This window comes from Pinus tabuliformis, chromosome Q (genome assembly GCF_031772625.1).
Source record: "Pinus tabuliformis cultivar Carrire ecotype Pingquan chromosome Q, CPIR1, whole genome shotgun sequence".
Taxonomy (NCBI): Eukaryota; Viridiplantae; Streptophyta; class Pinopsida; order Pinales; family Pinaceae; genus Pinus; species Pinus tabuliformis.
Window position 1 is genome coordinate 500301675 of NC_142296.1, and position 72089 is coordinate 500373763.

A 72089-nucleotide genomic window follows, 5' to 3' on the forward strand; every position below is an offset into this window, starting at 1 on the left:
ATGTTTGATACATAAAAACCCCAAAAAATAATATGTGTGTCTAAAATAATATGTATGAGGCCTGCGAGCCATTGATGTTATTCTAGACATACATATTATTTTTTGGGGTTTTGATGTATCAAACATTCTCACTATATATATATATATGTATATATATATATATATCTATATCTATATATATATATATATATATATATATATACATATACATATATATATATATATATATATATATATATATATATATATATATATATATATATAGATATACATATACATATATATATATATATATATATATATATATATATATATGTATATGTATATGTACATATACATATCTATATATATATATATATATATGTATATGTATATGTATATGTATATATATATATATATATATATATATAGATATATATATATATGTATATGTATATGTATATGTATATATATATATATATATATATATATATATATATATATATATATATATATATATATATATATATATATATATATATATATATATATATATATATATATATATATATATATATATATATGTTGTATTTTCCTGTCTATTATGGTACAAATGGTTTGTCTTATCTTTTACATGTTTCGTAAATGTCTATCCAACACGTAATTAGCTAATGCATCTGTCAATGTATTCATGCGTCTAGGAATGTGATGATATGTAATATAATCAAAATTCCTTTCCAATAGATGAATACGAAGATAAATTCTCAATATTTGAGGGTTCCTGATGGAATATTACCTATTCAGTTGAAGGATGACAAGCTGTGAATCCAGGTTGACAACCAATTCTCTGATGCCCAGAGCGATGGCTTCTGACAATAGTTCAATGACCGCATTGTATTCAGTAATGTTGTTGGTTGTGCGTCCTAGGCAGATACCTTGAAGGTCAATAAACTCATCGTTAGGGTCATATATAGCCCATGCCACAGATGATAGGTTGTGGGTACTACGACAAGCACCATTAGCAAAACCAACGCAAGGAGTTGTAGACATCTACAAAGCAAGAAAAGCATAGTCAATAGGAATGTTGTTTGAAAACTATCACACAAAACCACACTGTACAAAAAATGAATCACACACTAATGTGCATAAGTAACCATGCAATATGACCTAAGCATAGTAATTTTTGAGGTGGGAGTCCATGTTGGGACTAGGGAAATCAATCAACACAGATGAACACTGGAGTTTTAATATTGCCATGATGAGTAAATATCGACTCGGCCAAATAATAGAGTAGAACTCATGTAAGTCTCTGCCCCCATGCCCCCTGGGAAAAGGAGGGTTACGAGTTAGACGACAATCGGTGAAAACTCGAGGAGGGTGAAAATTCCTGAATCCATCAAGGGATAAAGGTGCCCCCAGTTGAAAGATATTGATCATGTCAGGATAAAACGACACATCAATAAGCATTCAAGAAGAGAACTCTTCGAAAAAGGTAGACATGACCATTGGGCGAAGTAGGAATGAGGAGCGATGATGAGTATCGATCCATGGTGGTTCCTCGAGAGACAGGATTTCCATGATACCTTCATCAACAAGGAAGGTCTTAGCTAAGGGATTAAACACTTCCAAAGTGCCAAGCCAAGGGGATTGAGAGTACATATCGGCGGAGGTCTTTGACATATGAGAATCAGAGGATGAAGAGTTCAAAGCCAAAACAATTTCCATGTAATTGACTTTGGCAGGACTAAGCAGCATAACCTCGCCCCAAGTATCAACAAGATCTGGTGCAGCTATGACATAGGGATCAGATTTGACCGAGGTCATGTTGACAAAGGCAACATGAGGAGATGGGAGTGGAAAAATTCCCATTAAGGAAGAATCTATGAATAGACTTGCCCCCACACTTTCATAGGGATAACCAGAGTGCTTAACGTACAGAACATTGCCATTCGAGGAGGAAGAGGCAAAGAAAGACAACCAATCAATGGTGACAATTTTCCCTTGATGGGGAAAACGAATCACGCGAAATAAGGAGGACGCCATGGCATGCATGGCATGAGTCCAACTTCAGTCAAGTAGAAGATTTTAATTGAGATTGGCATCAACAATTTCTACTTTGACATGCATTATCTTGCCTTCCAAGGTGATGGAAAGGTTGGGTAAGACACCGAAGGGTCACAAATCACGCCCATCAAAAGCTTCCAAAGTGTTCGGAGACTGGTTCAGTGTAGGGGAACCAATAGCCTTCCAACATGCAGTTGACATGATGCAGGAGGAAGCACCTTCATCGATGATAGTGCGGTGGATGGTCTTCTCATTGATGGTTACTTGAATAAAAAAGGCAATCTGATGAGGGAGCCATGGAACATGGTTCTCCAGATCGAAACATATCAAATTGGAATCAGTGGGATTGACGCCCTATAGATGACAACAAATATTTACGCTGCGATGGACAACTTTGGATTAGCTCGAGAGCCAACATGGCTCATGGTGCCTGAGCCAAATCCTCAACAACATTGTAGTGCTGAGTAGCTCAGGAATTGGGATTATACGAGGATTTCTACAACACACCTCGAGAGGGTGGCCGCGTAGTGGAATCAGGGTTAGGGAACTCAATTTGCACAGGGCCAGAACTCAGAATAGAAGAAGAAGGTGCAACTTCTTTCTCTTTCCCAATTGCTGCAGCTAGAGTTTGATAGTCTTTCAATCAGGTAGCCACATTAATGGGCGTTCTCATCATGAACAATTGAGATCCAGAGGAAGCAGATCGGGTTTGGTCTACCATTTGGGTCTGCTGAGATGGAAACAACTCTTTGAGGATAGCAGGGGTACCTTTGAGCAGGTGATTAACTTTGGATCATCAAGGACAATCCTTAGTGTAGTGATCCTCTTCATAAATGGGGCAGGGATACTTAGGTTTCCATTGCAAAGATTCGCTAGTAGACAATTTTGGAGGACCTTGTTTTGGGGCATCGGTTTTAGCTTCGCCTTTGGCTTTCTTTTTTCCTTTCGAGGATTTGTCTGCTGCGGTAGACTGGACAACTGGACCTCTGAGGTTTTACCAGGGCTGGATGGATTCTGAGATGAACTATTAGGAGCAACATTCAAGACTGTCTTTTGTTTGGAAGAAGTTTTGGCAGGGGTCTAGGATACTGAACCAATAAATCCATCAACAAGAGGAACAACTGGTGACTTTGATGCTGCGGGATCGGATGATTGCCACGGAGCATTGGGTAATAAATCGTATAAAGTTCCAGACTGAGAATAAACCAGATCCAAGTACTGCGCACGAGCGATGGCCATCTCTTTAGTAACTCATCCACTCAGAGTTATATCGCAAGTAATTGGGCCTACAAATGATTTGGTAAACCATTCAGTGAGAAACTTATCAGCAATCTCAAATTTCATCAAGCAATGTCTATGTCTCCATTCATGGATGTGATCAGAGATGTGCGTCCTAGTATCTTGCTTAAGTGATGTGAGCAAATAGGTGCCCATTTCATAGTGAACCAGCAACTGAAAATGCATGAGGAAAGCCATGGGTAAAGAGTTAAAGTCATGGTAAGTACTTCATGGTAGCTTGATGTACCATTTTTCTACAGCACCCATGAGGGTTCGTTGGAACAGATGAAGACAACTGGAATAATCCACATACGAGTTCGATGAGCACCAGAGGTGATATGTCATCACATGGGCCTGAGGATCTTCTTTATCTTTTTCATCTAACTTTCGGCAATTACTTGGTATCTTGGATGGCACCGGAGGCTAGTACGGTGAATCAAGGATTGGATCATTCGAAAGGCACGATACATCTGACAACTCAAGTGTAGCCAAGAAAGGTAATTGGGTGTTAAAAGGCATGGGAGGTTGATAAGTGGGCCCATGGGGAGGAGCCCATCCCTGCTGGTAAGGATTTTGGCCCCATAGTGGGGGATTTTAGCCATATGGCATCTGAGGTTGTCCCCATTGCAGAATACCTTGACCATAGGGAGGATTTTGACCTTGAATACCTTGAAACTATCCAAGCATAGGTTGCTGATAAGCAACATATAGGTTAAAAGGTTGTTGAGCCTGTTGACCTTGGACATATGGATATGGGACCTATTGTCACAGAACATACAGTTGATGAACTTATTGTCCCTGAACAAGAGGATTCTGGACCTGGAGTCCTTGGGAATAAGGTTGATACACTTGTTTCCCATGGACATAGGGATTTTGTACCTGGTGCCCTTGTGAATAAGGTTGATACACTTGTTTCCCCTGGATGTAGAGATTTTGTACTTGGTGCCCTTAGCCAACAGGATTCTGAACCTGTTGACTTAGGACAAGATGAGTTTAGGCCTGCTGCTACAGGACTTCGCCTTGAACCTGCCCTTGCATGGGTTGACCTTGTTGATATGTATACAAGGGTTGCTGCTTCCCTGGTTGCTTTTGTCTATTGCAAGGGTTGACCTTGCGGTTGAAAAATTTGTCCCTGGGTCTCTAAGGTTGGCCCTACCAGGGCATGGGTTGAGAGGTGTGCGGAGCATATTGCATCTGCTGCTGCACAACTTGCTGCAACTGTTGTAAGGATTGACCTTGCAGTTGTTGCAGGTGACCTTGTTGTGGGATAGTTTGCCCTTGCTGTTGTATGGAGAGCCCTAGCTGCAAAAAAGGTTACCCTTGTTATTGTAGAGGTTTTCCTTGTTGTTGCAAGGGTACTTGAACAGTGCCTGGGAAATTACTAAACTGAATCTGGCCGTATCTAGGCTAGATGTATTGCGCATATTGGATGGTGTAAGGTTGACTTACCAATCCTTGAGAACCATATGGAGCATAAGGATTTTGGTATTAGACCTGAGCCCCATAGGGCTACTGATACTGAACATTGCTCGATCCAAACAAACCAACGGGATTCTGAACCTGTTTGTACTAGACATTTCTTGATCCAGTAGGATCGGCAGGGTTATAAATAATACCAAAAGAGGGCTGGTTTATACCAAGCATGTGAGCCACTCACATTAGTGGCACCTGACACCATAGAAACATTCAGGTTCTGCCCCCCAAGCGGTGGCACAATTTGGCCACTAACTAACGAGATGGAGGAACTGACAGAGACAATCTTTGAAACTGTCGGCTGTGACTGATGTGTAACTGGGATTGATGACACAAGAGTATACGGAACAATGAGCTGCACCGGGACTGGAGTAACAGCCTATTGAGAAGTCGTGTTTGTAACAAACGAACCTGACATAGGCCTGATGCCTGACGCCCATACAGGATTATGGTAAAGTGATGAGGCACTAGGTGTACCTGAAACCAAGTACACCAAAGACACATAGTTGGGTGGAGAACTAGAGGGAATACCTTTCAAAAAAGGGAAACCCTCAGGATGAAACTGCAATTGCAATTCTTCCCCCTCAACTATGTGTGGAGTAGAAACTTTGGACTCATCCAAAGATGTGATTGGAGCATTTCCTTCGAGTTCCATGTTTGAAAACAAATGAAGATGAATCACTGAATGTGTATTGGGGGATAGTTCCAAAGGAACACCCAGCTAGTCGTACGGACTATAAGGACATTGCAGTGATATCTCAACAACGTCAAATAGAGGGTTCGGAGGATAGATAACCAGTCCAAGCTGATCATCAGTGGTTGGCGAGTTCTTTTGAGTTTGAACGGGATTGTCCGGAGATTCCAGGCTAAGATTAGTAGATGACCCTGTATCGGAAGTAGGCGAAGGACGAGATTAAAATGGTTGAACACACAAAACAATTGCGAGTTCAACATTTTGGCCCTCAAGTGACTCTGGTAACGTAAGAAATGACTCCCCAGACAATCTTTCAGATGGAGGAGAGGTAGAGGAATTGGGTGAACTAGATGGTTCAACCATGATGAACTTGTCTTAGTCGACGGAACAAAGAACTCAAGGCTTTAGAATGTCCTTTTAAGGGAACTCATGATTTGGTCAAAAAGACTAACAGGATGTTTTGGATCATGGGCAATCAATTATTAAGATGCATAAAAGACTGATGCTCTTTCATTTTTTAAGAGTCGAGAAAGAAACGAAGATGACTCTATTACTTTTGATTGGAAACGAGCTCGAAAGGACAAGTGCTCGAATGATATTTTAAGTTTAATGAGTCAAAAAGATCAAATGACTGCTCTGGATGATCTAGGTAAACAAGATTACCATTAAACCGTGAGCTATAGAATACCTCTTGGCGAACCAAGAAGTACGACCAAACAATCTCCCCGAATGTTGTGTTTGACGTACCACGTTCGCAAGGTGGCCGACTCGGCTTCCTAAGGGTAAAAGGATTGCTGCCTAGTGGGGTCTCTCATTATATACTCGATGGTACAGGGAGCACAAATCCATACTAGCATTGTCTAATGCCGATGCTAATGACAACTGTTAGCTTTAAAGACGCTAGAACACATCTCTAGCCTAGACCTTCTAGATATGATCCTTAATGTCAAATGCGCCTTAGGTTAATTGAATTCATTTTAAAGTTGATCTTGAGTTAAGTTTCAGTTTTCAGGCATTAGTGATGCTAATTGAAAAAACTTTATATGCAGCTAAATGAGACAAGACCCTTTCAATTCGATGAAATGCCTACACTAGAGAGGGTAGAAACTACTCAATCAAATGTAAACAATCAAGAAATTGAAAACAAAATGATCTTTCACTACCTTACTTTTTCAAAAAAAGAATAAACTAATGAAAAATTCATTCCAATTCCTAATTTCCTGACAAGAACTTATCTATTAGTCCTTTCAAAAATAAAAAAATCTCTTCCTTTTTCAAATGATGCAATTCTAGTCTTTTAAAAGATGAAAATTATCATAATATAATGATGCAACAAGCTAGAGTTTCATAATTTTTCATGAAACAACGAAACAAACTTTTCTCATACAATCTTTCAGTGAAAAAGTTCTTGAGACAGAAAACATGAAAATAGAAGTTCATTCAAATCAATGAAACACTAACTTTACCAAACACAAGGCCAACAATGTAATCTATGCCGGAAAAGAAACGTTTATGAAAGTAAACGAAACTCTTTCAAACTTGTGCAAAAAAAGGTCAAAGTCGTAAAAAGGACCAAAAAAAAATGCAAAGAGAAAACACACCTACAACCTGACATAGTGAGTTCAAAAACTATTGAATGGGTGACCAACTAGATGCCCTAGTGTCGATGGCCTCTCAATGACTCAATCAATCAAATAGAAAGATGACAAGAAAACAAGCAAACAAAACCAAATGAAAAGAAGCTTTCTAATCAGGGATAAAATGGTCCAAAAATCTTATGGGGTCAAAACCAAAAGAGCAGAACACACTGGCCAAGATTGGGGTCAAGCCCTAATCTTCACTTACATGTATCAGTGCGACTGCCTAACTGAAAACAAGTGCCAGAGGCTGGTCAATGTGATTGTTTCTTAGCAACTCATGTTGTTCAGTGCAATTATCAGTAGATTAAGCGTGCTGACCAAGGTAGCTAAGGGAAAAAAAAAAAAAATGAAAACAGGGACCAAATCTGCTATTATGAATTTTAGACTCAAACTAGTAAATAGGAGAAAAGAAATAGAACCAAAGGGAAAATGTGAAACTAGAAAAGTTCTCACAAAATCATGAAATCCAAGACAATCAAAAGGATTGGGTTCCCAGCGGAGTCGCCAATTTGTGGTGAAGTAAAATTATAAGTGCGGACACGAAAAAATTGCTCTAGCCTGATAATGGGTCTAGCCACAATAGATACATTCTATGGAAGATTTCCTTAGGTTAGAATAAAACAAGAGGGCCTACTTGTTGGTCACTTATGATGCTTGATGATGTCCTCACTTGCTCACTCTAGCAACCTCTCGCTTCCTTCTTCAAACTCCTAAAACAAGTAACCAACAACAACAAAAAAACATAATAATAGAAAAATTGCAATTCAACCTACTTAATAAGTCAAGAAACATTAAGCCATGAATATGTAATATTATAAAACATGTAGGAAATAAATCCATAATTGCATATATTATTATCAAAGAGAGATTATAACCATTCATCTTGACGTTGTAGTCTTCCTTTGACAAGACCCTGAGGTTCCCACACACTTCTGCTAGCATTTCACGATGGCTTCAAACAACAATAGTTTTAAAGCTCTTCCCTTTAGGCTTCACTCCAAACCAAAACACACTTCTCCCTCACACAACTAGATAGCTACAACTATTAATAGCTTGCTTGTCTACTCCAAACCAAAATAGCATCAGCACTCAACCAAAACTCTGCAACTATCACACTCACACTAGTTTGTGCTCTGGAAGAAGGGAGATCTATATAGGAAATATGTGTCAGGCGGAAAGAGTCGATAGTGCGGACACAACCAACCTCCCTAGGAGCCTAAGACTCTCTAGTGACAAACAAGACAAACAAGAGCAATCCTTCTCTAAACATGCATTTACTATATAAGAAATCAAGTGTTTAGATCCTACCTGTAATCCAACGCTGTTGTAGCAGTCCAGCTCCGCTGATCCGGATGAGCTCCTCCTTCACTTTGAAACCTGCATCCACTAACAATCAAACGATTAAATAGCACTTGATAATCTCATAGAATAAAACATATTTAACACATAGACCAAGGAGTACATGAAACAACTCATAAATAACAAGTTATTGAGAAGAATGGACTCATTTGCATTAATAGGTAACAAAAGGAACAAATACAACCTGAGCCTTGGTGTTGTGCAAGTCCCTCCCAGGGTCCATCAAGAGTTCTCCTTTACTTTGACAAAGCTCACCCACTTCCAAATAGAACAAGCAAAGATGGCAATCTCTCCTCACAAGCTTCTAAATGGGAGTCCTAATTCCAGCAGCATCTACCCTTAGAAATGTATAGCTTCCAACCTCCCCTCCTTCTGGCCCAATGCCTGTATTTATAGTGCTCAAGAGGAAGTTAATCAGGTCCACCATCAATGGGATAATCCCCTCTTTGGATGGGATAGCTCCCTTATTGATGGGATAAGTTCCTCTTTGGTAGGGGTACATGAACCATCTGGAGGCGCTCAATACACGTCGAACAACCTTCTAGAATGCTCTAGAAATGACCACAAGTAACTTTTTAAAGATGAAACTTGCGCATTTTGACCTTTACAGGGGGACGCACCTGCCCCTTTACATACAGAGCGTCCAAGGACGCAGCTTTTGTGAACATTGGGTGCGTACCCGCAGGTAAGGTTGAGAGAACCTGCGTACCCAGAGATAAATACATTTATAAAGACTTTCTCTCTTTTTGGAGTTTGACATGGAGAGCAGAGGCATAAGACTTGCCTAAGAGGATAGCATGACTGTTGATAGAGCCATACTAACTGTAAATAGCCATGGTGACATTTTTTAGTGTAACAGATTGCCCCCTAAAGTGCGAAGCCTGTAATAGATTAGGGTTTTGTATTATCTAGGAAGGGTGAAGCGCTTTATCATTTCAAGGATTATCTCGTGGAGAGCCTGGTCAGAACCTGCAATTTTCAACACAAAATACATGTATAAGATTATATCATCACTGAGGTAGGCATTCCCATACTCAGATCAAAACTTTAACTAACAGACTAACTACTCTGATACAGGAATGATCTTGCAGTACATCATAATCATAGACTTTTGTAGACACAGTATGGGCGCAGCCATCTGTTTATGATTAGTCTACTTAGATAATGAATACAAAACTCCTCGCAGCCTGGATGGTGGAAACTAGATCCAGGGTCTTCATTTCTACTTCCCGAATTGGTACGATTCTAGCCATGCGAATAAATGAGTTGATGTCGAACATGGTAGAAACCACTTGATTACCAGTCGATGATGTAAACTGTTAACAAGTGTGAGAGAGACCACCAGTAATGTCAATGGTTCTCAAAGTACCCAGTACAATCCATGAGATGTGAATGAATGAGTTGATGTCGAACATTTCACGGAATCCTTCGATCGAAAGTCAATGATGTAAACTGACGTCAAAGGCGAGAAACCTGCCATTGATGCATGCAGACTTCAAGGTACTGACGATTTCTAAGTCATCTCTCTAGATAATGTGCTGATGTCGATAGAAAGCGACCCGTTGCAGGCAAGCCCACAACACGAAATCATTGTTCAAGTTGAAGAAATGTTGCTGTAAGGACTGACTCAGGGATGGTCAAATGGATGACAAGTATTTTGCAGATGAAAGTTTTGCTTGCAGACCTCTTGAACACATAACGACACGACAGATGGCTTGGTGATGAATAACTCAAAGTTAATCCCCGGAACCCGGCTGAAGACTTTCAAAGTGGTTTGATCAACTGTGAGGTAAAGGATTTCCCAACCCAGGTGAATGAAAAGTGTCGTGTTCAAGAGTGGTAATAAAGTTTCTTCTGAGACAAAAGATAACAAATAGGCTCATTCTTCTCTCTTTTCCCCCACCATTTCTGGCAAGTACCTCTTTATTTTTAACAAGCTTGAGGAGGATAACATATGCTTGATTATAAGCTCATCCTTCGGATGAGTCCAACCTAGTTTTGATTCGAACCCTAGGAAGGAGTGGTTCGTTCCTGTTTGTAATTGAACAGGTCCTTTACTGTGAAATGTTTAACGAGCCCAGTATAGGAGAAACTCGGCGTTTTTCAATTTTAGAGAGTCTGAAAAACTTAAGAAGACTCCAAGTTGAACTTTTTCGTAGATTTGTGTCCCTCAAGCCCGAAAAAGTATAAAATAATACCTGGGGGAACCGCTTGATCTTGCGACCAAGGAGTACTTTCATAATTAGTGCCACTGACCTGAAAAGTAAAAAGCGATCAAGGACACGTCGTTTTATTTCCGTATCGAGTTTGAAACGACAAAAACCCGGCAATCTTTTCCTGATTTTACGGTCAGAAAAGAGCTATAAGGGGACCGTCTTTTAATTCCGTTTTAACGAGTGTAAAAGAAACGCTCGGCAATCTTTTCATATTTTAGGAGTCAGAAAAGGGCTTAAAAGATGACTCTGATATTTTGGTTCGTGAAAAATGACAATTTTCCCTCTAAATCCCTTTGTCCTGCACAAAAACGACACATTACTCATACCTGTTTAAGATAGGCAAAAATACATTGAAAAATATCCTTCCATGGTGAAAAATAAACAAACCTAGCATTCATTCATCCAAAAAACCTATAAAAAGACTTTTTACCATGTCATTTTTACCATTTTACTGTTGAGGTTGAAAAAAGGGCTTTTGGCAAGAAACTTCCCGTGGTCGTTGCGGAGAATCCGACCGTCAGAATCGAACGCCGTCTCTTCCAGGTATTTCACAACATCCTCCTCTTCAATTTCATCCGATTAAAATTTTGTTTTAGGTTTTAGTTTTGGTTTTTGGGGGGTTTTAGGTTTTAAAATCCGCTCTGCGGGGTACGCAGGTGCCCTAAGGGTGACCTGCGTCCCCCGACTTTTTCCTACACAGGAAAAAGGTCGGGGGACGCAGCCCACCTTCAGGCCAGCTGCGTCCCGGCGCTCTGTGTCCTAAACGCGGGGTGCGTCCCCCGCGAAAGGCGGAATTTGAAAACCCCAAACCCCAAAACAACCATTTAAAATTTCCCAAATAAATTCTAATCTTTATTTCTTGGTGTGTAGGGCACTCACCATGTTGGATTGGAGAGAAAGAGAGCACGAGGACGTTGATTTAGCCGCAATTAATCATCAACCTTCCATTGATGCCCTAAAAGCATGCGGACTATATAAATACTGGGCCATACCTGGCATGAGGGCTCAGGTGAGATTCTTGGAGTGGCTGGTTGAGAGATGGAACATTCATGAGCAATGCTTTTACATCGGAGGGCACCAGCTCGAGATAGAGCCCTCTGACATATACTTTCTCACTGGCTTGCCAAATAGGGGCGAGCAACTCAATCTAGCCGGGACTAGGCCGGGTGGCCAATCCCTTGCTAGTCTCCGGGCAGATTGGTGCATACCCAATCAACACCATGCGAAAGGCGTAGAAATCAAACACATCTCTCTGCGTGAACTCAAGGTTATAGCTTTCACGGTTACCAGAATTTGCGGCGCAGCCGCTTTACATATTGCCACCGGGTCCCAAATGCGGATGGCGATTGACTGTTTCCAAGGCACCATTTTCAACTGGTGTGATGCTGTGTCGGCCAATATGAAGGGCCAACTGACTAGGGCAAAGAACGGACAACTGAAGACCTTTGGATATGGGCCTCTAGTTGTGAGCTTTGCCTTAGAGAGAGTTCCGATGCTGATCCCTCAGCAACTCACTGTTGATATCTTGGGTCCTCGGGAGCCAAAGCTGATACGATGGGTTACGGTGATGGCCCGGCATCCTGACGAGGGCGCGGCAGTTGTTCGATTCCCTGATAGTTATTTTCACTGGTTAGAGGACCAGGTTTTTTCGATCCAGGACTTTCCGTATGCCGGAGTAGATTTTCGAGGTGATCCGGACATGGTTCTTCCACAGGGAGAACAATGGGACGACAGAGGTACTTTATTTTTCACAAGTTTTCAAATTATATATTTTTTTTTGTTTTTTATATATATCGTCTCAAAACTGACAGTAAAAATTTTCAAAATGCAGATGTTGGTCCACAGCGCCCAGCCAACCTCCGGCCTTTTGAGAGGAGACATCCAGTTGCACCGGTACCGGCCCCACAGGACGCGGCTGCAGAGTCACTAGCTGAGTTGGAGCAGGATCTAGAGCGTCTGACGGCGGATATACCTGAGACTACCATAGATGATATTCCTATCAGACTTCAGCGCTATGTAGTCGCAGTCCCTGGACCGTTTAGGAGGTTTTTGTGTAAGGTAGCCCGTGCAGTGGTGTCGTATAGGGAGCACCACCAGTGATTGGCTAGTCACTTTTGTAGACACATATGACATTTTTGGCTTTTTGTACTTATCATTTTTGCCGATCATAAGGTGTTTTTCAACCTATGATCGAAGACGATGTATATTTTTTGACACACTCCTATCTATATATATATCATTATTACCGGCTTATCTTGTTTAACATATGTGATGAAATGTTTTTAAATTTACTTGCATGATTATCGTAAATGTCTGTCCAACATTCGAGAAGCAATTGCATCTGCTAATGTATTTAAAGACCTTGGAATATGCTGATATTCAATGTAATCAAATTCACGTTCCAAGAGACGCACTCTCAAAAACAACCTTAATAACACAGGATTTCTAATGGCATATACTCTATTAAGCTGTAATACAACAAGTTCAGAATCTAACCTCACTATCAAACGTCGAATTCCAAATGAAATAGATTCGGATAATAATTCAACCACTGCACTGTATTCTGCAATGTTGTTCGTTGTTTGACCGAGGCTTACCCCATGCATAGAAACTAACTCGTCAGAGGGCGAATAGATAACCCAAGCTGCGGAAGAGATATTCCGTGTACTACGACAAGCACCATCAGCAAATCCAATGTATGTTTGGAGAGGCGTCGACATCTGCAATATCAAGAGTAAAACCAAGATAAGCCAGAATAACGACGAAAAACACACTCTCTAAGCTAAGCACACTAACTAAACTAACAAACATACTAGCTAGAAAGAAAACCTAACCTAACTAAAAATTCTCCATACCCACCATTTAAGCATAATACCTCTTTAGGTAAAGTCCATTTCTGGGTTTACCCAAAGAGTCCCCATCAAAATCTACCAGCTCATAAGCCCCTTTTGCTAGCTTTCGCTTTACAATGTAGGGTCCATGCCACATAGGAACGAATTTTCCAGCACCTAGCTTATCGTTAGCTTGATCATATAATAGCACTAGGTCTCCCTCCGAAAAACTTCGAGGGGTCACATTTCTATCATACTGAGCTTTCATTCGCTTCGCGTGAGTCTCGATTGCCAATGCAGCGTCACGTCGAGTCTCATCTAATTTAGCTAAGTATAATAAACGTTTCTCCTCTTCGGAAGTAGCTGGAAGTAATTCGACAGCCATTTGAAGTGATGGGATTTCGCATTCAATGGGTAACACAGCTTCCAAGCCATAAACTAGCTGGAAAGGAGTGAACCCTGTTGAAGTTTTCACTGAGGTTCGGTATGCCCATAGCGCTGAAAATAACATGTTGTGCCAATTCGACCGATGAATACCAATGGTTCGTCGGATCATGATAACCAGAACTTTGTTGATAGACTCAACCAAACCGTTGGCTTGCGGATAATAAGGAGTAGAGCTATCGTGGCGCAAACCAAGCTGGCTTGTAAGCTCAGTCATCATGATGTTTCGAAAATGGCTCCCATGGTCAGTGATGATTGCTTGTGGGACACCAAACCTAGTTATAATATGATTGAATACGAAAACTGCAGCTGTTTTGCCGCTTGCGTCGAATGTAGGCATCGCCTCGGCCCATTTAGTAAAATAATCAACCGCGAGGATGATATACGCATGCCCCCCGGCCGAGTGAGGGTTACAAGTAATAAAATCGATACCCCATTTGGCGAATGGACCAACGGCAATTATAGGGTGGAGAGGAGCAGGTGGTGCGCGCATCTTGCGATCAAACACTTGACAGTTGTGGCACTTCCGGACTGCAATGATACAATCTTTAAACATAGACGGCCAGAAATAGCCAGCGCGCAACACCTTCTGAGCTGTGGCATACCCAGACATATGACCGCCACATGCTCCAGAGTGACAATCATTCAAAACCCTCTCAGCCTCTTCGTGAGTTAAACAACGTCGAAAAACTAAGTCTGCCCCCCGGCGATAAAGTGTATCTCCAATAATTTTGTATTGCTGGGATTGAAACCGAATTTTTCGACGTTCCGACTTTGAAGCTTCAGGCCGAAAGGTTTGGGTTTGGAGATAGATGATTATATCCCCGTACCACGGATCTAAAGTACTGATAAGAAACAAAGATTCGTCCGCAATGGACTCCTCTGCCACAGTTTCTGTGTCAGCACGCGGGAAATCACACATCAATTCCGCAAAAACTAAGGATTTCTTAGACTTGGACTTCTCAAACTCCAAGTCGAACTCTTGCAGGATAACGATCCATTTAGAGTACTTGCCCCCTAGCAGTTGTTTTGTCAAAATATAAATCATAGGGTTGCAATCCGAAATAACTGTAGTTTTACGGAGAAGAATGTAGTGACGAAAACGCTGGACAGCTTGAACGGCTGCCAGGGCCAATTTCTCCACATGCGAATATTTTAGCTCAGTGGGGTTTAAGGTCCTACTAAGATAATATATCACATGTTCCGCTCCGAATTCATCTTCTTGAACTAACACCATTCCAATGGTGGAATGCGAAGCTGCGAGGTATAAGAAGTAGTCCTGGTTGTAGTTGGGAGGATGCAACAACGGTGCATGGGTCAACGCGTGTTTAAGTGCATCAAAAGATTGTTGGGCAATCTCGTCCCAAAAGAATTGAGCGTTCTGTTTCAACAACCGTGTAAAACCTTTAGTGACCTCGGCGTAGTTTGGAATGAATCGGCGTAAAAAGTTCGCTTTCCCTTGCAAACTTTGGAGTTGGCGCAAACTCGAAGGAGGAGGCAATTTGATGATAGCTTCGACCTTCGAGGGATCGACGCGAATGCCGGCTTTTGAAACAACAAATCCCAGCAATCGACCCGTCTCTATACAGAAAACACACTTGTGGGGATTCAACCGAATTCGATAATGCCTACACCTCATAAAGATTGCTCGTAAGTGGACAAGGTGATCAGCTCGATGTAAAGAATGAGCAGGCAAATCATCGAGGTACGGTTGCACAATGTGCTTGATGTCATGAAATGCATAAGACATCGCCCGTTGAAAAGTGGCCCCGGCATTCTTAAGCCCAAAAGGTAATTTGCAATAAGCAAATGTCCCCCATGGACAAATGAATGCCGTTTTTGGTTGGTCGGCAGGTAGAATATTGATTTGATTATAGCCCGAAAAACCATCCATGAAGGAAAACATTTCACTTCCGGCACAATCATCAATAATTTGATCGATATAAGGCGTAGGATAGTTGTCTTTTGGACAAGCTCGATTTATATCCCTATAGTCGATACAGATTCTTATTGTTCCTTGTTTCTTGTTGACCGGAACAATATTCGATACCCAATCCGTTAACGGGATCGGATAAATGAAACCTGCTTTCAACAGCTTTTCGACTTCTGCTTTAATCGCAGCCGCTTTCCGAGGGTGAATCTGACGCAACCGTTGCCGGACGGGTTTAGCATCCGGGTAGGTCTTTATTTCATGAACAACAATGGCAGGATCGATTCCCGGCATTTCCTCGTAAGACCAGGCAAACACATCGCGGAATTCTTGGAATAGGGCCTTGTAAGTTTGGATTTCATCTTCTGTACATGAGGCACCTATATGAATGTTTTCCTCAATTCCGGGCTTCACTGAAATATCAATGGGAATAGTGCGAGAAATATTCCCTAAATTCAACTCTGAATCAGAATGTTTCGTTGGATTCTGAGCGTCTTTGACATATTCAGCGGTAAAGATAGATGAAAAATCATTTTCAAAAGCATCATCCTTAGGTAAAAACGAAGATCTGTGATGGAGATCTTCCCATGGTAGATCGTCTACACTTAGGATTTCGCGAAGTTGTTCGTCAGATGACACGACTTCGGGAAACGCTATCCGTTCTAAGGTTGAGGTGAAAAGTGATTCTTCACTGACCACATTCATTTGGTCGATTTGGGTTGAACGCGAGTCGGTAAAAGACATGACAGCTTCATAAGCAATTTCATATGGACTCAAAGGCATAGCATCACCGAATGAGTCTATCTCAGATTCAGATGGGACAATCCAAGGATCATCATAAATAATGTTTTCTGATGTAATCATATGAATTGATGCAAATGAAGGGTCTGCGTTGATTGGAGGGAAAGGAAAAGTTCCCAGTAAACCGGAATCTTTAACTAAACCTACGCCAACGTCCCTATAAGGGATTGTCGTCTTACCGACATGCTGGATACTCTCTGAAGAGGCTGGGTCGGATGAAAAGTATGTCAGCTGATCAATAGTCACGATCTTACCGTTATGTGGAAACTTTATTACTCTGAAGACCGATGAAACGACCGCTGTCATAGCATATGACCAACTTCGACCCAAAAGAAGGTTGTAGTCTAGAGGGGCATCAACCACCTCCACATCCAGACTAACGGTTTTACCTTCTACCCCTATAGGCAATTCCTGTAGAATACCAAACGGACGGAACCCACGGCCATCAAAGGCCTTAAGGATGGTGGGGGATTGGTTCAACGAAGGAGAACCAAGCGATCTCCAACATTGAATCGACATAATACACGTAGAAGCTCCCTCATCAATCACAGTCCGATGAATAGGCCTGTTTTTGACTATCACTGGAATTTGGAAAGCCATTTGATGGGGTAGACGCGGTGTACTATTTTCTAGATCGAAGATTATCAGGTTCGGGTCCTGAACATCAACAGCTCCGATAGCCGACAAAAGTAATTTTCGTTGTGCTGGGCATGATTGCAGCACTTCTAAAGCCGACATTGCTGAGGGTGAAACAGCTAAGTCCTCAACAATGTTGTAATTCTGGGCTGCTCTCGCATGTGGATTGAAAGCAGACCTTCGAAGTACACCCTTGGCGGGCGGTTTAATTACTAAGTCCGGGTTAGGTTTCTCGATCTGTAGTGGATCGGAACCAGGAGCTGAGGTTGATGGGTTAGAATGAGAAGATTCTGCTTCCTTACCATCAACAGGATTCTTACTACCATAATCTTGCGATCGAGTCGCAATCCTCACATGAGACATCATCAAAATGGGTTCTTCACTGGCAGTCGAGGAAGAACCTATCATCTTACTTTCCTGCTTTGGAAATGGATCTTTTAACACAGCAGGAGTGGGAGAACCTTTGACTATTTTCACAACCTCGGCCCGATGAGGGCAATCTCTCGTAAAATGATCCTCTTCACAAATAAGACAAGGATATCGAGGTTTGCGCTTTTCGTCATTGGTTTCCGACTTTTCCGTTTTCTCCTTCGGAGCCTTGTCTGCTTTAGCCTTCTTCTTTCCTTTCTTCTTTCCACCGTTTTTTGATTTGGCCGTAGATGACTCTACAGCGTGAATATCGGCGGAAAGTTCAGGAGAAGACTCTCCTGTCGGGGAATCAGGCAAAGTGATAATAGGAGTAGTTGAAGCCTTGGAAGACTTCTTCTTGCTCTTTGTATTCACGATACCAATCATACCATCAGCGGCATGAGATCCCGAAGGAGCAGCAGCGATTTGATTCGACTTTGGAAGATCTGGAATCTTCTCGTGTAACGTACCCGACTGAGTGTAAACTAAGTCAAGGTATTGCGCCTGAGCAATGACTTGCTCCTCAGTAACTACTCCGGCCTTAGCTACATCTTCAGTAATCTTCGGTAATAATGATTTAACAAACCATTCAGCTAAGATTTGGTCCGGGATAAAAACTTTCACTAACCTTCTTCGACGTCTCCACTCATGAATGTGATCAGAAATATACGTGGACGTCGATTGTTTTAGTGAAGTTAATAACTCCGTGCCGTTATCGTATCTGACCGGCAACTGAAAGTGAGTTAAGAACGAGGTAGCTAACTGGCTAAAATTGTAAAAAGAGGCCCGTGGTAACTCAATGTACCACTTGGCCGCGAGACCAATGAGTGTACGCTGGAAAAGACGTAAGCGGATCGAATCATCCGAGATAGAATTTGAAGCACACCAGAGGTGGTAAGTCATCACATGATTGGACGGATCCTCTCCAGACTTACCTTCGAACTTGGGTATATCACTGGGCAACTTATTTGGCATTGGCGGCCAGAACTGAAGATATTGAATTGGATCGTTCGTTAGGCGCGTCAAGTCTGGTAAATCCAAAGTTGCGATAAACGGTAACTGCCGGTTAGGATCTCTAAAACTCTGGGTCACAAGACCAGTCCCAGGAGGAGGATATCCAGGATAACTAGGAACAGGAGTCGCATTAGGGATATTATATCCTCCTGGAAAACCAGGATTAACCGGACCGTACTGGGGTTGTTGAGGTTGTTGATAAGTGTACCCAGGATACGGTTGATACTGGTAAACCGGCTGTTGGACAGCTTGCCCATGTTGGTACTGTCCCTGGTACGGTTGTTGAACAAATTGAGGTTGAGTAGTGACAACCGTACTTATACCAGGCTGACCTGTAGGCATCTGGACCGTGGTTTGAATCGTAGATCCAGACAACGGTAAAGATGTCTGAGGAGTGGTTACAGAGACAGTAGAAACCGGAGCTGTCGATACTCCAGAAGTAAGTATGGTAGATGTGGCGGTAGTTGCAGCAGCCGTTTGAGATGGAGTACTAGGTGCAATTGGCGGCTGAGTAACTACCGAAGTTACAGAAGTTTGAACATTTGACTGGACAGGTTGCGGTTGCTGGGGTGGACCAGAAACTACGGGTTGTCCAGCTTGAGGTACCAACTGTATACTTGGCTGCAACACCTGTTGACCCTGTGATGGATCCCACACTAACATTCCGGGGTATTGACCCGTAACAGGTTGAGGATACTGAGATCCATAACCGGATTGAGGATAGGATTGATAATTGTAAGGTGCAGTTCCCATACCTGGAACATATGACTGACCTTGAGGTGGTTGATAACCTTGACCTGAGTATTGACCTTGAGGTTGATAACCTTGAGGTAAATACGGATACTGGGGTTGACCTTGACCTTGAGGTTGATACCCTTGAGGTTGATACCCTTGGGGTTGATACCCTTGAGGTTGCCATCCTTGAGGTTGCCATCCTTGAGGTTGATATTGATACTGAGGTTGACCCTGGGGTACATATTGAGGCTGGGGTTGACCTTGAGGCATGTATTGCACCATAGGTACATACTGACCTTGAGGTTGCCCCCCAGACACGATTTGTGTACCTTGAGGTTGCCCCCCAGGCGTTAACTGAGGCTGCCCCCCAGGCGGTAATTGGCCACCTTGAGGTTGGGAAACGGGAACTGAACCTGACATCATGTAAATGTCTCCTACACCCAATGGTATATTACCATTGTTTCCAGCTAATAACCCATGATCAATGGGTTGAGGAGATGCCCCCGCAAAGGTACCAGAAAGTGATTGATACCCGGTGGGAACAGAAGGACCGCCGTGTAAGAAAGATTCAGGACTTTGAGTAAACACGGACGACTGACCAGACATATTTACAGGAGTATAAATACCTCCAGGTGGAAAAGGAGTACGAGGTGTAGAAAAACCTACCCCTGAGTTGTCTAAATAATTGGTTAACGAAAGGTACCAAGTAGTACTTCTAGGAGGACTGTAAAAGATAGATTCACGCTCCCTGAGATCAATAGTAAGTTGATCTTCAAGGTTAGAGACGCCTATTTCTTCCTCTGGAGCAAGTTCTTCGATAGCAATCAAACCAGTAGGAAGATTTTCGGTGATAACTCGTTCTATTCTTGGTGAATCTGGAACACTAGAAGTCGGAGTAACAGGTTCAGATATTTCAGGTTCTTCGCCTGTATCACTAGCAGACGAAAAACTACCAACAAGCTCAGAAACTGTAACAGCTTCGGGATTATAACCTGTCTCTAGACCTTGGTAATCTGAATGGACTACCAAGGAAGATTCTCCTTCTTCAGGTGAACCTACTCTACTGCCACTAGGAGGAGTTACAAGGACCTTCAAACCTTCTAGATTACTGGGGTCGTCTCGAGGAGGTTCACCCCTAAGTCTACGGGATCTTCTCAACAATTCGGCCACAGAAACAACTTCAGGAGACTGGCCCCGAAGTCTACGGGACTGTCTCGGTAATTCCGCCACAGCTAAAAACTTTTAACTACTACACACGAAAACAAAGTAAAATTTCAAATCAAACCACCTAAAGTCTCTAAAGAACCAAACAAATTTGAATCACACGCCTAAAGAATCTAGGGCGTCAAACCAAGCACAAACAGTAGCCTTCCAGACCGAAAACGCTAGTTGGAGATGAAACCCAACATCGCCGGATTCAGTACAGAAGTGGCGGGTGGAACAGTTACCCCGGCAACCTGCTTAATGAATAGACCGGCACAAGTTCCTCCACTTTAACCGTCTCGAGTGAAGTGAACCCCCCGGAAAATCCAAGTGAGTCTAGCCGACGTCTGCTCCAGGTACAGTGGGATCTTCCCTCCACCGTCACCTCGGTAGAATCCTAAAGATAATGGTCACTAAGGTTACCAACCGCAACAAATGCACCTGGGGGAACAGTCTACACTCCGACAGCACGCAAGGGCAGAGTATCAAGCTCAATCCCCTTGCCGGTTCCTTGACAATAATCCAAGGTTTACCGACAAGTGACCCCTGGCTCCTCGACAATGGTTAATCCGAGGTTTACCGTTTGTAATACGTGCGTGTCTGGCGTCGTTCCCAACGAGGGAGGATTGATCCCCTCACTGGTTCGGACACGAGCTCGTGCTTCTCCTTTAAGAGGAGCTTTCCCAGAGTACAAATGAGACAATTGGATTTATTCTATCACAAGATAAGCTACTTGTTTGGTTTTGTTGTCTTGGAGAGTTAATTACTCTCCTACTCCAAGACACTAGCCTGATCTAAATTGGTGTTTCAGAGCCCTAGTAAATAAAAGTTACTACGTTGATTTTACTTTAAGCGTTAATTTTATGGTTTTTCTTAAAGACAAAAGGTAGCGGAAGTGAAACCAATGGTGTGTAGACTCGACTCAAACCACTACAAAGATGCACCTAAGATGATTTACGCTACTTTTTCCTTTCAATGAAATTCTTAACTAAGAGAGTTGAGAAATGCAAATTTTATAGAAAACAACTTTCTTAGTAAAGACAATCAAAGAAACAATTCTCTTTATCTTTCCAAGCATACAAACATGACCACTCCTTACGTGCACGAAAAACTCTTTTTCTTTCAAAAATCTTCAAAGCTACTTGAAACAAAACTTTTCAAAGGAGATGTTTTTGTATTTTCTCTTATTTAATAAAGCATATAAATCTATTTTAACGAAAATCAATCTCAAAAGCTATAAAATCTATGAAAACTTGACTCACAAGCAAATCAAAAAGAAATTTACTCTAAGCAAACCTAACGAGGCAAAAGCCTACAAAGATGATTCTAGGTTGTTTTACTTGACCAAAATCAAGTCAAGGACCAGCTAATGCAGAATCAAAAGACTAGTCAAAACAAAACTCAAATCTTTTTGTTCTTTTTGTAAAATGGAATTCAATACTTAATCAACAAGCACTTCGAAATTTGCCAAAGAGACAATCAAAGGTAAGTTGCTCTCACAGGTAGACTTTATGACAGGTCTGACTTCTAAGAATGCTGACAAAACCAGAGAGATCTAAGGCTTGACAACTTCTACCGCCAAAGTCACTACAAGACCTACTCAAAAATCAAACCCTAGGGCTTAAACTTCTATGAAATCCACTAAAACACTCAATGCTATCGAAACAAGTTCAGGTGAAGATCTTTGACAAGAGACTAATGAATCTGGGCAGTAAAAACTAAGAAAAAGCAAAATCTAAGAGAAAAAATGCAAAAAATGGAATTTTCTCAAATTTTAGCAGGGGACGCAGGCAACCCGTTAAGACAGGTGCGGGCCCGCTCTGTGCACACAGCGACAGTGCGTACAGGGACGCACTGTGCAATACTCAGAGGGTGCGTCCTACTGAAAAATTCAAGAAAAACTAAATTGAATCTAACCCTAAGCTAACCCACCCAAAAACAAAGTCACAGAGCCAAAAACCAGAAAATAAATGACTTTTCTCAGATCAAAGTTGCATACAAAGGAAAAGACTTTCACATCAATGAATTCCCCAGCGGAGTCGCCAATTTGTCAGGCGGAAAGAGTCGATAGTGCGGACACAACCAACCTCCCTAGGAGCCTAAGACTCTCTAGTGACAAACAAGACAAACAAGAGCAATCCTTCTCTAAACATGCATTTACTATATAAGAAATCAAGTGTTTAGATCCTACCTGTAATCCAACGCTGTTGTAGCAGTCTAGCTCCGCTGATCCGGATGAGCTCCTCCTTCACTTTGAAACCTGCATCCACTAACAATCAAACGATTAAATAGCACTTGATAATCTCATAGAATAAAACATATTTAACACATAGACCGAGGAGTACATGAAACAACTCATAAATAACAAGTTATTGAGAAGAATGGACTCATTTTCATTAATAGGTAACAAAAGGAAGAAATACAACCTGAGCCTTGGTGTTGTGCAAGTCCCTCCCAGGGTCCATCAAGAGTTCTCCTTTACTTTGACAAAGCTCACCCACTTCCAAATAGAACAAGCAAAGATGGCAATCTCTCCTCACAAGCTTCTAAATGGGAGTCCTAATTCCAGCAGCATCTACCCTTAGAAATGTATAGCTCCCAACCTCCCCTCCTTCTGGCCCAATGCCTGTATTTATAGTGCTCAAGAGGAAGTTAATCAGGTCCACCATCAATGGGATAATCCCCTCTTTAGATGGGATAGCTCCCTTATTGATGGGATAAGTTCCTCTTTGGTAGGGGTACATGAACCATCTGGAGGCGCTCAATACACGTCGAACAACCTTCTAGAATACTCTAGAAATGACCACAAGTAACTTTTTAAAGATGAAACTTGCGCATTTTGACCTTTACAGGGGGACGCACCTGCCCCTTTACATACAGAGCGTCCAAGGACGCAGCTTTTGTGAACATTGGGTGCATACCCGCAGGTAAGGTTGAGAGAACCTGCGTACCCAGAGATAAATACATTTATAAAGACTTTCTCTCTTTTTGGAGTTTAACATGGAGAGCAGAGGCATAAGACTTGCCTAAGAGGATAGCATGACTGTTGATAGAGCCATACTAACTGTAAATAGCCATGGTGACATTTTTTAGTGTAACAATATGGATGGGAGATGGATCCTCTTCTCATGGGAGAAGGACTTATCCCTTGAGGTATTTCCATCATTATAGGGGAAAGGAGCCCAAATTGTCATCCTCGACCCCATCCGGCCAAACCATTTACCAGACTTCCATTAATGAGCTTCTAGAGCTGGAAGCTTCAGCTCTAATTTAAAATGCTTTCCATAACAGGACCAACGTGACTAAAACATAGCTCAGTCACTCTGATCGGCATGAGGAGTAGTGCTAATCTCTGCACATCAGTGCAAGGAAGACAAAGGCCATTAGCATTGGTCTTGTAAACTGGGCAAAACAGAAGTTTCAGGGGAAATGGTGCAAGAGGGAAATGATATGCTCATGAAGAGGGACACGATGGGAGTTTCTTCATGAAGGCAAAGCATGTTGGGTTAACTGTAGAGGTCCTCTAGGATCAAGGAACGGGGAATACAGGGACAGTGACAAAATGTTGTGTAACAACTATGTAATCTAAAAACAATGGCATAAACTGTATATAGATAAATATAGTGAAGTGAATCTAAAAGAATTCAATTAGGAAACCATGACCAAGTGATATGAGCCTGAATAGCAAATGAAGAATCTAGACAGAAGAATAAATGAAGAATCACAATAGAAACTAAGAAACAAGACTTATTTTTCTTCTCCAAACCACCAATAATTCTATCAATAGCTGTCAAAGTGTGACATAATGATCTCAGTATTCTCATTCTTCATAGCAATAAGAGAAACTTCATTGCACACATTTGCAGTATTTGCTACTGAAAATCTAGAGTCAGTGTAGCAAGGCGTTGAGAGTAGTATTTTGGATCTCGGTCAAGCTTCAGTTTCTTCAGATAAATTTGGAAGATTTGTTCCCAACCAATTATGTCAGGCTTATCAATAGAAATTTGATGATCAAATAGACTGGGCTTGAGAAGCGCCTTGTCCAATATGTCAGGTCTGTTAGTGCCTACAAGCACCACTACACCTGAAGTCGACCCAAAACCATCCATTTATACTAGCAACAGGTTGAGAGTGCTTTTTCTTTCATCATTTTCTACTGCTAACCCTCCACAACATCTTACCCGACCAATTGCATCAATCTCATCAATAAAGATAATACTTGGTACAGACTGCCTAGCTTCAGCAAACAAACTTCTAACTCTAGAAGGCCCAACACCAACAAACATCTCCATGAAATCTGAGCCACAAATTGAAAGAAAAGGGACTCCTTCCCCTACTGTAGCTTTTTCCAAGAGAGTTTTCCCTGTGCCAGGAGGACCCACTAAAAGGTCTCCTTTTGGAATTTTAGCTCCTAGCTCTTGGTACTTTTTAGGATTTTTAAGAAAATGCACAAACTCCATGATATATTGATTTGCTTCATCACAACCAGCTACATCCTTAAATAAAACCTAGATCACCATGCAGGAAATGTGTAGCATATGTGACTAAACTTGCAAACTAAAAATCTAGAAGTTGAAATCAAGTGCACAACATGAAGAAATTTTATTGTATGAAAAATGGTAAATGTTTAACAAGACCATTACAAAGTGTTGAATTTCTCTATGAAAGAATAATCAAAACATACTGAAGAGAAATAGGTAGTGTGCATATCAATACAAGTATCCAATCGAGAATAGAGAACACTGAGAAAACTTGCAGCGTAGATTAAGACAACATGTACTGTACCATGAAGTAACAAAAAAGTAGATGGCATTCGAAAATATAAACAAATGTGGATGAAAATGTAGACAAGCTCAACAACATACATATAAGAAAATAAAGGCGTAAAATGTGAAAGAGTCTCATAAAAATCAGCAAGGGAGAGAAATAACTTATCTTACATTGTAATATGATGCTAAAACATCTATGCCTTATAAATTCAAAATTCTAAGCTGCATCATAGTAGTTGAGGCCTCAATTTGGTGTATTCATGCAACTGGCACCATATTGATACAAGGCCAAACAGAATATACAATATTTCCTATAAGAATATTTTTTTCTGAAACATTGAGATACAGGTCTATAATTAAAAACTTTAGATAAGGAAACAAAAATTCCACAACAGAAGACATGTGAAATATTTTGGAATACAAACCTTGTCCTTTGAATTTTTATCTAGCTTCGTCACATTAGATTTTCCAATGTTAAAGAGTCCACGACCACCCTTGCCTCTAGGTCCACCTATGCCTAAACCACTTTGCATCCCAACATATGATGTCCTCCTTGCTGCAATGCCTGCTATACACAAACAAATAGAACTTTAAGAAAATGCACACATCTAAGACTTTTGAAAAATAGTTGCACATGCAGCCAAGCATATCAAAGATGAAAAACTAATCACTAGAAGAAAAATATAAAAAAGATATACCAATGGCTATGGGAAAACCTAAAAGCATAGAAAAAAGATGTTCCTGCAGGAAATGTGAAATAGTTCAATTCTAATAAGTGGCGCTTCATAGTATCCTATTGAAGATGTGCTTAAACGAGGAGGTCACTCGATATCTCCTTCTTCTACCTCTGTATGGAAGTAAGGAGGAATCTTCTCTGTCATACAAACTAAAGATAAAAACAAAAATTGGACCAGAATATAGACTTCACCTAACATATCTAAAAGTAAGAAATTCAATTTAAGTCAGGGTGCAGGTTACCCTTTTCGCAAAACCCAAAGTCTCATCCTAGGTAACAGTTTATCTAGGTCCTGACTGAATGACCCTCTCCTAGATCTCATCCCACTTTCGTGAAGGGGCTCTTTGATCCAGAACATCACTCAAATCTTGTGAACCAAACAAACAATTTGTCCAGCCCTTTTGACTAACAAAATAAATGATTTTCCACAAAAAATTAACAGAGTACATTTCGTCTAGCCCTGTTGGCGAGAAAATTGAAGGATTTTCTACAAAAACATTAACATAGTATAGGGGTTCACCACTTTGCCTCGAATAAGATTACATTAGACAAATGACCCACCCACCCTGTAGACTTCACACTCATACATCTTACACTCCCTTAGCTCAACAATGGAGACTGTCTAATTGATACAGGTGAATCCCTCGAATTCAATCCTACCCTCGATTTCTTGGAATGGTAGAGGCGATTTCAACCTTGATTTCTAGGAATGGTAGAGGTGATTGCAACCTTAGAATGGTAGAGGCGATTGAAACCAAATATGACCTTCAAACCAGGAAATTGGGGTGATTGCAAGAAAATCTAACTCATAAATCAGGCGAATCAGGCCTCTGCACTGTTTATCCGCTTTATTTTTTATGGCTAAAATATAATAATTATTCATTTTTTAAATAAATTTTGGGTGAACTATAAAATTCCGTGTAATATAAAAAATTCTCCCTTCCAAAATATAAAACCCCTTAAATTTCGCCCTTGGGCTAAGATTTGCCCCTAAACTTTTCTATGTTGACGCGTTGAAGAAAGGAAATGGAAACACCTAGTAAGCAACTTAAAAGCTCTACTATAACACATGTAGAAGAGGAAGAAATGAAACATGATATATCAAAATTGCAAGACCAAGTGAAACAATTTTCACTCTCACAAAAAGTAACAGAATCTAAGATCGATGGTATAGAAGCCAAATTGAAAGGAAACATGGAATATTTGAAGAAAGACTTGAAAATTTTGCTACAATAAATTCTTCCTAATGGGTGAAAAGGTAGTAGAGGAAACTCATGATGAGAACAGAAGACATATTAATCATGATTTCATAGACTCTAACGTTGGATTGAAGACCCACCATATTCCAAAAATCGATATGAGGAAGTTTGATGGCAAGGATCCCATAACATGGATACTACAGATGGAGCAATATTTTGATCTCCATAATCTGCAAAAACACAAAAGGTACGCATTACAACTTTATATTCATAACCCCAATCAGTTCGTATGGCATCTATGGCTTTTCTCTCGTAAAGAAATTGTCACTTGGTAAATATTTATGGAGGAAATGATAACACATTATGAGGATACAAAGAGTAATACCTTCTTTAGCCAATTGATAAATCTCAAACAAAAGGGTTCAATGGTGGAGCGCATTGAAGACTTCCAAAAATTGAATATAAGGGTAAATGATATTCTAGAAGAGCATAGTATTGATATCTCCATAGGGACTTTAAAGGATAACATCCAACATGAGATTCACCTTTTGGAACCTAATTCATTGAAGAAGGCATTCAGGTTGACAAGAAAATTTGAAAGAAAAATTATGGCAACAAGAAATCCTACCACTCACAACTATAAATATGGAAGTGTTGTTTCTCCTAACATTCCACAACCTATAAGGTTGACACGACAAAAATTGGAATAAAAAAGAGCAAAAGGGATTTTCTACAGTTGTGATAACAACTACACTAAAGGTCATAAGTGTGCTGAGAAGAAATTAATTTACATAGATTTTGAAGAGGAGGAAGAAAAGGAAAAAGAAACATCAAAATAAGAGGATATACATGACAAACCAACCCTAGAGAAAGAAGAAATGAATCTAACCATATCTTGTAATGCATTGGCAAGAATTACTACTCCTAAAACTCTCAAGATAGAAGGACATATCAAGAAGAAAAAGGTAATAGTGTTGATTGATTCAGGAAGTACCCATAATTTTATTCATTGTAAGATAGCCAAGGAATTTAATTTCTTCCTATCTCTAGCACCAGAGTGTCAAGTGATGGTTACAAGTGGAGGAAACATACATTTTTCTGGAAAGTTCCATAATATCAAGCTATCCATTGGAGAATATCTATTGAATAGTCCAATTATTTCCATTCCAATGGGTGGTGCTGATGTTGTACTAGGAGTCCAATGGTTACAATCTTTGGGTATGATAGCTTTTAATTTTGAAGAAATTTTCTTGAATTTTTTTTTTGGGAAGGAAAGGAAGTTGAATTAATGGGTATCACAGGGAAACCAAGAAAGATAATCAGCTCTAATGGTATGAAAAAGCTTCTAAAGAAACAAAAACAGGGTGTAATTACAGAATTATGTTCACTAGAAGTTCAAACATTGAAATCATCTATTTCTATAGATCTCCAAAACGCCTTGGACAATCATTCTAAGGTTCAAGTAGGGGAAGATCATATCATGCATCAACAACAAGTTCTCCAAAATGACAACCTCACTTTGGCGCATAATATAATGAAACAACATGCAGATCAACATCGCAGTGAAAGATTTTTTGATGTAGGTGTCTAGGTGTTTTTATGGCTACAACCATACAAACAAATGTCCCTCAAGCAAGGTAATAATGATAATAAATTATCACCAAATTATTATGGTCCTTACAAGGTGTTGGAAAATATCGGTACTATGACATACAAATTCTAGCTTCCTGCATCTTCCCGAGTGATCCCAATTTTCCATGTTTCATGCTTAAAGAAGGTTATAGGTGACAAGATCCTATCTCAACCAATATCGTCAAAACTTGATGAGGAAGGAAAAATCATATTGGAACCTGAAGCAGTCACTGAAACAAGAACTCAATAGCTATGAAAGCGATCAATTTCAGAGTATCTCATCAAGTGGAAGAACTTACCTGCTGAAGATTCCACATGGAAGGATGGAAATTTAATACAAAAGCATCCAGAACTACTCACGTGTTGAGGACAACACTTTTTTTAAGGAGAGGGGCATGTTAGGTCCCTACAATACTAGTGTATTCTCTCATTTTTATTGTCAATGTAACCCCCTTATTGTTATTGTTCTTCCCATGTAGTCCCCATATTGTTATTATTCTGCCCCATAAAAGCCCATGATTGTTATTGTTGTGCCCTCACATTATTAATATTATGTCAGATCTGATTATATTGTGACCCCTTAGACTCCTATGTATAGAAAGGAGGTTTTGTCATTTGAATCATCCAGGAATTGTTCATTTGTGTAATGTAAAGGAGGTTTCCCCCTCAAAGAGGCCAATTTTGAATTCGTTGATCTATCTCTTATTTTATTTTGTGATTTGGTTGCATAACATTTTTTGAGGTCCACTATAGGCCCATAGTCATAGGCAAGGTCCTTCCACAAATCCTGTAGTACTCGGAGTTACCTTTCCAGCAAGGTATCGTACATGCCAAACGAAGATAATATGAAAAATTTATGACCCTGGGAAGTTGACTTCCCAACTAACCCCAGCGAGGCCCACAAACTCTTGGCATCAAGGAAAATTTTAAGGATGGAAAATTTTCTTGAAGTTTAAAACATTGGCGAATCTCATTAATCCCTAATATGCAAATTATAAATGTTTATTGATATATTTGTAAAATTAATCAAATTTATAATTATTTTATATATAGTCTCTATATAATGTTGGCGATTTTTAAGGTAGAATAATTTTATATTCTAAAATTTGGGCGAATCTTCTTTTATAAAATTGGAAATTGGCGAATCTTTTTTGTGGAAAAATCATGGAAAATTAGCCCACTGGGCGAAAATTAGCCCCTAAAATTTTCCATGCTTGGCATTACATCTCTTGAGGTTAGGGTTTTGGTTGTTTATGGTTTTCTCTTGTTGTTCAATATTACATATTCCATTAAGCCTCATTGTAACATAGTTCAAAGGGATGTAACTGCCACATATCTTCTCAGAGATAAGCTACCATCACCCAATCTTGGTTTATTTTCATTTTGTTTGCAAGCATATTTCAGTATTTTTATATTAATAAAATGAAGTGTTATTTCTATTGCATCTTTGTATTATTGTTATATCTGTAATTTGACGCATTCCTATTTAAGTTTGGATTACAAGTATTCTAAGTGTGTGATCATGCTCAATATTTATCAAAGTTCAATTTGGCCTCACTGATCCCACACAACCAAATATGGAAAACTTCCCAACCCAGCAACCTTGCATCACTGAGCCTTCCTGAACTATGCATTGTGCAGTCTCAGTCCCTAATCTTCAGCCTTGCCTCTGGGCACTACATAATGTGTGGTCCCTGTTATCGGGAAATCTAGTGTCCACTCGGCGCTACTAGTCCCACTAAGACTGGTAGCTATCTTAGAAACAAACAAACTAAAACCACTTTTGTTTTCCTTTATGAGAAGTAGATAAGAGGGGAATGAAAGACACCAACCTCAGTCTTGCGCTTGGTTCCTTGCTCGGTTCCTCTCCCTTCTGACAGATCTTTGCCACTTCTCCTTCGTCTACCCAGCTTCAAAGAGCACCTATGGAATCAAAGCAGCATAATACTATCGAAGAACAGAGATCTACAATCATAAACAATATAGGACCAGATATATATTGACCACACAAATGCATATATCATCAAACATACAAGAATGTGGAGGAAAACTTGAATAGCTTTATTAATAATCAAGAATAAGCAAAGAGGATTACAACCAATTGTTCTGACCTAGCGTCACCCTCCAGCATGAAAGCCCTTCTTTCACCTCATGAAAAGCTTAGATCACCCAACACTATGATACTCCAGTAAGAAACCAACAGCACTTCCTTATAAGATACAAAATTCTAGCCTCCGGATATCTGGGATGAGGGATCCATATATAGATGATTACAGGGGGGTGAGTCAGCTTCTGGGATTCTGATTAGTGTCCTCTCTCTGATAGTTCTTGATTCCACTTGGATATTGATGATCTCTTACTCATCCCTGGGCGAATTCAGAGAGCAAGTGTCACAGGAGAAGTTTCTGGAAGATTCCATGATCATCCATGACCTCGCAAATTGTCTCTGCCATTTGCCCACTCTCGCCCATTGCACCCCATAGAAGGACTTTTCAGTATGCATTGCACCTTCTGTGTGCATTAGGTGGGATGCATCGCACTTTGACCATGGAGCAAGTGAGGTGGTCCAGTTTTGACCAGTTCTGAGTAGTTTTTCATGGAGAACTTCTGGGAGATGATGTAATCAGCTGACCTTGTTCTTTTAGGGTATGGAACAACACTTTTAGGGACTTAGGAGCCCTTGGTTTATGGACATGTTTGATTGGGGTTGTAGTGCCCAAAAATGTCTATAACAGTTGCCCCCTAAAGCATGAGGTCGTTAATCTTTGATGTCGGGTGAAATTCTTTATCATGAGGATCCAAAGTTTTTTCGAGCTGGAAGGTGACCTGCAATAAGATACAATACAATACATTATCTTTATAATATTTTTCATGATCTAGCTGAGGTGGGCATTCCCATGCTTAGCTTTATAAATTCATTTCCATGTACATAAGACAGACAACCGTCTGTGCGGGAGACTGATGATTCTGATAGAGCCATCATCCTTTGATCCATATGATCATCTGTGCAGCAACAATGTACATTTGATGTCTTTATTTTCTTGAATATATCACAACCCAGATGGATGAAACTAGATTTGGGGTCTTCAAACTCATTCAATCTTCACTCAGAGTACAAGTCGATCCATGTGAAAGATGTTCTGGAGTCAAACATGGAAAGACATCGCCTGATTACCAGCCAATGATGTAAGCTGTTAACAGGCGTGAGAGGAATCACCGATAATGATGATGACCCTCAAGGTACTACAGTACAATTCGTGCGGTGTGAATAAGGGACTTGGCATCGAACACCACAAAAAATCTTTCGGTAGAAGGCCATTGACGTAAACTTATCACCGGAAGTGAGAAACTTGCCATTGAGGCATGCAAGCTTCAAAGTACTAAAAGGGTTGTTCCTAAGTCGACTTCTTGGATAATGAGCTGATGTCGACAAGAAGCGACCCATCGTAGGAGGGCCTTAATGAATCTCACATCTACGATACGGAATAGAGTAAATGATTTTGGAGGTGAAAATGATCTGATGATACACGGTTTAGGGTGGCAGTCATAAAAGAATGGAGTGTGAATGTATTGCAGCGGATGAGACACAGGTGAATTCTCTGAGCGACTTCTCTTGAACATACCGGTGACACTGACATGATGGATTGGTAGCGTTAACCCCAAATGTGGATGGTGTGATGGACCAATGGTGATATGACTAGTGAACGGAACAACCCAACCCAACTCGGATGTGGAGTGAAAGTGTCATGTTCAAGAGCGACTTGCTACCAATAAAGTTTCTTCAAGTTTTCTTCCCAATTTTTCCCCAATCATTGCTGACCAGTACCTCTTTATTTTTGTCAAGCTTGAGGAGGATAACATATGCTTGTTCTATAATTTGCCCTTCGGGAAAACTCGTCACTATATTTTAACGAGCCTAGCGAAAATGAAACTCGTTCTTATCTGTATGGACAAGTTTGTCGCTATTTGGTTTTAACGAGTTTAATGACAAAGATAACTCGGTCATTTTTAATTTTAGAAAGTCTGAAAGGGATGTAAATGAAACTCCAATAATCCTTTTTCGTCATGTAATCCATTAAGTCCAAAAAAGTATAAAATAATACGAAAGGGATGAATTTTTGGTAATTTTAACGAGCCGAACAAGACAAGCGCTCGATCTTTTTGTGTAATAATCCTTTAGGTCCAAAAAGATTAAAATCTGGAGGAGGGATAGCACTTCTGGTCACTTTAACGAGCAGGAGAGGCCAATCGCTCAGCAATATTTTCATATTTTATGAGTCAGGTGAAAAGAGCTTAAAGGAGACTCGTTTTTTAGGAACGAGTGATAATTTCAGGTAGCAACTGATTCTAGGTAAGGTTTGGAATTTTCCAATCACGACAGTGTCACAAGGATGGCTAATAGGATCACTCTTCGTTGTTGTTCCTCAAAAGGGGCAAACAATCAAATGGAGGTGAATGATCGGCTAAAACAGAGTGGAGGTGATGATGAGAACACGACCAGGGCTCAAAAGCTGATGATAATGCATTCACAATGGTTATTTACTGGAAATTGGTTCATTTTTTAATGAGCTTAAACTCTGGGGGAACGTTTGCTCATTGCTTATGTTTAATTTTTAACGAGCTTGAACTCCACATAAAAACTACTCGTGATAATGGTCATTGATTTTGTTTCACCGTTAATCACTTTGTTCCTTCAAAGGTTGTACCGCCTGTTCAATTGCTTCATCAAACCGATTAGAAATGGACAATATATGTTTCAAAATGAGTTAAAACACTAATATTTTACTTGAATTACGTGAAAAGTAATTTAAAACTGGTTTTTTACCGCTCATTTTACCATTTCATTTGAACTTTGGTTTGTTAGAGCTCTGGAGGTGCTTTTCCCCCTTGATTTTCATTAGCTAATTTCGGGAGATTATGTGGACGATTCTCGGCGCCGTCTGGACTAGGTATGAGCTAAACTTGAGCTCTTCAGTTGCATTCCTTCCTTTTTGAATTCTGTGCATGTTTCCCTATTTTTCTGAGACTCTGGGGTTTGAAAAATTCGCCCTGGCTCCATCGCACCCTTTCTACATCGAAAGGTACGATGCATCTTGGCTTGGCCATTGGCCAGTCAGGATGCATCCCACCCAGTACACTGCTGGGGGTGCGATGGGCGCGAGAAGGGAAGTTTTTTCACTGTTTTCTCATGGAATTTTTACCTGCTTTTTGCCAAATCAGGATCCTAACTCTTCTCTTGCTTGTTTTGCAGAGATTTATCAAAGAAAAATGGTTGTTACATGGCGAGAATGTGAGCATGAAGATGAGGACATGCCTGCTCTACATGATCCGGTTACGGTAACTGCACTGCGGAACTGTGGCTTGTTCAAGTTTTTCCGCATTTCTAGCATGAGGCAAAAAATCAACTTGTTGCAGTATTTTCTCGATGCATGGGATCCTACCAACCAGGTGTTTTAGATTAGAGGCAAATCTATCCCCTTGACTGTCGTGGACATCTATTTTTTGACCGATTTATCAAGGCGTGGTGCCCCTCTTTCACTATCAGGTTCTGCCCGTGGGGGCGAGTCTGTGAGAGATTATATTCGTCGGTTTTGCAAAGAGGGATCTTAGCCGAGTAGGGACGGCAAGATCAACATCTGAGATGTCGATGACCGGTCCTTGAGGACCATTCTATTCACTTTTACTAGACTGGTTGGTAGTGCGGCTCCTCACGTGGCTAATAAGTCCTATATGCAGTACGCCTTGGAATGCCTTGAACCCAAGGTGTTCAACTGGTGTGATGCAGTACTCCCTGTGATGAAAGAACAACTGACCAAGGTAAAAAATGGAAAATTGAAAAACTTCAGCTATGGTTCTATTTTGACTGCTCTCGCCTTGGAAAAGATCCCACTGATGCAGCCGCAGTATATCTCACTTGGCTTACCTCTACCGACTGAGCCACAGATGCAGAGATGGGTCAACCTTACGGCCCGACATGCTGTTCAGTCCTAGGTTTCCTTTTTTGATACCTTTTTTGAGTGGTTCAACCGTCAAGAGATGGTTTTTTCCAAGTATCCATATGCTGGTATGGATTTCCGGGGTGACCCGGATTTGGTATTGCTGGCTGATGAGTAGTGGGGTGTTATCGGTAAATTCTCTGACCATATCTCTGTTCATCGTTTCTTTTTATAATGTTCTTGTGCTTTCTTCTATCAGGACTAATCAAAACTCATGTGCTCATGCAGATATTGGACCAGTTCGGCCAGTAGTACGTTTGAGAGTACCAGTTGTCGCTCCAGCAGGAGAGGCTGTTAGGAGATCTATCCTTCGCGACCTTGATGTGGCCGAGACTCTTTCAGCATTGCAGGATCAGGTCGAGGGCCTCACTCTTGGTATTCCGGACGTGAGGACTGATGAGCTGCCCCTGAGGTTGCAGCGACATACTACTGGCATGCCGAGTCGATGGACTAGGCTTTTACGCATGATTGCACAGGTAGTGACTTGTTATCACCAGCATCATTAGACTAGGGTGCCCCCTAGCATTTTGAGTTTTGGGTCATTTGACTGATTTTTTCCTGGTTATAGAACATTATGTATGAACCATAAACAGTTATATATATATATTTTTGATTTTCGGAGCTTTATTTTGGTTGAGTTACGTGATCTTGATGCAAATATTTGATGAAATGCTTATTTTATAAATGTTGCAAATGTCTATCTAACACATAATTTTCCAATGAGTCCGTTAATGTGTTTAAGTTTCTGGAAATATGCTGATATTGAATAGAATCAAACTGTCTTTCCAAAATCTTGACCCTTAGGAACATGCGATAGATAGCTGGATTCCGTACGGAGTAGATACCAGTGAGCTGTAGGATGACGAGTTGTGAGTCTAGCCTGACGACTAGTCGGTGTATGCCACATGTAATGGCATCAGAGAGGAGCTCTATCAATGCACTGTATTCAGCAATATTGTTTGTTGACCGACCAATACATACCCCTCTGAAACTCACTAACTCGCCACTTGGATCGAAGATGGCCCAGGCCGCAGAAGATAGGTTCTGCGAACTACGACTTGCTTCATCGGCATATCCAACAAATGATTCCAATAGGTCCGACATCTGCAACAAATGTAAAAGTAGATCACTTAACCAAAACAATTACCCTTAGCGAAAATTAAAATGTAACAAAAGCATAGGGGTTACTATCTTGAGTCAAGCATAGTAAGGCTTAAGGTACAACCCGTTGCGAGGTTGCGCTAGTGGAATCCCATCATAATCTACTAACCCGTAGGCTCCTTTTGCTAATACACATTTAACAATATAGGGGCCCATCCATAAGGATTTGAACTTGCCTGCTCCCAATTTTTCGGATTCCTAGTCGTAAAGTAAGACCAGGTCACCTTCTGAGAAGACACGGGGTTTGACATTCTTGTCGAATTATGCCTTGACTCATTTTTTATGGGCTTCATTAGCCAAAGTGGCATCACGACGGGTTTCATCCAATTGGATTAGTTCCAAGAAACGAGCCTCTTCTTCAGAAGTTCCGGGGAGAAGGTCGACTGTGAGTTTGAGGGACAAGATTTCACACTGAACTGGTAAGATTGCTTCCAAGCCATACACCAATTGAAAGGGTGTAAACCCAGTTGCATTCCTCACCGATGTCCGATATGCCCACAAGGCTGAGTACAGGATCAGGTGCCAACTCCTTTTGTGGACTCCAATCATCCTTTGCAGCATCCGTTTCAGGACCTTGTTGATTGCCTCAACTTGTCTGTTAGCCTGCGAATAATATGGAGTAGAGCTGTCATGGGGCAGCCCTAAATTGGCAGCCAATTCAACCATCATGCGATTTCGAAAATGCGATCCATGATCTGTGACTGTGGCCTGTGGAACGCCGAATCTGGAGACTACGTGATTGAAAAAGAAGAGGGCAGCCATTTTGCCACTGTTGTTTAATGTAGGCATTGCCTCGGCCCATTTGGTAAAATAGTCTACTGCGACTATGATATACCCATGCCCCCCGGCCAAGGTGGGGTTACATGTCATGAAATCTATGCCCCATTTGGCAAATGGCCCAACATCAACTAATGGTTGCAGCGGTGTGGGTGGTATTCTGGTTTTTCAATCAAGGATTTGACATGCATGGCAACTTCTGACTGTGGTTATGAAATCTTTAAACATTGTTGGCTAGAAGTATCCTGCTCGTAAAATATTTTGCGCCATAGCATAACCAGATTGATGCCCCCCACACGTGCCTGAATGGAAATCATTCAGGACTTTTTCGGCCTCCTCGTGGGTGAGGCACCTCCTCAGAACTGTATCGACACCACGACGGTAAAGTGTATCACCGACGATCATGTAGTCTTTTGCTTGGTATCGAATGCGTCGTTGTTCTGAGTGGGAGGTATTAGACCTATATGTTTGGGTTTGGAGATAAATTATTATGTCTCCATACCACGGGTTGCTTGAAGATATCAGAAACAAAGATTCGTCCACGATTGCTTCTTCTAATGTTACATCATTGGACGACGATGGGAGATTGCATAGTAACTCTGCGAAAACCAGGGATTTCTTTGATTTGGATTTTATAAATTCCAGATCAAACTCTTGTAGAATTGCTATCCATTTTGAATATTTGCCCCCCAGCAACTGTCGCGACAATATATAAGTCATGGGGTTGCAATCTGACAGAATGGTAGTTTTTCGAAAGAGGATATAGTGTCAAAATCTTTGTATCGCTTGAACAGTTGCGAGAGCTAGATTTTCAACATAGGAGTACTTGCTTTCTATATCATTTAAGTTTCTACTTAAATAATATATAGGGTGTTCAATTCCATTGTCTTCTTGAACTAAAACCATTGTGATGGTTGTATCCGCTGCAGCTAGATATAGGTTAACGTCTTTTTGATAATCAGGAGCGTACATTAATGATGCTTTTATTATCACCTTTAGCAAGTTCGGCGTAATTTGGAATGAACCTCCTCAGAAAGTTTGCTTTCCCTTGGAATTTCTGAATCTGAAGCAAATTTGAAGGTGGAGGAAAATTAATGATTGCCTGAACCTTACCTGGGTCGAGACGAATCCTGTCCTTTTAGACCACAAAGCCAAGTAAACGACAAAAACTGACACAGAATACACATTTGTGTGGATTGAGTCGTATCTTATAGTGTTAGCAATGTAGGAATATCGCTCTCAAATGTTGTGGATGATCGGTCCGCTATCGCGAATGAGCCGAAAGATCGTCGATATATGGTTGAACGATGTTTTTCATGTCATGGAAGGCCTAATTCATTGCCCTCTAAAATGTTGCCCCTGCATTCTTTAAACCAAAGGGTAGCTTTCAATATGAAAATGTGCCCCACAGACCAATAAATGCAGTCTTTGACTGGTCCTGTGGGCAGATATTTATTTGATTATACCCGGAAAATCCATCCATAAATGAGAAGATTTCACATCTGGCGCATTCATCAATTATCTGGTCAATGAAGGGCATAGGGTAGTTGTCTTTCGGACAAGCTTGATTTACATCCCTATAATCGATGCACACTCTAATCGTTCCTTGTTTTTTCATTACAAGAACAATATTTGATACCCAATCGGTTAGAGGAACCAGGTAAATAAAACCAGCATGGAGAAGTTTTTCAACTTCTCCCTTGATGGCAGCGGCTTTCTTGTGGTGCACCTGCCATAGCTGTTGTCATACCAGTTTGACATCTGGATACATCTTAATTTCATATTCAACTATGCTCGAGCCAATGCCTGGAATTTCATCATACGACCAAGCAAAGACATCTCTAAATTCGCAGAAAAGAGTGTTATATATTTCTAGTTCTGAAGGAGAACAAGATTTGCCGACATGAATATTCTCTACAACATCTGTTTTGGTAGAGATATTTATGGCGATAGTCTCTTCAATATTGGACAAGTTTCGCTCGGAATCCACCGTTTTACAGTATTTGATAGAAAATTAAAAACTAAGGCATGATGAAGGTCACTAGGAGTATCTTCTTTGTAATCAAGAAGATGGGAACGATGGTGGTAATCTTCCCATGGTGCCCCATCAATCATCATTGAATGAACAATTCCTTCGTCTATATAATGTACTTGCGACCAAGGATCTGAAGGGGTACCATATTCCTTAGACCTATCTATCCAAACGCTTGATGAGCGTTGATTTGGGTTTGCCTCCTATGTCGAAAACATTGATTGCTACAAGATTTCTATTGGGTTTGGAGGCAATACCTGCAGATGATCCATTTTAATATCGTTTTCAGAGATATTTTGAATATAAGATATCATGTTGTAGGTTCCCACTACTGCCACTTCCACCAGATTGATTGGAGGTGGTAGGGAAAAAGTCCCCATTAATATAGGGTCTTTTTGTAGGCCTACTACGATATTTTGAAGCTAGTGAGGGCTTCCGTGGACCATCGGAATGCTTCCCGTAACTTGTGAACTGTTGGGGAGAAATGTTTGTTGGTCGACGATTGTAATTCCTCCTTGAAAGGGAAATGCAATATTTCTGAAGTAGGTTGACACAACGGCTGCCATAGCATATATCCAGGGCCTTCCCAGTAGGATGTTGTAATCGAGGTTTCCGTCAATTACTTCAACATCTATTTCTACTGTTTTTCCCCCTAGTTCGACTTGCAAGTTACTTAAATCCCATATGGGGTGTATGTTCGTCCATCAAATTCTATTAATTTTGTCGAAGATCGCGACAAGGGTGGAGATCCTAAAGTTTTCCAACAACTCATCGACATAATACATGCAGATGCCCCCTCATCAATAATTGTTTGATGAACAGTTTTGTTGAGGGCTTTCACTTGAATGAGGAAAGCTAGTTGAGCTGGTAACTAAGGGTCATATCCTTTGTGATTAAAGGACACAAGATTGGAATCCATTGGGTCAATCCCACCTATTGCTGATAATAAAGCCTGCTTTTGTGAGGGGCAATTTTGCAGTACCTCAAGTGTCGAAATAGTGGATGGCGATTGGGCCAGATCCTCCACTATATTATAATGCTATGCTGCTCTGGCATGAGGATTAAATGTCGATTTGTGTACTACTCCCTTTGGTGGCTTTATCGTTAGTTCAGGAATGATGGGTGGCACAACTTCGGTCGAAGTTGTTGTCGAACTACTGGGTTGATCATTGGCCTTGTTGTCCGACAACTGTGGATTCCCATAATCTTTATTCCTTGTTGATATCAAAGCATCGTTTTGCTGCTTTGAAACTGACAACATTAGCACTTGGGACAGGGAAGCATTGTCACTAGCAACCAGATTTGTTCTTGGATTTGGAAATGGATCAGTCAATACTACTGAGGTTTTTGAATTCTTGAAGAATTTTCTAAGCTCAGCTTTATACGGACATTCCCTTGTCCAATGGTCCTCATCACATATTAGGCATGGATGATTTGGTTTCCTTTCTGCAGAAGGGTTTGCAGAAGATTTTTCAGGGGATGACTCTTCCTATTTTTTCTTCTTCCCTTTCTTTTTCTTCTTGCCCCTTGGTTGCCTGGTTTCTTTGCCTTTTTCAGTCGGCACGGCATTTACTTCCGAGGCGAGAGGTTCTTCATTTGCATTTTGACCTGAAACTGTACGGGCTTTCTTCAACTTAGCCTTTACGGTTTTCGTGCTAGTCATTCCTATCACGCTGTCCCTGGCATGAGAGTCTTTGTTTGATTTACGAGATGGAGGAATGGAAAATTCCAGTCTAGGAGCATCAGGGATTTTATCGTAGAGCATGCCAGACTGAGTATAGATTAAGTCTAAATATTGCGCACAAGCAATTACTTGCTCTTCAGTGACGACTCCTCCCTTTGCCACATCTTCCATAATAGAAGGTAATAATGACTTAATAAACCATCCAGCCAATAACTAATCAGGAACATATGTTTTTACCATTCTATGATGACATCGCCACTCATGAATATGATCAGATATGTGAGTGGCCATCGTTTGCTTGAAATTGGTAAGAAGCTCTGTTTCCGTTTTGTACCTTATGGGTAACTAAAAATGGGTTAAAAAGGTTGTGGCTAGGGTGCTAAAGTTATCAAACAAAGCTCTAGGCAATTCGATATACCATTTTGTTGTTGGACTAGTTAACGTTCGCTGAAAAAAGTGAAGCCTGATCGAATCATCATTTAGAGTGTTAGATGAACACCACAAGTGAAAGGTCATCACATGATTCGACGGGTCTTCACCCGGATTTCCATTAAATTTAGGAATATCTGACAGAAGTTTGTGAGGAATCGCTGGCCACCAAGGGGCGTAAGCGATTGGATCATTCGTTAGCCGGTTTAGATCTGGTAACTCTAAAGTTGCCACGAAGGGCAACTGTTGATTCAGGTTTGGCGAAGCGTACCCAGGATAAGATGGGATTGCCTGAGCAGTGGGTCTTTGCATACCAGCATAGTGCATTTGATGCTGATAACTTTGATAAGGTTGATGGGCATAACCATTATGAAATGGTTGATGTTGTCCGTTTTGAATATACGGCTGCCCATTACTTGCAAAGACTTGGTGCTCAGATCCTTGGTAAACTTGTTGGAATTGTGGTTGTTGATATTGCACTAGCCATGGTTGTGAGACCATGTGCTGTTGCCCAATACTGGCTGTTTGACCGAGATGAGGGGTAATGGTACCCATTTGATCCTGGGTCACTCTAGTTAAGGAGCAACTAACCGATGATTGTGGTGGTGTTGCAGGGACAAGGGGTTGTTGGATTGCGACCTGAGAGACCTGAGGTTGGCATACAATAGGTAACGCTTGTACTTACGACACCGTCACAATAGCCGGTGTAGTGGGGATATTTGACATAGGCAAACTTTGTTGCATTGAGTATACAACTCTTGGTTGTTGAGGCAGTATTGGCATCCAACCATTGGATGTAATTCCAGCATAACCTAAATTCTGTTGGTAACTCTCATATGTTTAACCTCCTGGAAGAGACAATGAAAGGGCATATTTCCCCCCATATGGCGGTAATCTGGTGCTTAAGGGAATTATTTGCCTTTGAGGACCGGACTGCCCAAATTGACATTGCGAAGGATCAATTTGCCAAGACTCAACATAAGAGATTCTAGATATTATTCCTAATGAACAAACGGGAACAGACCATACTGTCGAAATAGCCCCTGGATGGATCCCATCCAGTGATTGAGAGCTAGTTGCGATAGATGGTATGCTGGCGAACATTGTCAGAGTAGCAGCAGGAAGTTCTGCCGCTACTGTGTCAGATGACACAGTCCTAGATGTCGACGGTTGTTCAAACATATCTAGTCTATCCAAAAGGTTTCCTAGTGATTCTACAGGAACTTCCGATAATGTTAGACTAATTTTTGATGAAGAAGGATATAGAGTGACCCCTACTCCAAATTGCGATGGAGTACTAGATGGTGGATCCTCTACAATCTCTTCTATAGCAATCAAACCGGGTGGAAGAGGTAGACCGTCAGGTCCGTAAAATATTTCCGGTGCCGAAGAAGATATAGATTCTGCAACAACCAATGTTTGGGGAACAACCCCTTCCGAATCAGCTATGGATGTAGCTGGTTCTAGTACAGAAGTGTTTACCTTCACACTAGGATTAGTTTTACTGTCCTCTTGTTGCTGCGGAACTTCTTCTATAAAGGCAGGTGTAGCAGAAATGTTTGGAGTAACCGGAGTCTCCGAGGGTGTCAGAACACTTGTTCCAACCCGACCAGGGGACTTTGAGCCAGTTAAACGAGTTCGCTTTGTCCAGAATAGTTTTGATTCTGGGGACAAAGACGGTTGACTCGTAAGTCTCCGCGAACGACGGGGTTTCAATTGACTTTCTTCCACAATTGCGGATTACTCGATCAACTAAAAATAAAGGGGAAAATGTTTCCGAATTAAATGAATTTTAGACGCTTTGACACAACTTGTTTTTTCAATTTTTAAGAGTCGAGAAAAAACAAAAGATGACTCTAGTCGCCTTCGATTTTTAATGAGCCTGAAGTGAAAAGTGCTCAGATGGACCTTTTCCTTTAAGGAGTCTGAAAAGGAACGAAAGAGACTACTCTGGAAATCTAGACAGAGGAATTACCAAACCAATCGCAAAACTGCAGAATACTTTTTATGGTATGGCAGTCAATCTTCCCGAGTGCTGTGTTCAGTGCATTGCGATCGATAGGGCGGCAGACATGGCTTCTTATGGATAAAGGATATAGCCTATTGTGGTCTCCCAATATATACTCGACGGTACGTGGGATCACAAGTCCGTACTGGCGCTTGTCGTTTCAAAGAGGAGGAATCACCCAACGAACAGTGAAAGTAACAATTACCAGGATTTACAACGCCAGAACACGTCTCTAGCCTAGACTTCTAGACGCTGTGCATTAGGTTCCAAAGCATTTTTAGGTTCATTAAATTTATTTTACAGTTGATCTTTCTTAAGAAATTTTCCTTTCAGGTTCACCGCGTGATGTAGATGTACAATTCCTAAAATGCAATCTAAGATGATAACCAATCGTTTAATCTTCTTTTTGCAATGAAAATCCTAGCTACTAAAGAAAGGGAGACGGTATTCTTTCAACATAGAGCAGAGAGCACACACTAGATGCATTGTCCTAAATCAAACCAACAAGTAGTCTAAATCCAAATGCACATGCATGTATTTGTTTTCAGCTTTCTTAATGTGTGAATGACAAGAAGAATGCTAAGTACAAATCTGAATTATCTTTTCAAAGCGACAGTACTAACAGATTTCTCTTCAAAAAACGAAAGGAAGATAATAACGACGCTTTACTATTTTGAATTGAAAACTGCTTTCGACACTTGAAAAACTACTAATTCAAATCAAATACAAGAGTAACTGTATAATCAACCATCAAGAACAATAGAATTCTTTTTTTTGACTGAAATCGACACTTGCAACACTTTCAAATCAAAAGACGACAGTATGACTATGCTACTACTTTGCAAAAGAGAACTGAAAATGGTGGAAAATTCATAAAAACATTCACAGTTATTTGCACAATGGAGGCTGAATGATGGAAAGGAAGGGGGTTTCCATAGTGGTATACTGATCACAAACAACAAAACTCCAGAATAGAGCTAAAAAGAGTGAAGAAAAACCAAGACCTGGAGGCAAAATTAGCCTTTTCTGAACATCGCACCTGTAACACAGGGAAACAGGGATGCATCCCACCTACTACACACGGGAGGTGCGATGCATACTAGTTTCCTTGAAGAGAGGGTGTGATGGTACCAGGACGAGACTTTACTTGGCTCTTGGTCACAGTTTGCAGCTTAGTTCAGGGATTTAGGCCGAGCAAATGATGTACAGTAGATAGAAATCATAGGGGCTGATATAATGAGGTTACTAGAGCCACCACTAGGGCAATTAGAAAGTTTGCAAATCGATTGTTCAGTTTATAAACAAAACTTGGAGATAGACTGAAGTAGCATTGATCTACTTTGCACTTGCGTAGCAAATGCAGTTCGAAGGCTAGCTGGCTTGACCTCAGGCTTCGTCTGTAAGTTTATAAAACAAACAAATATAGGCAAACAAACAATCTATTCATTCCCCAGTGGAGTCGCCATTTTGTTATGGGGAAATCTAGTGTCCACTCGGAGCTGCTAGTCCCACTAAGACTGGTAGCTATCTTAGAAACAAACTAACTAAAATCACTTTCATTTTCCTTTATGAGAAGTAGATAAGAGGGGAATGAAGGACACCAACCTCAGTCTTCCGCTTGGTTCCTTGCTCGGTTCCTCTCCCTTCTGACAGATCTTTGCCGCTTCTCCTTCGTCTACCCAGCTTCAAAGAGCACCTGTGGAATCAAAGCAGCATAATACTATCGAAGAACAGAGATCTACAATCATAAACAATATAGGACCAGATATGTATTAACCAGACAAATGCATATATCATCAAACATACAAGAATGTGGAGGAAAACTTGAATAGCTTTATTAATAATCAAGAGTAAGAAAAGAGGATTGCAACCAATTTTTCTGACCCAGTGTCACCCTCCAGCATGAAAGTCCTTCTTTCACCTCATGAAAAGCTTAGATCACCCAACACTATGATACTCCAGCAAGAAACCAACAACACTTCCTTATAAGATACAAAATTCCAGCCTCCGGATCTCTGGGATGAGGGATCCATATATAGATGATTGCAGGGGGGTGAGTCAGCTTCTGGGATTCTGATTAGTGTCCTCTCTCTAATAGTTCTTGATTCCACTTGGAGATTGATGATCTCTTACTCATCCCTGGGTGAATTCAGAGAAGCAAGTGTCACAGGAGAAGTTTCTAGAAGATTCCATGATCATCCACCTCACAAACTGTCTCTGCCATTTGTCCACTCTCGCCCATCACACCCCATAGAAGGGCTTTTCAGTATGCATCGCACCTCCCGTGTGCATTATGTGGGATGCATCGCACTTTGACCATGGAGCAGGTGAGATGGTCCAGTTTTGTCCAGTTCTGAGTAGTTTTTCATGGAGAACTTCTGGGAGATGATGTAATCAGCTAACCTTGTTCTTTTAGGGTATGGAACAACACTTTTAGGGACTTAGGATCCCTTGGTTTATGGACATGTTTGATTGGGGTTGTAGTGCGCAAAAATGTCTATAACAGTCCCTTCCTTCTACAACTGCACAGTGTGTAGTCTTAGTTTTCAATATCAACCCTTGAGCTCCAGAATTGTGCAATACCTACCTTCAATCAATCTCCTCTATGCACTACATAGTCTCAAGAATCAAGCCTCAACCTTGATCCCTTGAACTGTGCAAATGTACAATCCCTTGGCCTGTGCCATTTCAAAACCCTGCAATGGGAAACCTCAAGCCTCAAGCCTCAAGCATGACCCCTTGAACCCCTGAACTATGTAGTTATTTTTCCTTGGACTACCTTCAAGGTTTAGTCCTAGCCCTGGCCCTTCACCTCTTGAGCTGCTCAACTGTGCAATTCATTGAATTTGTCTCCCAGCTTTCCACCCAATTCCACCTCAGTTTGTGGTTATCATGAATCACGTTAGATTGGGGGTTTATCGAACTAATGTCTTCTTGTCATGAGTGGATTTGATTTGCAGGTATTCTATCATGTTATTATAAGATGATGATGAAGGAGACCCTATTAGAATACACCTTTGAAGCTGCGAAAACAAATTAATTAATCAAGAGAGACAAATGGACACCAGATTGAAACAATAAATAAAGATCAAGATCACATTAAAGACTCCTTATCTTCAAGCCATGTGGAGGAGGAAGAAGAAGGGAAGGTTTTATCTCTTAAGAAGAGAAAAAGAAATAAATGGAAAAGAGTGACTTGACATTACCATGTCATCATTGTCATGTCATGTCATGTCATGAATCATCATGTGCCACATCATTTTTTGGATTATGTAAATTCAATGTTAGAGAAATGTAATGTAAAGTGGAAGTCCAGGAGTCATCCAGAGAATGTGAAAAGTCATGTAGGAAGTCGAAAGGTGATACAAAAGTCAAACATGCATGAGGGTAGACCAAGAGTCACAAGGGAGGTGAATGATCACTCCACTCTTTATATATACACCCTCATCACTCATGTAAAGGAATTTTTACCTTGGATCCTCCTACTAGGCATTAGGCAGGAAGAGAGTTCATTTGGAGGAGCAAGTGGTTTGTCTAATGATCTAATATTGGAGCTAATGGTGTTCACTATCTTGATGTATCTTGGAACTTTTTCTTAATTGTGAAGCTCGCTAAGCCAATACACTTTCATGCATATGTCGTAAATATTGTGAGAATATTCTTTGAAGTGATGCATGTTTTTTTCATCTGTACTAAGGAAATTGAACTATTTCGATGGATTTGGTACTTATCTTGTTAAAGGTGTGTTGTACGTGTTTTAACAAGCATTGCTACTATGTGAACTGTTTTGGCAATTTTTCAATGATTCATTCATATGTATATGCTCGTGTGTATTTACTAGGTTAGTACTATTACTTGTATTTTAAAGGCGCACTTTTCTCCCCCATTTCTGTAGAAGAACCTTGATACATTCTACAGATGAACACTCCACAAGGCATACTCAATTGTTCATCTGAAGTACCTATGCATTACTCGCTTGTGCTGAAAAGCCAAGGAAAATTTGTAAGAACATATGTCTATTGGTCTTATTTCTGGAAGGGTGCCCAAACCAAATGGTGCAAAGTATAATTGGGACTTTTCATTGGGAAGACCCCCTTAGTTGAGGGATTTTTAGCACTGTCAACACATCCCTAGCTTACCCACTATTATGTCCCTTTATCATTCTACTGATTGTCATAATTTAGATTACTTTTCCTTTGTACTACCCCCTCTTCCCATAATAAGTATCATTCTCATCCATTTTATGAATATACATTCATTTTGGTGTCCGCTCCCTCCCCCCTCCTTTGATCTCTTCTCTCCTAGAGCCCTTGACTTTGGCCCCTTCCTCCGACTCTACCCCTATCCCTCTAAACCTATCCTCACTTCCTCTTTTCCTTCCTTGGCATCTCCTGCCTTAGAAGGTAACCCCTCCGCTAAGGTTCTCAACCCTCTTATTCAACTGACTCCCCTAATTGGACTAGAGTTTTAGAGAAAGTTTAAAAATTTATGGCTTATGAAATGTACAAAAATTCTCATAATAAACCTCTTGTCTGAGAATTACAAAATGCAAAATGCTTTACTAATGCTTAATGATATCTTAATTTCATATTTCAAGTACTTTCTGAGGATTGTTAGAATCTATTTGACCACCATCACCCAGACCTATCAAGGGACGTAAGTTCTGTACAAGTTACAAAATTCCCAAGAGAATTGACAACCTCTCTTTGAGCCGAGACAATTATATCTTAAGCTCCTCTTGTCTTTCGAGAATCGGGTCTAGTTTGGCATGAAGCTTTTCACTGCAAAAATTCCTTGCTCTTGAAATCTCCTCCATTGTTGCATCCACCTTAGGGATATTTCCACCAATCATAGCGTTTGACACTAAAAATAGGAAGTGTGAATGAAGTTTTCATTGACATGGTCATTCATTTTATAAGTCTAATCACCCTCACAATTATCATAGTGGATTAAATCATCTAATCACTTCAAAGCATATTTGTATTAATGGTTAGTATGGCACATTTAATCCACATAGGTGATTGGACATCCCAATGTAATTAAATTCCAACGATTGCTCCAATACTCCATTTCCCAAACAAATGAACCTAACCTTGATTTTTGTTACTTCACAATGAAGAAACATCCCCAATGGGAGTTGAATGTTGTAGTCAAATTTGAAAACTAAGATTAATCCTTTCTTAAGTATATTCTTAATGTTAATTTAAAGTTGATTGAGTATACATGGATTTTACAAAGTTTGTATGAAATCGATTTAAAAAACAAAAAAACAAAAAAAACTAAGCAATATTATGAATCCCATGTTAAAACCTTGTGTTATGTTTCAAATTTAGACAAATTATTGTTTCAAAACAAAGAAATGCAATCCTTGGATTAGATGATGGTTTTCGATTCAGATACTTTAGAATCATCAGGCCAATATGATCAAACAGTTAAAACGTTTTCAATGCAATTATGAGTGATTCCTTCGGATTTGGAAAAGCACAATAGTTATTCCATGTTGTTTGATTTGTTATGATTGCAAAATTGACATTTCTCCAATCCAGTGATCATAAAACATGTTGGATTGCTACTTGCATGAAAATTAAAGGAACCTTTGTCATCCGATGAGATCTGATAGTCAAGGATGTTTGGATCCAACGGTCATTATGTCATATCATATGACAACATATAGGGCCATTAATGAGCCTCTTGCGATTCAATATAATCTAGCAGCTAAGCTACAATGACATTAAAAGTATTTACATTCTTTTAGTAATTAATCAATGTGGCAGTTAAGCCAGGAAATTGGTCTGATGCATCTGACGGTCAAAATGATTCCCATCTAACTAATGAAATTTAAATGCAAGTCTTTCACATTAATTCATCACCTAACCTAATAATTTTAGGTTGATTTAACATACTATAAAAGTGATATACAATACGCCAACCTTTATTAACTAAATTCATGAGCTTAAACCCTTATTTTCATCTTTAAAGTTGATTATTGGAACACAATTTTTGCATGCACCTCACACAATTTCAAGAAAAGGGTAAATAAAAATTGAGTGACGTCTAAAGGAAACAGTAATTCTCCAAGACTTATTACTACATTCAAATATTTATCTTTAATAGTGTTAGAAATCTTACAGAGTAGAAATTTTCATCAAAAACTCAATTAAAGTTTTTTGTTAATATACTAGCTCAAATTTAGTACCCACATAGAGAATGTTGATATGCATACCCTTAAAACTAAGTTATAACCGAGCATTGAGAATTTTAGCTCACACACCTACTTGTTGAAAACTATATTACTCTAAGTAGTCTTACGAGATTTACAATTTGACCCCAATACAATCTTGCTTTTTTTTGAACAATTTGAGAAATATACGATAAATATTATTTGTCCTGCAAATGGGCACGTATTCTAAGAAATATTTGAAGAAGCTATAGAAAAATGTTGAAATTACCCATATCTAGAAAGAATATTACTAACAAGGAATTAACTAAGGAGTTCATTGTGTGGGCCAAAGACAAAAATTAAATTTCCTATGAGGTCTGCTTGAAAAACCCAGTCAGATATCAAAGGTAGAGTTTCTAGGGCCAACTAACTTACTTAAACCAATATTTCCTATTGTGATTTCACTTATGGTTGTTTTTTTGGATGTCCTGATGATTCCAAGATGGATGACGCTATAATTATGTTCTTAAGAAAATAATGGTAAGCCCTAGGGAGGTTAGAATTAATCTTCTATGTTACTTAGACCAAAGTATTTATTTAGATGTTGTTGGGAAAAATGCTGAGGGGGAGTGAATTAGTATTTTAACTTTCACAATTATGATTTTCTTTTTCAAATAGTACACGCTACTTTACTGAAACAAACCAGCATATGTTTGCGACTATAAAGAATGAAACCAATGTATATGTAATAAACAACTAATTCATAGTATTAAATCAGAGAGTGATGCATTAAATAGTAAACAGATGCATTAAGACCAAAATAAATCAAAACACATAAGAAGCACACATGAACACCGGGATTTTCAGGTGGAAACCCAATGTGGGAAAAGACCACCGCTGCTATCATCTTAGCCTTCAATATTCTTATAATAAAAAGTGTTTACAAATCTTGTACTTATAGAGTTGACACTTTTGTTATCCATAACATGTTTGTGAGAATAAATTCGGCAAAATCACATAGAAAATCATTTGTTGATGCGTTTCAAACCAACTTGTTCTGATGATGAACCACACTGGTTGGTTCGAAACGTGTCAACAAATGATTTTCTATGTGATTTTGCCGAAATTATTCTCACAAACAAATCTTATACTTGTGCAGACTTTTCCAGTACAAAGACATATTCCTAATGAAGGCTACAATCTTCTCTCATTTTCTAGCTTCTACTATGTTATAGTGGATACAACACCCTCCAAAATTTTTCCTTAGCTTTGTTTTGGAGCCTCCCTACCAACCTTTCACAGTGGCATGTCCTGTCTTGTCAAGTACAAAAGCTTCAGTGATTTTCTTGCAGAATGACAGCTTGTCCATCAAATCTTGTTGCATCCCCCTCATTGGTTGTTTCACCGGACTTGGTCCAGCTGCAGGATGAGTAGCTCCCTCAACATATTGCACAATTTTGGAGGGCAACCAGCCTTCCCTCCAGAAATTGTGCAATTCTGTCTAGAAGCCTACTGGGCTCCAAAATTGCGCAAATATTCCTATCGTTGTTCACTAAGAAAATTGTGCAATTCCTCCCAGCAGGGCTGCTCAAGCCAGAAATTGTGTAATCCCTTTGGGAATCCACCCCAACTCCCTCCTATTGAAAACAACAACTAGAAATGATAAAAATAGAAATGATAAAAATAACATTCAGGATATTCCAATTTTAATTTGTCCTTGAATTAAAATTGAGAATTAAAATTTGAATTCAATCTCATCAGCTGCTTGAAAAATAATTAATTAGTTCATCTTGGATTAATTAGTTAGAGAAATTCAAGCTCGCATTCTTTGTGAAGTCATGAAACAGTTATCCCTTAAATTAAGGAGATTATCCCTTAATTAAGGAGATAAGGATGATTTATATTTGAGTTGAAATTAGTTAGCTCAGTTTACTGAGTTAGGTCCAGTTAAATTAGTTCCAAACTGTTTGAGGAACTAATTGTGAGTTCAGTCAGTTAATGCATGCATGCATCGAACTAGTGTACTCCAGATAACTGAAGATTCTCTCATCAGTAACTCATGCATGTCTATTCAGAGAAAGACCTAGTTGAGCTAAATGTCAAGGACAGGTTACTATTAGTTGCATCAGTTTTCCTATAAAGGAAAGTCATACATGCAGAAGGAATAAGGTTCATTAAGTATTGCACAATTTTACAAGGTGTGAGATTAGTGTGAGTGATCAGTGTTACACTTGCTAACAATAGGATCACCCAGTAGATACAGCGCAAGGAAATGGGAGGCTTGGAGGGCAAAGGAGAAGGCATATGAGTTGTTTATTCTGTCTATGAGTAGCAGTGAGGGATTATACTGAGAGCTAGATAGTTGTGAGAGCTAAAGCTTTGTGTAATCCTGAGATATTTCCACTTGTATGATAATACCGATAGAGGGGTTTTTAGCCAAGGCTTTCCCTATAGTATTTTCTATTTTTCATGTGTATTTATTCTTCTTCTTATGGTTATATGTGTTTAGCTCTAATTCAGCTTGATCTTTAAGCTTCCGCAAGTTTGATTGTAGAAGTAGATTAAATTATTTTGCTTTAGTTATATTGCATTATCAAGTTAATATATAGTGAGAATTTCTACATAGTTTTGGAGCCTAGTTTATCGGATCAAAGTTTATTGGAGTTGTGAACAATATACAAAGAAGAGAATTCGAAGTAAAAAAAATAAAAAATAAATAAATTGGGCCGCGAGTTTTCAAAACATATCTGAAAATTTTTGTGCAAAATTTTCAGAAACAAATAGCATATCTGGATTCCTTGGGGAAAATACCCAAATTCAAAAAAAAAAATTGGCTGAATTGGAGTTCAGATGAGGGAGATATCTCTAATTTAAAATCAGCTCTTTTTCCAAAAAAATTCATGACGGCGGGAAAGATGAAACAGATTGGTGTTAAGCCTTGAGGAGCAACGCAAATGCTAGAGACTTGGTGGTTGAGAGGGAGAGTAAATTACCTCTCAACATGCAGCCCCAGAAGAAGTCTCAGATAATTGTGGAGGAGCCACAATTGGATATGCTGAGAGGAGACTGAGTGGAGGCATCCACTCATGCAGAGACCTCTAGTAGGGGGAAATTTCAAGCCAAGTCAACAGAGGGGTCACATGTAGCCATACCTCCAGGTGTGAGATGGGGTGATGTGAAGTGATAGTCTCAAAAAGGCTGAAATTGGGCAAGGTTCATTGAAAGTTTTTATCTCATGGATCACACCTTGCTACGGGAGCCCAAAGTACATAGTAGCGGGAGGAATCAGTGGGATTGATGCAGTCAGAGATGAAAGTGATAGAGGCTAGAGTAGTCAGATACTGAAGAGCATAGAGAAGGATTGACAACAGTGCAAAAAGGCTGAGTTAGCAGAAGCACAAAGTTTTTAGTCGGCAGAGGCAATAACACTCAGAGACTTTGATGACAGATGCATCATTCTGATTCAGGTTGGATGTTCTTTTGTTTCTGGAGTTGCTAGAGAAACAACACTAGAGAGAAGTATTGCATGCAAAACATTCCAAAGGTTCAGGATTGGGATCGAGTTGAATTCCTTTCTTGTCGAGAGGGAGTGTTGAAAATAGCAACAAGAAATGTTAAAAATAGCATTAAAGATATTCCAATTTTCATTTTTCCTTGAATTAAAATTGAGAATTAAAATTCGAATTCAGTCTCACCAGCTACTTGAAAAATAATTAATTAATTCATCTTGGATTAATTAGTCGGAGAAATTAAAGCTAGAAGTCTTTGTGAAGTCATGCAACAATTATCCCTTAAATTAAGGAGATTATCCCTTAATTAAGGAGATAAGGATGAGTTATATTTGAGTTGTAATTAGTTAGCTCAGTTTACTGAGTTAAGTCTAGTTAAATTAGTTCCAAACTGTTTGAGGAACTAATTGTGAGTTCAGTCAGTTAATGCATGCATGCATCCAACTAGTGTACTCCATATAACTGAAGATTCTCTCATCAGTAACTCATGCATGTCTATTCAGAGAAAGACCCAGTTGAGCTAAATGTCAAGGACAGGTTACTATCAGTTGCATGAGTTTTCCTATAAAGGAAACTCATCCATGCAGAAGGAATAAGGTTCCTTAAGGATTGCGCAGTTTTAGAGGGTGTGAGATCAATGTGAGTGATCAGTGTTACACTTGGTAACAGTAGGATCACCTAGGAGAAATAGCGCAAGGAAATAGGAGGCTTGGAGGGTAGAGGAGAAGGCATATGAGTTGTCTATTATGTCTATGAGCAGTAGTGATGGATTGTACTGAGAGCTAGATAGCTGTGAGAGCTAAAGCTTTGTGTAATCCTGAGATATTTCCACTTGAATGACAATACAGATAATGGGGTTTTTAGCTGAGGCTTTCCCTAGAGTATTTTCTGTGTTTCATGTGTATTGATTCTTCTTCTTATGGTTATGTTTGTTCAGCTCTAATTCAACTCGATCTTTAAGCTTCCGCAAGTTTGATTGTAGAAGTAGATTAAAGTATTTTTCTTTAGTTATATTGCATTATCAAGCTAATCTACAGTGAGAATTTCTACACCTCCCAGAAATGTGCATTTTTTCCTCCCAGCTGAGCAGACTGTTGCATGTGCAGTTGAGTTAACTGGTTCCCTTCGGGATGAAGCAAAACTGTTTTGCATGCATGGGCTGCTCCTCCAAAGGTAGCATGCAAAGGCATCCCTTGTTTCAGAGATCTATTTTTAGCAGGTGGAGGTTACATGTAAGGATCATCTAAGAAACATCCCGCCAAGTGTTGCTTTTCCTAGATTTGTGGCATGCATGTCACAACCTCGATCTTATCAAAACTCATTAACTGGACGTTGCAGAGCTCATTCCTCACATCGACCTTGTAGCTCTCGCATCCCACATTGCATCTAGAAGTCATTGGCACATTCATCTTAGCTGTCTTGGGGTAAGCCCGCTGTTCATGACTCGCGTTGCATTTCTGGCACTTTTTGCATTTTGCTTCATATGAATGATGTCTGTGTGATTTCAGTGAGTTCTTGCTGACTTTTGCATGAATACTAGCTTGTACTAGCACTGTTTTAGTTTTTGTTTGCATCTCACTGCTATTGCATGCATGATACTATTTTGCATGAACGGTCATCGTTGCGGCGACTCGCTTTACACACATGCATGATTTCCCATTTTTTGAATCCTACACTTGTTGTTTGCATGAATGATCATTCACTCTTGTTTGCACTCATCTCACCATGCATTCAGACTTCTCATATTTTTAGTCGCCCTTCAGCCGAATTGGGCTACCTTGGCCCAGATTGTGCCTTTCCCAGCTAGCACTGCGCATTTCCAGAAGCGAAGGCTCTTCCTTCCCTCCATAAATTGTGGAAGTCTAGCTAGGCATTGACCTCCAGGCTTGCATTATGCAATTCTAGGAGGCAGTGTCCCGTTGGCCACAGAAACTACTGAATGCAATTTGCTGGTTGCATGTCACTACTGACAAAAATTGTGCATTGTGCAGTTTCAATTATTAGCAGGCCAACTTGGACTGTGAATTACACATTTCCAATAGTCATTCAGCCTCTTGATAACCTAGACTGTGCCTTGTGCAGTTTTGGCAGTCAGTCTCCCGACCTCTGGGCAGAAATTGCACAACCTTCATGATCAGTCACACAGGTATGTTGCAAGTTAGTTCTCAAGTTAGTTTTGGTTTTCGATTGATAGATTGCTTGCCATGAGTGTTGCCATGTCTACAGGTATCTCACGTGTTCATCTGCCCCTCAACATCACAAGTACAATGGCCTTCAGGAGAGCAGAGTCAAAGGACACCGTTGAGAGCACACCATGGGTTGCAACCAAGAAAGTGTCTATGAGCTTGCCTACCTATGAAGACATCAAGTTGTTAGTATACAAGGACATCAAGATAAAATGGTAGTGGCATCATAGCGATCAACATCACAATGAGTAGCACCATCAGAAGCAGCAGAAGACAACACACCTGCATGCAGTGAATGCAAGAGGAAGGTTGTGGACAACACAGAGGCGGAACAAAGTTGCAAGCTCAAGCCGATCCACTTGTGATGAAAAAAACTTAGGAGACTCGGGATGAGGTGATGGCACAACATGAAGATCACGTGAAGATAGAGAATGGAACAAAGAAGGAGTTGCATGTGCTCAAGGAAGAACATGAGTTGCATATACGAGAGAATGAGTTGTAGCAGGAACAGGTACAATAGGGGGAAAAACATGCACTCATGGATGAAACTGTGCTCGTACAAGTTATAGATTCATCCCAGCAATTGGCACAGAGTAGACATGGTGAGCAGTGTTGTTGATCGCATGTAAGAGAATTCAGCAGCATGCATATCTTTGTGCACACGCAAGTGATCTAACCCATTTGGCACACTCACCGAGGCAAAGAAAAGACACAAATCCAACTGGAGCTAAACATGCAGTTGACAGTTGATGCGCATGGCCTCTAATACACACTAGAATATCAACACAAACATTATTCATCAGTGTGTTTCCAATTCAGTCACACCTAAGAAGACCATGCGCATGTTAACAGATGAGTTGGATGAAGAAGCCATACCAATGCAGCTGGATGTAATGGAGAAAAGAGTTCTCTTCAGCAAGATGTCACCATGGAGTGCAAGCACACCATCACAGATGACCAAGCTTGGCATCAACTCACCACCTTCACCATCACAAGCATGTCAAAGAGTTGGTCTACCACAATGGACCGAGTGTTAGTGATGTCTTGCATGGCTTGCTCAAGCAATTTTTTCTCACAAGAGCACATGTGCATTGTAATGTAATGTCTTGTCAAGTGGAAGTTCAAGTTTCGATAATTGGATGTCATGAGGGTAGTTGAATTGTCACAAAGGGGAATGTCAAGGCTCATGTCACACGGAAAGTGTCGATCTTGCGGACAAGATAGACCTTCCTAGAATCTAAAGAAGACCTAACGACAAGCAAACCAACCAGACACTATCTTTCTCTAAATATGCTTTAATAAACAATAGAAAACAAGTGTTTTTAGGGCCTACCTTTGGTCCAACGCAAGCTTGTGGATGCCCTCTCTCCTTTGATCCAAATGAGCTCCTTTTCGCGAATCTGCAAACACAAACAAGGCAAACAAATTAAATAGTACCTGAAAAGCCAATTGCATAAAACATATTTAACATGAAAGTCAAGGAGTCCATGAAACAAATAACATAAGATACTTGTTGAGAAAAATGAGTTTGATTGTATTAATTCAAAAGAAGAAGAACCTTACAACCTTTGCCTTGACGCCATACAAGCTCCTCCCAGGGTCCAACAAGATGTCTTCTCTACTTTGACAAGTTTCACTCACTCTCCAATGGAACCAAGAGGTATGTGATCTCTCCTCTCAAGCTCAACGAAAGAGTCTCAATTTCACCAGCATTTACCCTCAAAATGTTCAGCTTCTAACCTCCCTAGTCCTCACACCAATGCCTGTATTTATAGTGCAATGGAGGGAAGTTACTAGATCCTCCTTCAAAGGGATAAAGCCCTCCTTCAAAGGGATATCTTCTTTAGTCAAGGGATTAGCTCCTTCTGTTTTGGGATGCATGAACCACCTCAGAGCGAACAATCCACGTCAAAATTCCTTCTAGAAAACTCTAGAATTAACCCAAAGTGAGTTTTTTAAGATAAAACTTGCGCCTTTTGACTTTCACAGGGGTCCGCACCTACACCGTTAGGAACAGAGCAGGTAGGTACGCAACTTTTGTACACAGAAGGTACGGGACCGCAGGTGTCCATGAGAGAAAGTGGGGAACCAGAGTTACATTGATTTTTAATGTCTTTCTCCCACTTCTAAAGCTTGATTTGAAGAGCTGAGGTCTTAGACTTGCTTAGGAGGACAGTACAAGTGATGATAGACCCATACTGACTGCAAATAGTCATGGTGACGATATTTTTGTGTAACAGATTGCCCCCTAAAGTGCGAAGTCTGTAGTAGATGAGGATTTCATTTATCATATAGGAAGAGTGAAGTACTTTATCATTTCGAGGATCATCTTGTGGAGAGCCCGGTCGGAACCTGTAAAAACATTCAATGCAAGATATATATATATGAGATCATATCATCGCTGAGGTAGGCATTCCCATACTCAGATCAAAACTAACTAGAAAACTATCTACTGCTCTGATATAGGAATGATCTTGTAACATCATAAGTATAGACTCGTGTGAACATAGTATGGACGCAACCATCTGTTTATGAATAGTCCACAACATAATGAATACAAAATTCCTCGTAGCCTGGATGGTGGAAACTAGATCCAGGGTCTTCATTTCTACTTCCCGAAAAAGTACGATTCTATCCATGTGAATAAATGTGTTGATGTCGAACATGGAAGAAACCACTTGATTACCAGTCAATGATGTAAACTATTAACAAGTGTGAGAGAAACCACCAGTGATGTCAATGGCTCTCAAAGTACCCAGTACAATCCATGAGATGTGAGTAAATGTGTTGATGTCGAACATATCACGGAATCCTTCGATCGAAAGTCAATGATGTAAACTATCATCAAAAGCGAGAAACTTGCCATTGAGGCATGCAGATCTCAAGGTACTGACGATTTCTAGATCATCTTTCTAGATAATGAGCTGATGTCGATAGAAAGCGATCCGTTGTAGGCAAGCCCACAACACGAAATCATAGAACAAGTTGAAGAAATTTAGTTGCAAGGACTGACTCAGGGATGGTCAAGATGGATGACAGATATTTTGCAGATGAATGGCTTATTGGCAGTGACCTCTTGAACACATAATGACACGAGATATGGCTTGGTGACAATTTACCCAAAGTTAATACCCAGAAACCGGCTGAAGACTTTCAATGTGGTTTGATCAACTGTTAGGCAAAGTATTTCCCAACCCAAGTGAATAAAAGTGTCGTGTTCAAGAGTGGTTACAAAGTATGACAAACAGACTCATTTTCCTCTCTTTTCCCCCACCATTTCTGGCAAGTACCTCTTTATTTTTGACAAGCTTGAGGAGGATAACATTTGCTTGATTATAAGCTCATCCTTCGGATGAGTCCAACTTAGTTTAGATTCGAACCCTAAGAAGGAGTGGTTCATTCCTGTTTGTAATTGAAGAGGTCCTTTACTGTGAAATTTTAACGAGTCCAGTATAGGAGAAACTCGGCGTTTTTCAATTTTAGAGAGTCTGAAAAAACTTAAGAAGACTCCAGGGTTGACCTTTTTCGTAAATTTGTGTCTCCCAAGCCCGAAAAAGTATAAAATAATACTTGAGAGAGCCGCTTGATCTTTTACGACCAAGGAGTACTTTTCGTTATTAGTGTCACTGATCCAAAAAAGTAAAAAAGCGATCAACGACATGTCGTTTTATAACCAATATCGAATTCGAAACGACAAAAATTCGGCAATCTTTTCATGTTTTTACGATCGGAAAAGAGCTGTAAGTAGACCGTCTTTTAATTCTGTTTTAACGAGTGTAAAAGAAATGCTCGGCAATCTTTTCATATTTTAGGAGTCAGAAAAGGGCTTAAAGATGACTCTACTTGTTTTTCCGTTGAAAATAATAGATTTCACCTGAATAATCCTTTATTCTGCACAGAAACACAAACATTACTCATACCTGTTTGAAATGTAAAAGCGTTGCAAAATACCTTTTCAAAGTGAAACATAAACAAATTTACGATTTATTTACTCAAAAAACTTATAAAAAGGGCCTTTGTCAATTCATTTTTACTGTTCGAGTTTGGGTGAGAAAATAGTGCTTTTGCTTAGAAAACTTCCCGTGAAGATTGTGGAAAATCCAACCGTCGGAATCGAGCGTCGTCTTCTCCAGGTAACCCACATCATCCTACTCTTCATTTTCAACCGTTTAGTTTTTTGATTTAGTCCTTCATTTCATTTTTTGGGAGGGTTTTCAGGTGCAAAACCCGCGCGCGGGGGTCCGCAGGGTTACCATTGCGGACCCGTGGACCCCGACTTTTCCTCCATTGGGAAAAAGCTCGGGGTCCGCACCTTCCGTGTAGACAAAGTGCGTACCCACGCACTGTGTCTAACTCGGAGGGTGCGTACCCCGCCGCAAGGGTTTTGAACCCAAAATTTCTCAAAAATGGACCAATCAAAAAGTTTTCTAGCAATTTAATTAATCTTTATACTTGATGCAGAGAGTATATCATGCTAGATTGGCGTGAACGAGAGCATGAGGATGTGGATACCGCCGCATGGAATCATCAGCCTTCACTTGATGCTTTGAGGGCGTGGGGATTGTACAAATTCTGGACCATTCCTGGCATGAGGGCTCAGGTGGATTTCTTACAGTGGCTGGTTGATAGATGGAGCATACAGGACCAGTGTTTCTTCATTGGTGGGCACCGGCTCGAAATCGAGTCGGAGGACATTTATTTCTTGACTGGTTTGCCTAAGAGAGGCAAAGACTTGACTCTATTCGGGACTAGGCGAGGTGGCCAGTCTGTCGATAGCCTCCGGTTAGAGTACTACAACAGCCATGCTAAAGACAAAGGGATAGACATAAAGACCATATCCCATCCTGAGCTCATGGTGATTGCGTTTACCATCACCAGACTTTGCGGAGCTACCACATTACATGTTGCCACCGGATCCCAGATGCGTATGGCAGTTGATTGCTTTCGGGGCACCATCTTCAACTGGTGCAATGCTGTGCTGGCCAATGTGAAAGGCCAACTGACCAGGGCCAAGAGCGGACGACTAAAAACCTTTGGTTATGGGGCTTTGGTCATGAGCTTTGGCTTGGAGAGGGTTCCTATGCTGATCCCATAGCATCTTACTGTTGGAGCTGGGCTTCCTCGAGAGCCCAAACTGATGCGATGGGTCGTAGTCATGGCCCGTCACCCGGACGAGAGGACAGAAGTTGCTCGGTTCAAACCTGAGTATTTCCAATGGTTGGAAAACCAGGTCTTTTCCATTCAGGATTTCCCTTACGCTGGGATAGATTTCCGTGGTGACCCAGACATGGCTCTTCCACCAAGAGAGCAGTGGGACGAATCAGGTAAAATCCTTTTCAACTTTTCCTATTTTAATTTTTTTTTTTATATATTTTTCATCGTCTCAAAACTGAGAGTAAAAATTTCAAATGCAGATGTGGGTCCACAGCAACCAGCCACTCTCCGGCCTTTCGAGAGGAGGCAACCAGTTGCACCCGCGCCAGCCCCACAGGACGAATCAGCAGAGGTTTTGGCCGAGTTGGAGGGTCATCTTGAGCGCTTGACACGGGATATTCCTGAGACCACTATAGACGACATTCCTCGTCGACTTCAGCGCTATGTGATTGGAGTCCCGGGACCTTTTAGGAGGTTCCTTTGCAAGGTGGCCCGGGCAGTGGTTCCTTATAGAGATCATAACCAGTGATAGGATGATCGCCTTTTGTGGGCACATGTGACATTTTTGTTTTTTGTACTTATCATTTTTGCCGATCATAGGGTGTTTTTCACCTATGATCGAAGACGATGTATTTTTTGACACACTCCTATATATATATATCACTATTACCGGCTTATCTTGTAAATCATATTATGGAATGGTTTTAAATTTACATGTATGATTATTGCAAATGTCTATTTAACATCCGAGAAGCAATTGCATCTTCTAATGTATTTAAAGACCTTGGAATATGCTGATATTCAATGTAATCAAACTCACGTTCCAAGAGACGCACTCTCAAAAATAATCTTAATAACACTGGATTTCTAATGGAATACACTCTATTAAGCTGTAATACAACGAGTTCAGAATCCAACCTCACTATCAAACTCCGAATCCCAAATGAAATAGATTCAGATAATAACTCAATCACTGCACTATACTCTACAATGTTGTTTGTTGTTTGACCGAGGCTTACCCCATGCATAGAAACTAACTCGTCAGAGGGCGAATAGATAACCCAGGCTGCGGAAGAGATGTTCCGTGTATTACGACAAGCACCATCAGCAAATCCAATGTATGTTTGGAGAGGCATCGACATCTACAATATCAAGAGTAAAACCAAGATAAGCAGGAATAATGACGGAAAAACACTCTCTAAACTAAGCACACTTTGTAAACTAAAACACACCAGCTAGAAAGAAAAAACTATCCTAACTAAAAATCTCCATACCCCATTCTTTTAAGCATAGTACCTCTTCAAGTAAAGGCCATTTCTGGGTTTACCCAAAGAGTCCCCATCAAAGTCTACCAATTCATAGGCCCCTTTTGCTAGCTTTCGCTTAACAATATAGGGACCATGCCACATAGGAACGAATTTCCCAGCGCCTAATTTATCATTAGCTTGATCATACAATAACACTAGGTCTCCTTCCGAAAAATTTCGAGGGGTCACATTCCGATCATACTGAGCTTTCATACGTTTTGCGTGAGTCTCGATCGCCAATGCAGCGTCACGTCGATTCTCATCTAATTGAGCTAAGTATAACAAACGCTTTTCCCCTTCGGAAGTAGCTGGAAGTAACTCGATGGCCATTTGCAGTGACGGGATTTCGCACTCAATGGGTAACACAGCTTCCAAACCATAGACTAGTTGGAAAGGAGTGAACCCTGTTGATGTTTTTACTGAAGTTCAGTACGCCCAAAGCGCTGAAAATAGCATGTTGTGCCAATTGGACCGATGAATCCCGATGATTCGTCAGATCATGATAACTAAAACTTTGTTGATGGACTCAACCAGACCATTCGCTTGTGGATAATAAGGAGTTGAACTATTGTGACGTAAACCAAGCTGGTCTGTAAGTTCGGTCATCATAACGTTTCAAAAATGACGCCCATGATCAGTGATTATTGCTTGTGGGACACCAAACCTAGCAATTATATGATTGAACATGAAAATTGCAGCTGTCTTGCCGTCTGCCTTGAATGTAGGCATCGCCTCGGCCCACTTAGTAAAATAATCTACTGCAAAGATGATATACGCATGCCCCCCGGCCGAGTGAGGGTTACATGTAATAAAATCAATACCCCATTTGGCAAAAGGACCGACGGCAATTATAGGGTGGAGAGGAGCAGGTGGAGCGCGCATCTTACGATAAAAAATCTGGTAGTTGTGGCATTTTCGGACCGCCATAATACAATCTTTAAACAAGGACTGCCAGAAATAGCCAGCGCGCAATATCTTTTGGGCTGTGGCATACGCAGACATATGACCGCCACATGCTCCAAAGTGACAGTCATTTAGAACCCTTTCAGCTTCTTCGTGAGTTAAGCAACGTTGAAAAATAGAGTCCGCCCCATGGCGATAAAGAGTATCTCCAATAATTTTGAATTGTTGGGACTGGAAGCGAATTTTCCGACGTTCTGACCTTGAAATTTCTGGCCAAAAGGATTGGGTCTGGAGATAGACGATGATATCTCCATACCATGGATCTAAAGTGCTGATTAGAAACAAAGATTCGTCCGCAATGGGCTCCTCCGCCACAGTTTCTGTGTCAGCACGCGGGAAGTCACACATTAACTCTGCAAAAACTAAAGATTTCTTAGACTTAGATTTCTCAAACTCCAAGTCGAACTCCTGCAGGATAACGATCCATTTAGAGTACTTGCCCCCTAGCAATTGTTTGGTCAAAATGTAGATCATAGGGTTGCAATCTGAAATTACCGTAGTTTTACGTAGTAAAATGTAGTGACGAAAACGTTGGACAGCCTGAACGGCTGCCAATGCCAATTTCTCCACATGTGAGTATTTTAGCTCAGTTGGATTTAACGTTCGACTAAGGTAATATATCACATGTTCCGTTCCGAATTCATCTTCCTGAACTAAGACCATTCCAATGGTGGAATAGGAGGCGGCGAGATACAAAAAGTAATCCTGGTTGTAGTTGGGAGGATGCAACAACGGTGCATGGGTCAACACATGTTTGAGTGCATCAAAAGATTTCTGAGCTATCTCATCCCAAGAGAATTGAGTGTTCTGTTTCAACAACCGTGTAAAACCCTTTGTAACCTCGGCATAGTTAGGAATGAATCGTCGTAAAAAGCTTGCTTTCCCCTGCAAACTTTGGAGTTGGCGAAGACTCGAAGGAGGAGGCAAATTGATGATAGCTTCGGCCTTCGAGGGATCAACGCGAATGCCGGCTTTCGAAACTACAAATCCCAGCAATCGACCCGTTTCTATACAGAAGAAACATTTGTGTGGGTTCAACCGAATACGATAATGCCTACACCTCATAAAGATTGCTCGTAAATGGACGAGGTGATCAGCTCGATGTAATGAATGAGTAGGCAAGTCATCGAGATAGGGTTGCACAATGTGCTTGATGTCATGAAATGCATAAGACATCGCCCTCTGAAAAGTTGCTCCAGCATTCTTAAGCCCAAAAGGTAATTTGCAATAAGCAAACGTCCCCCATGGACAAATGAAAGCCGTTTTTGGTTGATCGGCAGGTAGAATGTTGATTTGATTGTATCCGGAAAAACCATCCATAAAGGAAAATATTTCGCTGCTGGCACAATCATCAATGATTTGATCGATATAGGGAGTTAGGTAGTTGTCCTTTGGACAGGCTCGATTAATGTCCCTATAGTCGATGCATATTCTTATTGTTCCCTGTTTTTTGTTAACCGGAACAATATTTGATACCCAATCCGTTAACGGGATCAGATAAATGAAACCTACTTTCAACAGTTTTTCAACTTTTGCTTTAGTCGCAGCAGCTTTTCGTGGGTGAATCTGACGCAAACGTTGCCGGACGGGTTTAGCGTCCGGGTAAGTCTTGATCTCATGAACAACAATCGCGGGATCAATTCCTGGAATTTCCTCATAGGACCAGGCAAACACGTCGCAGAATTCTTGAAATAGGGCCTTATATAATTGAATTTCGTCAACTGTACACGAGGAACCTATATGAATGTTCTCAACGATTCTGGGCTTAACCGAAATGTCAATGGGAATAGTTCGAGAGATGTTTCCCAAATTTAACTCTGAATCGGGATGTTTCATTGGATTCTGAGGTTCCTTGACATATTCAGTTGTAAAGATTGATGAAAAATCATTTTCAAAACGATCATCCTTAGGTAAAAATGAATATCTGTGATGGAGATCTTCCCATGGTAAATCATCTACACATAGGATTTCACGAATTTTCTCATCAGAGTGAACAAGTTCAGAAAACGTAGTTAAATCCGAGGTTGATGTGAAAAGTGATTCCTCACGGACCACATTCATTAAGTCATTTTCGGTTGAACATGGGTCGGCAAAAGACTGCACGGCTTCATAGGCAATTTCATATGGACTCAAAGGCATGGAATTACCAAATGTGCCTATTTCAGATTCAGAAGGAACGATCCAAGGATTGTCACAAAAAATAGTGTCTGATGTAATCATATGAATGGTTGCAAATGAAGATGATGCGTTGATTGGAGGAAAAGGAAAAGTTCCCAGTAAACCGGCATCTTTAACTAATCCTACTCCCACATCCTTATATGGGATAGTCGTTTTACCGACATGCTGAATACTCTCCGAAGAGGCTGGGTCGGATGAAAAGTAAGCCAGCTGGTCTATTGTTACGATCTTTCCATTATGTGGAAACTTTATGACTCTAAAGACCGATGAAACGACCGCTGTCATAGCGTAAGACCAACTTCGACCCAAGAGAAGGTTGTAGTCTAAAGGGGCATCAACCACCTCCACATCTAGACTAACGGTTTTTCCTTCAACCCCTATAGGCAAATCCTGTAGAATGCCAAAAGGATGAAACCCACGGCCATCAAAGGCCTTAAGAATTGTCAGGGATTGATTTAGTGAAGGAGAACCAAGCGATCTCCAACACTGTATCGACATAATACATGTTGAGGCTCCCTCATCAATTACAGTCCGATGAATAGGCCTGTTTTTGACTATCACTGGGATCTGGAAAGCCATTTGATGAGGCAAACGCTGTGTACTATTTTCTAGATCAAAGATTATTAGGTTCGAGTCCTAAACATCAACAGCTCCTATAGCCGACAAAAGTAATTTACGTTGTGTCGGGCATGATTGCAGCACTTCCAAAGCTGACATTGCTGAGGGTGAAACAACTAAATCCTCAAGAATGTTATAATTCTGAGCCGCTCTCGCGTGTGGATTGAAAGCTGACTTTCGAAGTATACCCTTAGCGGGCGGTTTGATTACTAAGTTTGGATTAGGTTTCTCGATCTGTAGTGGATCGGAACCGGGAGCTGAGGTTGATGGATTAGAATGAGAAGATTCTGCTTCTTTGCCATCAATAGGACTTTTACTACCATAATCTTGCGATTGAGTCGCAATCCTTACATGGGACATCATCAATATGGGTTCTTCATTGGCACTCAAGGAAGAACCTATCATCTTACTATCTTGACTTGGAAATGGATCCTTCAAGACAACAGGAGTTTGGGAACCTTTGATGATTTTCACAACCTCTACTCGATGAGGGCAGTCTCTTGTAAAATGTTCTTCGTCACAAATGAGACATGGATAACGAGGTTTGTGCTTTTCATCATTGGATTCTGCCTTTTCAGGTTTCTCCTTTGAACTTTTGTCCGTTTTATTCTTCTTCTTTCCTTTCTTCTTCCCACCGGATTTTGATTTAGCCGTAGATGACTCTACAACGTGAATATCGGCGGAAACCTCTGCAGAAGAATCTCCTGTCAGGGAATCAGGCAAGGTTATGATAGGAGAAGAATTCTTGGAAGACTTATTCTTACTTTTAGTGTTAACCGTACCAATCATACCGTCAGCGGCATGAGATCCCGAAGGAGCTGCAGTGATTTGATTTGACTTGGTAAGATCGGGGATCTTTTCGTGTAACGTACCTGACTGAGTATAGACCAAGTCAAGGTACTGTGCTTGAGCAATCACTTGCTCTTCAGTAACAACTCCGGCTTTAGCAACATCTTCAGTGATCCTTGGCAACAAAGATTTTACAAACCACTCAGCCAGGATTTGATCCGGAATAAATACCTTCACTAAACGTCATCGACGTCTCCACTCATGAATATGATCTGAAATATATGTGGATGTCGATTGTTTTAGCGAAGTTAACAATTCCGTGCCATTGTCATATCGGACTGGCAACTGGAAATGAGTTAAAAACGAAGTAGCTAACTGACTAAAATTATAAAAAGTGCCTCGCGGTAACTCAATGTACCACTTGGCCGTGAGACCAATTAGAGTGCACTGGAAAAGTCTAAGATGGATCGAATCATCTGTGATGGAGTTAGACGCACACCAGAGGTGGTAAGTCATCACATGGTTCGACGGGTCCTCGCCAGATTTACCTTAAAACTTGGGAATGTCACTGGGCAACTTATTCGGCATTGGCGGCCAAAACGGAAGATAATTAATCGGATCGTTCGTTAGGCGCGACAAGTCTGGTAAGTCCAAAGTTGCGATAAACGGTAACTGCCGATTAGGATCCCTAAAACTCTGGGTCATGAGACCAGCCCCAGGAGGAGGATATCCAGGATAACTAGGAATAGGAATCGCGTTCGGGATATTGTATCCTCCCGGAAAACTAGAATTAACCGGACCGTACTGGGGTTGTTGAGGTTGTTGATAAGTGTACCCAGGATACGGTTGATACTGATAAACTGGCTGCTGGACAGTAGGACCGAATTGGTATTGTCCCTGGTACGGTTGATAGGTGAATTGTGGTTGACTTGTGACAACCGTACTTAAACCAGGTTGTCCTACAGGCATCTGAACCGTAGTTTGAATCGTGGATCCAGAAGGTGGTAAAGATGTCTGAGGAGTAGATACAGGAATAGTAGAAACCGGAGCTGTCGATACTCCAGAAGTAGGTGGGGTAGATTGAACAGATGTTGTGGCAGTTGCAGTAGTCATTTGAGATGGAGTACAAGGCGCAGTAGGCCCAGACTGAGAAACTACCGAAGGTACAGAAGTTTGAATATTAGACTGGACTGGTTGCTGGGGTGAACCAGAAACTAAGGGTTGTCTAGTTTGAGATGACAACTGTACATTTGGCTGCAACACCTATTGAGTTTGCGATGGTTCCCACACTATGTTCATTCCGGGGTACTGTCCCATAACAGGTTGAGGATATTGAGGACCATAACCAGGTTGAGGGTAGGATTGATAATTGAAAGGTACATTTCCCGTTCCTTGAACATAATATTGACCTTGGGGTGGTTGGAGGGTAGATACCCCTGAGGCACGTACTGATACTGGGGTTGACCTTGAGGTATAAATTGATACTGGGGTTGACCTTGGGGTACATATTGAGTCTGGGGTTGACCTTGAGGAACGTATTGTACCGTAGGTACGTACTGTCCTTGAGGTTGCCCCCCAGATGCAAATTGTGTACCTTGAGGTTGCCCCCCAGGCGTTAATTAAGGCTGCCCCCCAGGCGGTAACTGGCCACCTTGAGGTTGAGAATTGGGAATAGAACCTGACATCATAAGAATGTCTTCTACGCTCAACGGCTTTGCACCATTACTTCCAGTGAATAACCCTTGTTCAGTGGGTTGAGGAGATGCTCCCGAAAAAGTACCAGAAAGTGACTGATACCCAGAGGGAATAGAAGGACCGCCGTACAAAAAAGATTCAGGCAATTGAGTAAACATGGATGACTGACCCGACATATTTACAAGAGTATAAAAACTCTAGGATGATAAGGAGTACGAGGTGGTGAAAAACTTAACACTGGGTTTTCCTAATAATTAGTCAAAGAAAGATACCAAGTAGTACTTCTAGGTGGACTGTAAAAAATTGATTCACGCTCCCTTAGATCAATAACCGGTTGATTTTCAGGGATAGGGATGCCTACTTCTTCTTCCGGAGCAAGTTCTTCAATAGTTACCAAACCAGAAGGAAGATTTTCGGTGATTACTCTTTCTACCCTAGGTGAGTTAGGAGCACTAGAAGTTGGAGAGACAAACCCCGATGTTGGAGTAACAGGTTCAGATATCTCAGGTTCTTCACCTATATCACTAGTAGATGAAAAGCTACCAGCAAGTTCGGAAACTGAAATAGATTCAGGATTATAACCTGTTACTAGAGTTTGGTAATCAGGATGTACAACCAATGAAGACTCTCCTTCTTCAGGTGACCCAACTTTACTACCACTAGGAGTTACGAGGACTTTCAAGCCTTCAAGTTGGCTCGGGACTTCTTCAGGAGGTTGGCCCTGAAGTCTACGGGACTTCCTCAGTAAATCAGCCACGGTTACAACCTCAGGAGACTGGCCCCGAAGTCTACGGGACTGTCTTGGTAATTCAGCCACAGTTAAAAACTTTTAACTACTTCACACGCAAACAAAGTAAAATCTCAATGAAAACCACCTAAAGCCTCTAAAGAACCAAACAAATTTGAATCACACGCCTAAAGAATCTAGAGATCAAACACACACAAATAGTAACTTTCCGGACCGAAAACACTAGTTGGTGATGAAATCCAACGTTGCAGAATTCAGTACAGAAATGGCGATTGGAACAATTACCCCGACAACCTGCTTAATGAATAGACTGGACCAAGTTCCTCCACTTAACCGTCTCACGTGAAGTGAACCCCCCAGAAAATCCAAGTGAGTCTAGCCGACGTCTGCTCCAGGTACAGTGGGATCTTCCCACCACTGTCACCTTAGGAAGAATCCTAAAGAATATGGTCACTAAGGCTACCAACTGAGACAAATACACCTGGGGGAACAGTCTACGATTCGATACGCATGCAAGGGCAGAGTAGCAAGCTCAATCCCCTTGAAGGCTCCTTGACATAATCCAAGGTTTACCAACAAGTGACCCCAGGCTCCTCGACAATGGTTAATCCGAGGTTTACCGTTTTTAATACGTGAATACCTGGCGTCGTTCCCAATGAGGAAGGATTGATTCTGACACTGGTTCGGACACGATCTCGTGCTTCTCCTTTAAGAGGAGCTTTCCCAGAGCATAAATGCAACAATTGGATTTCTTCCTACCACAAGATACAGCTACTTGTTTGTTTTTACTGTCTTAGAGAGTTAATTACTCTCCTACTCCAAGACACTAGCCTAAGCTAAGTTGGTGTATCAGAGCCCTAGAAATAAAATGTTACTAGGTGAATTTTACTTTAAGCGTTAATTTTAGTGGTTGTTGTTTAAGTCAAGAGGTGGCAGAGATGAAACTCGTGGTGTAAAGACTCGACTCGAAATCACTAAAAAGATGCACCTAAGATGATTTAAACAATCTTTTCTCTTCGATGAACTTCTAAACTAAGAAAGAGTTTGAGAATGCAAATACTTTGTAAACACAAATCTTTCTCAATTAAACAAATTAAAACAAGAGCTTTTCCTTTCCAAAGCACTCAAAACGAGACAACTAGTTATTTCAGACAAATTTCCCTTTTCTTTTCAAAGCATTCAATCACTACAAAAAACAAACTTTTCCAAAAGAGAATTTTTTTTTTTTAATTTTGTAAATGAAACACTCAAAACTAATGAAAATGACTAACTTTGAGAGCTACAAACTATAAAAAGCTACTTGAAGTCAAAGCCTACTAAAAGTCTTTTTGAGGATGTTTTACTTAGCTAAATGTGAGCTAAGGACTAATTTATGCAGAATCACAATTAGTAAAAAAACAACCAATCTTTCGTTTTCTTTTTTAAAAATGAAAATTCCAAACTTTCAACTACAAGCTTTTTTGAAATTTTGAAATGAGAAAACTCAAAGCGGATTCCTCAACAAGGGGAGATTTCATAAATGGTCAGACTCATAAGAAGACTGGTAGACACCAAGGTGATCTGAGGTCCCTACGGCTTCTAAGCTCAGAGCCACTACACAACCAAAAATGAAAAACAAACCCAACAAGCAAAATTCCTAGGAATTTCACCTAAAACCCTAATGCTAATGAAATTAAACCAAGGAAAGTTTTTGACAGGGAACAAGCAGGTCTGGGCAATGGCTAAAACCTATAAACAAATTCTAAACTGATAAAAAAGAGAAAAATTTAAAATTTTTCAAATTTTTGACAGGGTACGCAGGCAACCTGTTTACACAGGTGCGTCTACGCTCTGTGCACAAAGCAAAAGTGCGTACTAGTACGCACTGTGCTTAACTCAGAGGGTGCATACCTCTCCCAAAATTATGAAAAATGAAAACTAACTCAAAATTAATTAAATTCACCCAATCCCACAATCATCAAGTCAAAAACAGAAACAGAAAATACAGTTTCTCAGGTCAAAGTATAGACAAAGAAAACAATCAAGTCCCCAGCGGAGTCGCCATTTTGTCGCACGGAAAGTGTCGATCTTGCGGACAAGATAGACCTTCCTAGAATCTAAAGAAGACCTAACGACAAGCAAACCAACCAGACACTATCTTTCTCTAAATATGCTTTAATAAACAAAAGCAAACAAGTGTTTTTAGGGCCTACCTTTGGTCCAACGCAAGCTTGTGGATGCCCTCGCTCCTTTGATCCAAATGAGCTCCTTTTCGCAAATCTGCAAACACAAACAAGGCAAACAAATTAAATAGCACCTGAAAAGCCAATTGCATAAAACATATTTAACATGAAAGTCAAGGAGTCCATGAAACAAATAACATAAGATACTTGTTGAGAAAAATGAGTTTGATTGTATTAATTCAAAAGAAGAAGAACCTTACAACCTTTGCGTTGACGCTGTACAAGCTCCTCCCAGGGTCTAACAGGATGTCTTCTCTACTTTGACAAGTTTCACTCACTCTCCAATGGAACCAAGAGGTATGTGATCTCTCCTCTCAAGCTCAACCAAAGAGTCTCAATTTCACCAGCATTTACCCTCAAAATGTTCAGCTTCTAACCTCCCTAGTCCTCACCCCAATGCCTGTATTTATAGTGCAATGGAGGGAAGTTACTATGTCCTCCTTCAAAGGGATAAAGCCCTCCTTCAAAGGGATAGCTCCTTTAGTCAAGGGATTAGCTCCTTCTCTTTTGGGATGCATGAACCACCTCAGAGTGAACAATCCACGTCAAAATTCCTTCTAGAAAACTCTAGAATTAACCCAAAGTGAGTTTTTTAAGATAAAACTTGCGCCTTTTGACTTTCACAGGGGTCCGCACCTACACCGTTAGGAACAGAGCGGGTAGGTACGCAGCTTTTGTACACAGAAGGTGCGGGACCGCAGGTGTCCATGAGAGAAAGTGCGGAACCAGAGTTACATTGATTTTTAATGTCTTTCTCCCACTTCTAAAGCTTGATTTTAAGAGCTGAGGTCTTAGACTTGCTTAGGAGGACAGTACAAGTGATGATAGACCCATACTGACTGCAAATAATCATGGTGACGATATTTTTGTGTAACAGGTCACCCCACCCTTTGCTATAAATAGAACCTCATAACTCATTGTAAATAATTTTGGTCAACCAATCTTCTATAGGAGTATCTTAGAGAAAGCTTAGACAGTATTGTAATGAGCCTTGGCTTCTCCACTGCATAGATCTAGTACATCTCTTTGGGGGAGTAGGAATTTGTGGTTGTAACATTCCGCTATCGGAACTAGTGGTTGGACATGGATGTATTGTATGACTGGAACTTACACTTCTTAATATAATAGAGCCAGCATGTTTCATGTATATGTTGTACTATATTCTATGCTATCTGGTTTACTCTAAATGATATATGTATTTGTTTGCTTATACATGTATGTACTATTTGTATAAGTATGTATGAATCTTTCTAAAATGTGTTATTGGTTTAAAAATCACTTTATATTGCTCGATAACTTGCTTTCCAGCTTGTGATGCATCTTCTCTCGTGTGTTCCCTTCCAAGCCGCATACTATTACAGGTTTCCAAGGGGCACACTCACCTCACCCTCAGTTTGTTAGAACCTCTCATGCACCTTCCTTGACTTACTGC